The 72089-nt window shown below is 35.6% G+C and overlaps 2 protein-coding genes, 2 long non-coding RNA genes and 3 pseudogenes across 4 annotated transcripts in view; 2 read left to right on the top strand and 5 right to left on the bottom strand.

The window, feature by feature from the left end:
- Positions 1 to 31044: 31044 nt before the first annotated feature.
- Positions 31045 to 33434, bottom strand: LOC119766371 (annotated as a pseudogene).
- A 59-nt stretch (positions 33435 to 33493) lies between these two features.
- LOC119766370 lies at positions 33494 to 33962 on the bottom strand (annotated as a pseudogene).
- Positions 33963 to 34610: 648 nt separating this feature from the next.
- LOC6039394 lies at positions 34611 to 36308 on the bottom strand (annotated as a pseudogene).
- A 10042-nt stretch (positions 36309 to 46350) lies between these two features.
- On the top strand, positions 46351 to 47830 carry LOC6045647 (titin). Its single transcript, XM_038250873.1, has 2 exons — positions 46351 to 46404; positions 46473 to 47830. Exons 1-2 carry the CDS (start codon positions 46399 to 46401, stop codon positions 47811 to 47813), a joined length of 1347 nt encoding a protein of 448 aa, XP_038106801.1. The 5' UTR covers positions 46351 to 46398; the 3' UTR covers positions 47814 to 47830.
- A 9691-nt stretch (positions 47831 to 57521) lies between these two features.
- On the top strand, positions 57522 to 58029 carry LOC119767282. The gene is made up of 2 exons (XR_005277433.1): positions 57522 to 57556; positions 57614 to 58029. It is a non-coding gene; the product is annotated as an uncharacterized LOC119767282 (long non-coding RNA).
- A 266-nt stretch (positions 58030 to 58295) lies between these two features.
- LOC119767281 lies at positions 58296 to 58998 on the bottom strand. Its single transcript, XR_005277432.1, has 2 exons — positions 58606 to 58998; positions 58296 to 58551 (listed from the first exon to the last, which is right to left on the bottom strand). It is a non-coding gene; the product is annotated as an uncharacterized LOC119767281 (long non-coding RNA).
- An 11500-nt stretch (positions 58999 to 70498) lies between these two features.
- Positions 70499 to 72089, bottom strand: part of LOC119766369 (zinc finger protein 512B-like) — a 3497-nt gene continuing 1906 nt past the window's right edge. Inside the window, exon 2 of the mRNA XM_038250872.1 lies at positions 70499 to 70930. Coding sequence (XP_038106800.1) covers positions 70499 to 70930 — 432 coding nt within the window. The remainder of the gene's footprint in view (positions 70931 to 72089) is intronic.

Below are 72089 nucleotides of genomic sequence, written 5' to 3'. Positions count from 1 at the left end.
CAGGAAAATTTATGTTTTATAAGTCTCAACCGAATAAACCTTCATTTTCTACTGTCGAAATCTAAGTAACTAATGGTCCGATTTTCAATGTTAAAAACTAACTTAATCCACCTATGTGGTTGGCGCCTTCCTCACTTTTTACCAACATTTGGTGATACGATGGGTTTGGACACCAATTCCATCTATTTCTCAATAAAAAAAATACACAAATGTCACTTAAGCGGTCATAACTTGAGACTAAGCTATGCCAGATTTTCAAACCTAACCAACGATGGGTCGGATGATGGATCCGGACATCGTTTACTTACATTTAAGTGAGATCCGGCTTCAAAAAAGTACATAAATATCACTTAAGTGGTCATATCTCGAGACAGGGTTACCAAATCTTCAATGTTTTGGACTCATTGGAAAGGTCTTTTGATTACCTAACCAACGATGGGCCGGACATAGTTTTCATATAGATAAGTGAGATCCGGCATCAAAATTCCAGCACCTGATTCGCAACTCTGACACTTTTTTATACGTAACTTTTGAACTACTTATCGGATCTTCAAACAATTCAATAGTGCAGTATGGGGCACCAAAACAAATCGAATGCAACTTGTTTGACTCAAATCGGATCAGCCAGTGCCGAGAAAACTTGGCAAGAATTTTGAGCACCAAAGTGAATACGCACACACATACACACATAGGAGCAGTTCTCTAGGATTTCGGTCATTCGATTTTTTTGTATTTTTTAATCCGACTGAAACTTTTTTGGTGCCTTCGGTATGCTCAAAGAAGCCATTTTGCATCATTAGTTTGTCCATATAATTTTCCATACAAATTTGGCAGCTGTCCATACAAAAATGATGTATGAAAATTCAAAAATCTGTATCTTTTGAAGGAATTTTTTGATCGATTTGGTGTCTTCAGCAAAGTTGTAGGTATGGATACGGACTACACTGGAAAAAAATGATACTCGTTAAAAAAAATTTGGTGATGTTTTTATTTAACTTTTTAACACTAAAACTTGATTTACAAAAAAACACTATTTTTAATTTTTTTTATTTTTTGATATGTTTTAGAGGACATAAAATGCCAACTTTTCAGAAATTTCCAGGTTGTGCAAAAAATCATTGACCGAGTTATGAATTTTTAATCAATACTGATTTTTCAAAAATCGAAATTTGGTCGCAAATTATTCAACTTCATTTTTAGATGTAAAATTGAATTTGCAATCGTGTACTTTAGTGAAATTTTGATAAAGTGCACCGTTTTCAAGTTATAGCCATTTTTATGTATCTTTTTCAAAATAGTCGCAGTTTTCATTTTTAAATTAGTGCACATGTTTGCCCACTTTTGAAAAAAATATTTTTGAAAAGCTGAGAAAATTCTCTATATTTTGCTTCATCGGACTTTGTTGATACGACCTTCAGTTGCTGAGATATTGCCATGCAAAGGTTTAAAAACAGGAAATTTGATGTTTTCTAAGTCTCACCCAAACAGCCCACCATTTTTCAATGTCGATATCTCAGCAACTAATGGTCCGATTTTCAATGTTAAAATATGAAACATTTGTGAAATTTTCCAATCTTTTCGAAAACAATATTTTCAAAATTTTCAAATCAAGACTAACATTTCAAAAAGGCCAAACATTGAATATTACGCCCTTTTAAAATGTTAGTCTTGATATGAAAATTTCGAAAATATTTTTTTTGAAAAGATCAAAAAATTTCACAAATTTTTCATATTTTAACATTGAATATCGGACCATTAGTTGCTGAGATATCGACATTAAAAAATGGTGGGCTGTTTGGGTGAGACTTAGAAAACATCAATTTTCCTGTTTTTAAACCTTTGCATTGCAATATCTCAGCAACTAAAGGTCGTATCAACAAAGTCCGATGAAGCAAAATATAGAGAATTATCTCAGCTTTTCAAATATATTTTTTTCAAAAGTGGACAAACATGTGCACTAATTTAAAAAAATGAAAAACTGCGACTATTTCGAAAAAAGTTACATAAAAATGGCTATAACTTGAAAACGGTGCACTTTATCAAAATTTCACTGAAGTACTTTTTGATTGCAAATTCAATTTTACATCTAAAAGTGAAGTTGAATAATTTTTGCGACAAAATTTCGATTTTTTGAAAAAATCAGTATTGATTAAAAAATTCATAACTCGGTCAATGATTTTTTGCACAACCTGGAAATTTCTGAAAAGTTGGCATTTTATGTCCTCTAAAACATATCAAAAAATAAAAAAAATTAAAAATAGTGTTTTTTTGCAAATCAAGTTTTAGTGTTAAAAAGTTAAATTAAAAATCACTAAAAAAAATTTTACCGTGTATCATTTTTTTTTCAGTGTAGTCCATATCCATACCTACAACTTTGCCGAAGACACCAAATCGATCAAAAAATTCCTTCAAAAGATACAGATTTTTGAATTTTCATACATCATTTTTGTATGGACAGCTGCCAAATTTGTATGGAAATTTATATGGACAAACTAATGATGCAAAATGGCTTCTTTGGGCATACCGAAGGCACCAAAAAAGTTTCAGTCGGATTAAAAAATACAAATATTAAAATTGAAGAAAAAAGACCGATTTCGTAGAAAATTGCTCATAGACATTTGTTCAGTTTTCGATTCTGAGTCGATAGGTATACATGAATATAGGTATACGAGCTGTTTTTCAAAAGTTCATTTTTCGAGCAGGATTATAGCCTTACCTCAGTGAGGAAGGCAAAAAAGAAACATTCGTGAAATATTCTAATCTCATCGAAAACAATTTTTTAAATTTTTATAAATCAACATTTCAAAAGGGCCAAACATTGTATATTAAGTCTGGGGTCAGATTAGGTCATACAAAATGACAGCATTTTTGTATGACCCAATCTCACCCCTGATAACGGTATATGAAAAAAACCTTTCTGAGTTATTGCAGATTCAAAAAGTTTATCAAACTTCCAAATAAATGACATGTCCCTTAAAAAAATTACAGTCGAGTGACAAAAAATGGCGGATGTTTTGAAACATTTTTTTTTTCCTGTCAACCATAATTAAGCTGAGTATTTAGTTCTACAAATTTGTTTACCATTCACCATTAGCCTTTCATGTTAGAATTTAAAAGAAGAAATCATCAGTCTCTTCCTGCTTGCAGAATGACAAGTCCTTAATGTACCAACCGAGCGAGTGCGTATGTGGGCGGTGTACGTTCGTTGATAACGTAACAGAAACCTGCCTGGAAACCCAAGATTCGTCCATTGTGTTGCAACTCACAAAAGCACAGCCAAGCAACAGACACACTGCCATGGGGTAAAAGAACTCAAAACCATGATTCAATTGGATGCGTTCAATGGGTTTGTCTGCCATGGAAACTGCTGCTGCTGCTTCAAAGAGGGAAAAAGAGAAGGACCATTTTCATCATTTTGTTGGACGATATGAAAAGCACTTCGTTCGTTACACGATGGTTTCCGCTTTTTAAAAAGTGATATTATGTTTTGTTCGTTTTATAAACCGGACAATCATACTTTTTTTCTACTCTTCTTAGTTTGTTCACATTTTATGTACGCTGCTCAGGGAGTATCTTCGCCCAAAAACTGTTACTCAGATTATGTCTCCGTGGATTTCCCAGAGTTTCCTAACCTCTCAAACCCACCGAGATTGATCCTACATCTCGGCTCGCAAACAAACTGATCTGAGACAAGCATGATGCAGCCGAGAGGTAGCGCAGCGAACACAAGCCACAATAGTAGCAGAGGGAAAACACAAACACACACACAGACAGACGCGTGGCATGTACCACGACCAACTACACACACAGATTTTATCATTTTGTAACGATGTCAATAAAATAAAAGCTTTTGTTCGTCCTCTGGCACCCGTACCGTCCACCGTCCGTGGGACTTGGCCAAGTGGTTGGTGACCGCACACTACAATCAACTGTCCCACTGGGGCTGTTGCCAGCTGCACCACACCGACTGCACCCGTCGAATATTGGAACGATCGACCGGGGTGGTGGACGCATCAGTTGTCTTAACATGGGGTGATGTTGAACCAAATTTTTAACAACTTTGTAGAACATTGAAAATTTTCGTTCTAATTGAAAAATTACTAAACTGGGTTATTGCAGATTCTGTACTTTTCATAAAATTTCCCATAAAGTGACATGTATCTTGATTTTTGACAGTTGAGAAACGCAAATGGCAGTAGTTTTTAACTTTTCTTTCCAATGAAAAATACATTTTTTTAAAATAATTTTAAGTAAATTATCAAATTTGGGGTTCAAATTCACACAAAATTTCATTTCACACCAAATTTCTATCTCTAGTTTTCGAGATACAAATCACTAAAAAACGTGTCTTAGTAAAAATCCAGAAAAATAAAAGGGATCGTTTCAACCCACATTCACGGGATATCAGAAAATGACCTCGGATTCGTGATCAGGGACCAAAATAACCCCTAAAGCAGAGATATTTAAGCGCTTTAAAAATGATATCTGTTGAGCCATAGTGAGCGATAATGCAATATCTGCCTTAGAAGATATGATTTTGAAAAAAGTGTTTTTTTGGAAAATATCGAAAATCTGGAAAAAAAATTATTAAATATCATGTTTTTTAGCATTCATATTTTTATTGAAAAGATCAGACAATTTCACAAAAGTTTCTAGTTTTAGCATTGAATATCGAAAAAAATCTTTCAAAAAATGAATCAGGCAGCTTATGCTAAGTCGAACCTTCTAGTTTTTAGATATTGCCAGTTGAAAAAAAATGGGAACACATTTCATTTTATTTTCCAACTTTGGTTCTTTACTATGCTCTGTATCAACAGCACCTATTTGCTGAAATTCAATATGAAAAAATGAAAGTTGTATAAAGTATTTCTAATAATATTACAGTCCAGACTCGATTATCCCAAGCCTCTTTTATCCGAAGTTTCGATCCGCAGTTCGATTATCCGAAGGTTTGTATGAAACTCAATTGTTAATACCTTTATACTATCAAAAATTTGGTATTTGGCTCAGGTTTTCCCCCCAACGAATAAGCATATAGCAGATCTGAAAAAAAGTTGTGGGTGGTTTATTTGGAATTCTATTTTTAAAGTTAATCGTGACCAGTTGTATCTTCCTATTGAGAAGGGAGGTCTTTCTCTTGTGGATCCCGAAACAAAAATGCAAGCGCTATTTATTAAAAATATAATTTTCGCGGATTTAAACAAACCGGACACAGCAGATCGTTTTATGTTAGCACAGTCTCATAGTAAAACACTCACAAGAAATGCACGAGAATGGCTGAACCTCGCGGCGGATATATTAAATTTAGTCCATTTGAATAGTTGCAAAATCATTTATGAATATTTGCTTCAAAAAAAGAAAATTGTACCTAAAGTAGAGTATGAAAATCCGGAGCTTTTGTGGGAGCACATTTGGGAAAATAAGAACTTTATTAGTTCTCATGCCAAAGAAACGCTTTTTTTGGTGTACAACAACATAATCCCAAACAGATCCAAAATGTTCAGGCTGAAGATAAAAGGTGTAAGCGACAACCTTTGTGAAGTTTGCAAAACTGGGGATTCAACAGAACATAGAATTAAATATTGTAGTCAGTCAAAGCTAGTATGGAAGTGGGTAGTAGAAGTAGTATCGAAACGTTTGAAGTTAAATTTAGAAGATCCAGTAGACAACTTAGAACTGAGTATTGTAACATCGCAAAGACACAAGGCTTGTTTATGGTTAGTGGCAGAGGCAATGCGTTTTAATTTGAGCAATTTGAAGAGATGAACAGTACCGAAATTTCAGGAACATATTAGACAGTTAAGATGGAATTATAAAATGTTGTTTGAGAAGATTTTTGGTAATTATTTGAACATTTGCTAGCTGAAATTTTCCTGTATCTTGTAATGCTTGAAATACGTAAATAAAAACCATTAAAAAAAAAAAAAACTTTGGATAATCGAATCAATTACACTTTTTTCGATTTTTTTTAACATCAAATTTGTGTTCTGCGACCACATTTTTATCAAATTTGAATAGTTGATTGATTGAAGAGTTAATTCTTGAACGACGAAATAGCCTACTTTTCTGTACCAAAAATAACAAAATTGAATAGCAACACTTTTCAAAATAAATGCAGAAAAGTTCTACTTTTCAGCACTGAAATGGGTGTTGAACTTTTCAGCACTTGTTTCGAAAAGTAACACTTTTCAACATTTTTTTTGATTTTTTGATTTGATTTTTTTGAAACGATTTATTGACATTGATGAAAATTTGACTTAAAATTTCACTCAATGAGTGTTTTTCGGAATTGCAAAAAATGTTGTATGGAACTCGTAGCTAAACATGATTTTTTCAGCACTCTTGCTCTTTTTGCAACTTGTTGCACAAACTACTATTTCAGTATTTCATTTCCGCCATTTTGGAAGCCATCTTGGATTTAATAATTCTAAATCACTTTAGCGTTGTTAGAAGCTCCACAATCAACAATAATACAAAAAGATTTTTTTCCATGGCCTCGGATAGTCGAGTCTGGGCTGTATATAAAAACCAAAAATAATTGTTTGACATGATTTTGCTTTCAAATGATTTTTGAATATTTTAAAAGTGCATGCTTTTTGAACATTCGTATCTCGTATTTTGTTCTTTGTTTGAGTTTCAAAAACAACTGCATATTTATGTCCTCTTAAACATATCCACAAATTCCGAAAATCAGAAAATATTTTTTTTGGAATTTAACTTAATTTGATGAAAGTTTCCCAAAAAGTTTCTGCCAAATATAAAAAAAAAATCGGCCGATTACGTAAAAAATTGCACACATTCAAAGTTTAAGAAAATGTGCTGACTCCGATTCCGACTCCACAGCCTTCATAAAGTCATAAAAACTGTTTTATGGTTTTCCATATTAAAAAACTCTCGTTAATGATTTTCTTAATTCACCATTTCAAGATGCGCAAATCGTCATACATAATGAGATCTTGTGACATCCGTTAATGAACATTGCGTTCCAGAAAAATGCAAAAAAATCTTGCTTTTTCCTTGATGCATGTACGCAATCAAAATATTTTATAATTATGTTTGAATTGACTCCATCCTACGGTAGATAAAAAAAAAACTTCAAATTCATAACGACAACAACAACGACGACGACGACTCCGGCGATGATGATGATGATGATGGCGATGCCCAAAAGATGCCGGCAGATAGTGATGGTTCAATTTCAAAAAGTGCATCTCTCGCACTCGTTTCGAAAAGCACGAACTAAAATATTAGTAAATATGCTCTCTTTTTGCTGTTTTCAGACTTCAGACTTCAATTTGGCCGGGATGCACCAAAAACTGACCGGAGTCGTCGAGAGAGAGCGAGCTGGTCGATTTATGAAGTTGTTGTGCCAGTTATTACCGGTGAAATTCCCGGCAATTGATTGCCATCACACAAAAGAGCCGTATCAAATTCTAAAATGAGAATGTTGGTTTTGTGGACAGGCTGACGTCGGGGATGGCAGTCCCGTGCTTGACGAGAGTGGTGCTTAGAGATTTGTCGATAAATTACTTTTACGTTATTAGATTAGAGGTTTTTATTGCGACATTGAGTAACTTTCGGGATGTTTCAGAACATTTCTGAATCTTTGAATCTTTGAATCTTTGAATCTTTGAATCTTTGAATCTTTGAATCTTTGAATCTTTGAATCTTTGAATCTTTGAATCTTTGAATCTTTGAATCTTTGAATCTTTGAATCTTTGAATCTTTGAATCTTTGAATCTTTGAATCTTTGAATCTTTGAATCTTTGAATCTTTGAATCTTTGAATCTTTGAATCTTTGAATCTTTGAATCTTTGAATCTTTGAATCTTTGAATCTTTGAATCTTTGAATCTTTGAATCTTTGAATCTTTGAATCTTTGAATCTTTGAATCTTTGAATCTTTGAATCTTTGAATCTTTGAATCTTTGAATCTTTGAATCTTTGAATCTTTGAATCTTTGAATCTTTGAATCTTTGAATCTTTGAATCTTTGAATCTTTGAATCTTTGAATCTTTGAATCTTTGAATCTTTGAATCTTTGAATCTTTGAATCTTTGAATCTTTGAATCTTTGAATCTTTGAATCTTTGAATCTTTGAATCTTTGAATCTTTGAATCTTTGAATCTTTGAATCTTTGAATCTTTGAATCTTTGAATCTTTGAATCTTTGAATCTTTGAATCTTTGAATCTTTGAATCTTTGAATCTTTGAATCTTTGAATCTTTGAATCTTTGAATCTTTGAATCTTTGAATCTTTGAATCTTTGAATCTTTGAATCTTTGAATCTTTGAATCTTTGAATCTTTGAATCTTTGAATCTTTGAATCTTTGAATCTTTGAATCTTTGAATCTTTGAATCTTTGAATCTTTGAATCTTTGAATCTTTGAATCTTTGAATCTTTGAATCTTTGAATCTTTGAATCTTTGAATCTTTGAATCTTTGAATCTTTGAATCTTTGAATCTTTGAATCTTTGAATCTTTGAATCTTTGAATCTTTGAATCTTTGAATCTTTGAATCTTTGAATCTTTGAATCTTTGAATCTTTGAATCTTTGAATCTTTGAATCTTTGAATCTTTGAATCTTTGAATCTTTGAATCTTTGAATCTTTGAATCTTTGAATCTTTGAATCTTTGAATCTTTGAATCTTTGAATCTTTGAATCTTTGAATCTTTGAATCTTTGAATCTTTGAATCTTTGAATCTTTGAATCTTTGAATCTTTGAATCTTTGAATCTTTGAATCTTTGAATCTTTGAATCTTTGAATCTTTGAATCTTTGAATCTTTGAATCTTTGAATCTTTGAATCTTTGAATCTTTGAATCTTTGAATCTTTGAATCTTTGAATCTTTGAATCTTTGAATCTTTGAATCTTTGAATCTTTGAATCTTTGAATCTTTGAATCTTTGAATCTTTGAATCTTTGAATCTTTGAATCTTTGAATCTTTGAATCTTTGAATCTTTGAATCTTTGAATCTTTGAATCTTTGAATCTTTGAATCTTTGAATCTTTGAATCTTTGAATCTTTGAATCTTTGAATCTTTGAATCTTTGAATCTCAACCTAATCAACCAACAAGGAGTCATCCTTGCCTGCCATAAAATGTTGTTTAATCCACGATTAGCCCGTCGAGCACGTCTTGGGCACCCGTCAATTCACCCCGAATGAAAACCATATCAAATCCCGCTCGATAGTCATTATTTTCAAGCATCCTAAATCTGGGCTGAAAACACAAAGTTCAAGCAGCAGCTCGGTCCGTGGAACAAAAGAATTTGAATGAAACCCAAAACCCGAGTGCCGAATTTTCCGACCGAGCTTTTCTTGTACCCTTTCGCCGGCGTGACCGGGAAGACACGTAACCAAAACAGGGGGTGGAAGCCACGTGGAAGTCGAGGGGGAGTGGAACATTTTCATGCGAAAATCACGTATTTCATTTGGCGCAAGCACATCGTGAGTGGGTATTAGCATATCTTCATCGAGATAAAATTCCCTTGAGCTGAAATAAAGCTCTAATATTCGAAGGCCTCCCCTCCCAACTTTCTTGAAGTGAAGGAAGGAGGGGCAGCCGATCGCTTTCTGCAGCTCGTTATTTTAATTCATACTTTGGAAATTGGAATATAAGATGCTCCTCTTCGGCGCCATTCTTCAGCGGGTTCGTTAATTTATTGCACTTCTTCGGAGGCGTGTGGGGTTTTTATGGGTTGAAGATGGGGCGGACGTTTGTAACGACGAGGGTCTTCAAACTCGCTGCTTACAACCTCAGGTAAACGGCACGAGATTACACCGGAGGATATTGGTACAAAGGTGATCAACACCGAATAACAAAATTTGTTAATTTAAAATTCTTCTTAGCTCTTCTTAGATTTTTTTTTCAAATTAAAATGCAAAATTTTTGGCAAAATTTGGTGTTGCTTTCATGATTTAACCATTTAAATTAATGTTGGACATTTTTAAAATAAGATTTTCCTTCTTTTAAAAATTTAAGTCTGCATTGAAAAGTCTTGATTTTTTTTGTGTTAGACTTTTCTTAAAAGAAAATTACATCGTATTGTCCTCAGAATCACCCACTGTGCCTCTCAGCTATGTAACTTGAATCGAGCTGCTGAGAGTTGCAGCCCTCGAGCCACGTGCGCGTATAATTTGAAATTTTGGGAAAAGCTCCTCTTACTGCTGCCGCTAATTCTGTTGGCCTAGATATGCTTACGCGAAGCGCAACACTGCATCGTCTGCCGAAGCTGCATCTTGGGTGTTAAGTTTAGTATTTATTATTCAAACCAATTATCAGCAAATTATAATCGCAAGAAAGTGGCTTAGAATAATGTTGCTAAAATTGATCAAGATACAATCTTATAGAAAAAAAATCAAGAAACAAGAAACAAGAAACAAGAAACAAGAAACAAGAAACAAGAAACAAGAAACAAGAAACAAGAAACAAGAAACAAGAAACAAGAAACAAGAAACAAGAAACAAGAAACAAGAAACAAGAAACAAGAAACAAGAAACAAGAAACAAGAAACAAGAAACAAGAAACAAGAAACAAGAAACAAGAAACAAGAAACAAGAAACAAGAAACAAGAAACAAGAAACAAGAAACAAGAAACAAGAAACAAGAAACAAGAAACAAGAAACAAGAAACAAGAAACAAGAAACAAGAAACAAGAAACAAGAAACAAGAAACAAGAAACAAGAAACAAGAAACAAGAAACAAGAAACAAGAAACAAGAAACAAGAAACAATAAACAAGAAACAAGAAACAAGAAACAAGAAACAAGAAACAAGAAACAAGAAACAAGAAACAAGAAACAAGAAACAAGAAACAAGAAACAAGAAACAAGAAACAAGAAACAAGAAACAAGAAACAAGAAACAAGAAACAAGAAACAAGAAACAAGAAACAAGAAACAAGAAACAAGAAACAAGAAACAAGAAACAAGAAACAAGAAACAAGAAACAAGAAACAAGAAACAAGAAACAAGAAACAAGAAACAAGAAACAAGAAACAAGAAACAAGAAACAAGAAACAAGAAACAAGAAACAAGAAACAAGAAACAAGAAACAAGAAACAAGAAACAAGAAACAAGAAACAAGAAACAAGAAACAAGAAACAAGAAACAAGAAACAAGAAACAAGAAACAAGAAACAAGAAACAAGAAACAAGAAACAAGAAACAAGAAACAAGAAACAAGAAACAAGAAACAAGAAACAAGAAACAAGAAACAAGAAACAAGAAACAAGAAACAAGAAACAAGAAACAAGAAACAAGAAACAAGAAACAAGAAACAAGAAACAAGAAACAAGAAACAAGAAACAAGAAACAAGAAACAAGAAACAAGAAACAAGAAACAAGAAACAAGAAACAAGAAACAAGAAACAAGAAACAAGAAACAAGAAACAAGAAACAAGAAACAAGAAACAAGAAACAAGAAACAAGAAACAAGAAACAAGAAACAAGAAACAAGAAACAAGAAACAAGAAACAAGAAACAAGAAACAAGAAACAAGAAACAAGAAACAAGAAACAAGAAACAAGAAACAAGAAACAAGAAACAAGAAACAAGAAACAAGAAACAAGAAACAAGAAACAAGAAACAAGCCTTTCTAGCGCATCGTACACTAGGAATCTCCTTCCAAGTCGCATTTTAATTCCATTGGGAGCCTGCCAGCCCTTCTCCACAACAAGTCCACCGTTCCGTAGCATTCCTTGTAGCTTAATTCGGTGCACCACGATTCTAATCTGCGACGACCTCCGCAAAGTCCCTGAGGGCCGCCCAGGACCTAAGTTTGGTTTCTCAGCTTCGCCATAGGGACACAAGCACAAGCAGCCTTGCTCCAGAAAGCCGCGTCCTCTTTGGCAAGAAAGCACCCCCCCCGGGGGAGGGAGGAATTCCAATTAAAGGATAATGAATTAAGTCTACACAGACTGATAGGAAACGTCTGATAGCAGCGGTACAGCGGCGCAAAAGCAAATTGTCGGTTCGAGTCCGCGCTCACAATGATATATCTTTATGGTTTGCTTGCTTTGGCGCACCAGCAAACATAAACATCGTAATGCAGGTTAAACACTGGGAACGACGAAGCCATGTCCTAGACAAGTACCCACCCTTCCTTGTAACCTCGGTGAAGTTGTAAGAAATGGGCCGTTTTAAATGTCTCCATAAAAAATATCGCGCAAACAGCAGCGGCCCGCAAAATTGTGGTAATTACGCGCGCCAGGAGGGAATTGATTGGCCATTGTGGCTTCGTAGCTTCAGGTAATCCAAGCTGCAATATAAATTTTCCCAAGGGATGATCATCGTTGGCTTTACATGGATATTAGCGAAAGTCGTTTGAGGTAGGTAATTGATTGCTGTCGATCCAGGTTTTTGGAAAATTGCTGATAGAAGCACTCCGATGAATTGTTTCCTATAAATACGATTGGAAAGCGAAAATTATCTCACACAATTTTTAGACATGTAGAAAATCAGACAATTTTATATTACAGAATATTTGTTAAATCCACTCAAAAGATGATTATTGATCACTTCTGAATGTTTCATTAAGAAATTTCATGATTTAACTGCGTAAGAGACGATTAAGCTCAAAATTTTGCCATGCGCAAAGCGGGCTGTCAAACTTCGTTGGCGTTTTTCTCTAAACCCCGAGTTGATTTACGGGTGCCACGATATCTCGAGATGGGATGGACCAAATTGGCTGAAATTTGAGGTGAAGACTCTCAAGATGTATCCCGTGTGCACGAAGCGCAATTTTTTTAAATTTGCCTTTGAAAAAAATACAAAAATCAAAAACTATCGGTTTTTTATATGAAAAACACAAAAATATTTTTATCATTTTTTAAATGAACTTTAAAAAATTAAAAAAAGAGTAATTAATTAAAGAGTATTCACCAAAATTTTGAGCCAATTTGGTCAAGATAGTGTTGAGATATCGTGGCACCCGTTTTTTGAAACTACTATCTTGAAATTGCTATATCTTGGCAATGATGCAACCAAATATCTTCAAATTTGTTTTGTTAGTAGGTAAAAATGTTTATTTTAATGCCCTGAAAAAAGAATTAAAAAAGTTGAAGTGTGTGATCATACTAGCCTCTGATTTTTTTTGCCGATATACATGTTTGTAACCCCTTAAGCAATAATATAAAAAAATAAGTTTAATCATAATCAAAGAAGATCCCTCCAATATTTTCTTGAAACATTGTTCTAAAGGGAAATAATGATCCATGATACGAATGTTGTCCTCCACGATTTCGCAAATCGACTTTCCGTTGATTTTTATTATTCGGAAGAAACATTGTCCATGCAATGTCCTATGCCAAAAGGTTTTTCCATACAAGTCTCCATACAATTTTGGGGATTTGTCATACAAAATGGGAATGTATGAAATTATGTATCTTGATGTAGTATGTTCGGTTATGAATAGGGGTTCAACATTCAAGTTTTGACTTCGAGTTTCAAAAATTAAATCTATTTTTAAATAACGCAACAAGAAAAAATCAAGACTGGGGGGGGGGCGTGACATAGTGGGAGGGGGATAGTTTTGGCCAAGTTTAGCGTGACATACTTTATGGATGACGCCTTTGCGATCAAAAAGTACTTTACATTTTGTTGATAAAATGTTACATTAGGGCGTCCCAAAAAAATGAAAAGTTGTCAAATCTTTGGTGCTCACCCCTAGAATGATAGATTAGGATGTCAGGAACAATGTTTTCATACAACAAAAAATTCCCAAAAATGGTTTACAACTCGCGCGCGGAGCTTGAATGAAAAAAGTGCTTTTTTCGAGTATTTTTCAGAAATGCGCGTACAAATCATACTAAAATCATTAAAATTTGGTCGCCGTGGGCTTCAAGTTATAGTTTAATGTCCCCTGAACAAATGCCTGTACAGACATGGTCCATAAAAGCTTGTGTTTGAGCATGGCAGGGCGTTTTAGGGAGAAAAAATTGCATTTTTTAGCTAAAAAATTTCAAAAATCACTCCCCAAAACGAGCCAAAAAATTTTGCAGCCAAAACTAACGCATTCAGCTTATAGGAAATTTTACGAGGATCATTTTGCATTTTTTAACATTCAATTTATGTCCACGCAAAGCCGAGATATTTGCATTTTAGTGAACAAAAAGTGACGAATTTTCAAAATTCTTAGTATATAAGCGTTTTTAACACAAAACATGGGCTACTATGATTACAAACGAGAAGGCATATATTTTGAAGATTTTTATTTTGCTCGCTCAACAACGATATTTGTTCATAAAATTTCATGAAAAAACATGAGATTTTCTCACAATGTGACGTAAACGACATACATATTTATTAGAACTACTCTGAACGAAAAAAGCTCTTATGGGCAACTATTTTTGAAAAAAACCCGATTTAATCCCAACTTCTTTCAATTCATAACATTGACTTTGTTTAGAAGAAGAAGAAAGTCTTATGATGAAAGCAAAGTATTATAAATGATATGATTTCCAAAAGAAACAAAAAACGCCATTTTCACCAAAAGAATATTTTTAATCGTACATATTCTTAATCAAACAAGCGTTTATGACAAACGCGAGCATAGCAAGCTTCACATGCGCCAGTGACAACGCACACCGCGGTAGGCGCAAAGAAAAACCGAGGTATAAGTGAACCGCGTGTGCCGCACGGTGCAGGGAAGATAGCCATTCAGCTTCTACGGATGTGACAGAGTCAGAGATAGCTATTTTTAAAACCGCACCACTACACACTCAATCACGAGTACCTTAGGTAGAAAGCCATTGGCGTCGCCAGCATTGAAAACATTGAAAACGATATAAACGATGAAAAGCTTAGAAAGCTCCTATTGGAATCCAATGAACCCTGTTAAATAAACTTACGAAATCACTAAAAAAATTAGGTCTACTTTTAGGCGATTTTAGGAGCACACGGAAAACAAATAGATTGTAGCCGGATGAATGTCCTATGTCACATAAGTTTTTAAATAAACATTGGACAGTTATGCAAAAACAAACAGGGCAAAAGAAACCGAAAAGCTACGATATCTTACATGTTGTAGGAAACATCGGTAGACAAGCTACTACAAACGAGTATAAGTCGAGCCAGCAAATATATGCGCCAGTATTCGAAGCTCAACTTGACAACTTGTCGACTTGGCGACGAAGCGTCGAAAATCGATGCAGTGTGATTTTTTGACGATTTTTCCGATTAAAACTCATGCTGAATCGACATATTTACGAAGATGGAAATGACGTCTTGGCTTAAAGTAAAACCTATACCTTTCTTTAGTAAGAAAGGCAAAAAGTTTTTTTTATAAATGAATTTGTTTAATTCGAATGTGCATGCAAAAAAATCACGTTCACAGAAAAATGAAATTAATTTTGATTTATGATTATTTGTCGTTTACGTCACATGTATGTATGTATGTATGATCCCCATACCCGCAGGCAACTTGGTCCCGAAACACATGTGAGCGCTAGGTGAACAATTCGATCATCTTTTACTCCATAATCTGTACACCCACGTGCATAAGTTTTTTTGCACGAATTTTAATGCTACAAATACCGGCGCGTAGATCAAAATGGTTTCCCGCTTCCCTCCCCAAGCGCCGGAAATTTGTAGCGGGTGTAGGGACACTTCGCATAGACGCCCTTGCTCCCATCACGTCACTGAGGGTATGGAGCGACGAGAAATTAATAAGCATGCCCCCTTAGCCGAACCTTCATTAGAGAAGCAGGCAATCCACAACTCACAGCGAACGACCAAGGGGACACCCTACCGCGTATATAGTTATATTGGCGTGGTTTGTCTTTATTGATCTGAATGAATGTTAGTGTAAGTGAAAGAGTATTGCGATAATTATATAGGAAAGATCTCACCAAATAAGAAAAACTTCAGGGTTGGTCCATTCCGAACGATTCGCCACGCGTCTTCCACCTTCCAGCATATAAACAGATCTCGCCTGATCGGATACTGCTGGGGTGTTGATGTGCTGCTGCAAGCCTTGATGAATTTCGATAGCAATCGGTCCTTGGTCCAAATCCAACAGCTCGCTGGTATTGATGAGAGCTCGCAGTTCCCGGCACCTTCTGGGGTAGTAACCGCCCCGACGAATCGCGGAAACCGTATTTTCAATGGCACTGTTGCTGGTATCCATAGTCATCCCGTAATTTGTCTTCGAATTCCACTACATCACACTTTTTTCAAATTCCAGATTTTTTTTCGCAAAATGACAGCGAGAAAAAATTAAAACGTTCAAACCCGCGCACAGATTGCTTCGATCTCCGATTATTTGTCGTTTACGTCACATTGTAAGAAAATCTCATGTTTTTTCATGAAATTTTATGAACAAATATCGTTTTTGAGCGAGCAAAATAAAAATCTTCAAAATATATGCCTTCTCGTTTGTAATCATAGTAGCCCATGTTTTGTGTTAAAAACGCTTATATACTAAGAATTTTGAAAATTCGTCACTTTTTGTTCACTAAAATGCAAATATCTCGGCTTTGCGTGGACATAAATTAAATGTAAATTTAAATGTAAAATTTTTCTGGCTCGTTTTGGGGAGTGATTTTTGAAATTTTTTAGCTAAAAAATACAATTTTTTTCTCCCTAAAACGCCCTGCCATGCTCAAACACAAGCTTTTATGGACCATGTCTGTACAGGCATTTGTTCAGGGGACATTAAACTATAACTTGAAGCCCACGGCGACCAAATTTTAATGATTTTAGTATGATTTGTACGCGCATTTCTGAAAAATACTCGAAAAAAGCACTTTTTTCATTCAAGCTCCGCGCGCGAGTTGTAAACCATTTTTGGGAATTTTTTGTTGTATGAAAACATTGTTCCTGACATCCTAATCTATCATTCTAGGGGTGAGCACCAAAGATTTGACAACTTTTCATTTTTTTTGGGACGGCCTAAGGTTACATTTTCAAGTTATAGCTACTTTTATGTAAAACATTTAGATTTCTTTTCTGTTTTCATGCATTTTTTTTTAAATAGGAAAATTTCCTCAAATTTTCTCTCTAGAATTTTGAAAATCGGACATTTAGTTTCTGAGATATAGCCTCATGAAAATTCGAATCGATGAAAATGATTTTTTTTTCTGAGTAAATTAGCCTGTAATTATCAACAGACGATATGTTTGAAACTATTGTTGCGATTTTCAATGTTAAAAAATGAAACTACAACTATAAAACTATTCAAAATATTTTCAAAATTTGTAAATTGCAAATTCTAATTTTGTAAAATTGTTTCTTTTGACATGTGGAATGCATGGAACGTTTCACCCAAATCAAAAAAAGAAAATTTTAATATCGCGACAAAATTGTTGGGTTCCATGATATAGTTCCATTTGAAAGAGAGAAAAAGTCAAATTTCGAGCCTTATTTCCTAAAACAAAGTAGGCAAAAAGTAACACAAAATGCTCTTAACATCATTACAGTTAAAAAAAAAGCAAAGTAATCCACTTTAACGACCCCCGGGTCTTTTGTGGTCTCTGTTGCAAGTTTCTGCTCATTTCTAGGCGTCCGAAGGTTATGTGTGGTGAGTCACTCAAAACCTCTTTTACGCAAATGGACCGACGTTTTACTTCCTCATCCGACAGAAGGCGTGGTCAGGCAAATCCGTCTCGAAAAATGCCACCGGGTCCGTCTGGGATTGAACCCAGGTCATACTGGGGTTTATAGGCTACCACGCTAACCACTAAACCACCGGACCCGGACATTACAGTTATGCTACCATAAAAAATGCTAAATACCAATGAATCTATGAAATTATAATTATTTTGCTAAACATTTTGATGACAATTAAAGGAAACAAAAAAGACCATATCCTTCATCAAACTTCATAATTATCAATTCAAGAGTACAATTCAATATTTGTTGTTATGAAAATTGAATTGAAAAAAAAAACAAAGATTTCACATATCGTCTTTAAGGGTTATTTTTCTTTCAAGATATATCATAAAGGAAAAGTTACCCAAAATCACGATGTTTTCAAGCAAAATAAAAGGCTTTCATTCGATTAAGGCCAAAACAAAATGTTAAATTGTTGAAAAACTCATTTTTTTCCTGAGAGTGATTATGAAGTATAACGCAAAAGATGGTATTTGTTGTCCCTAACATATTTCATAATAAAAATAAAATAAGTTTTTCGGACCAGCACATTTTTTATGACAAGTTATAAAATTAAACGGAAGCTTTTGTGAAAAATTTAGTAATAAAATTGAGTATTTTGGAATTATAAAACAAAATTGCATCCATATCGAAACATAAAAATTGTAAATTCAAGAAAGATTAACGGAAAAATTAATAAGTTTCATTTTATACGGCCTTTGAAGTTTTTTTTTAACTTTATGGCTTAAGAATTTATCTAGCTTAGTTTATCACTGTTTTTGATAGTATTTGCCTATTTTACTACCTCCTATGATTAAATTTTGCCTTTCTAATTTTTTCATGATTTCTCGATTAAATTTTCAAAAAGTCCTATCTGCATAGGAAACCCATGAGGGATAGGCTGTTTTGAAAATTTAATCTAGATTTTACAGTCACTTTTTTAAAATTTTTGCTTTTCACAATTTGTAAAAAAAAATGTAGAGGCATAGTCTGGGGCACTACAAAAATTACTGCATACTTCTTTTAACTTAAAATACCGCCATCAGGGGTTCAAACCAAATTTCAGAATTTTTGTATGACCCAATCTCACCCCCCAGACCCAATGTCACCCCTGATGACGGTATAGGAAATGTACACATAAAACAAGTCAAACTTTCACCCCCAATATTTTCTAAAATTTTTTGAGTTCTTCTTTCCAATTTCCAGATCAAAAATTGGTTGAAATATGGATGTTTGGCGATTTATTAGATCTAAGCCCACCTAGAGGCGGAGTGGGTTGAATTATCATTTTCCTGCGCGGATTTCAATGTTTAAAAGCATTTGTATTCAATTTTAAACATTTATAACATTATTAGAATTCCGTATAGGGGTTCGTTCAAAAATTACATCCATGAATAGGGGAGGGGTCCGGGGTTTGTGACAGCCCATGTTGAAGGTATAGGAAAAGTGCGTGGCAGGAGGGAGGGGGGGGGGGTTCTGAAATCCCGAAAATCTCTGGACGTAATATTTGAACAAACCCTAGATGAACTTATAATACACACTTTTTTAAAGATTTTTAAATTTTTGCGGACGCTACTGTTACAATCTACTTACATTTTCTGGATAATTGGTCGTTTACTGATATCAATTCATTGATTAAAATAAGGCATGTACCCTATTTCTTTCTGATTTGATAACAGTTGAAAATGAAAAAAAAAAGATTTTTTTGCGATCAGCTTCTTCATATTGACTTTGTTTGCAATTTGCCATCAAATATTTATATTTTCAAATCATTCTACCTTGTCATTACAACGGCGCACCACGTGTTACAGAACGCTCATCGAGGTTTCATCACCGTGCGTCGCCGCCATTGTGCAGCTTCCAATTTCGGGGGGATGTCAAAATGGCCCCCTGTTCGAGCTGCCGACCTGAAGGAAACACCATAAAACTCGACGACGGCACTCGTAAAACAATTTACAACTAATTCAGCTTGCCAAATCGACGGATCGATTCCGCGTGCGATGTGCGCGCGCTCGGGACGGCAAAACTTCAATTACGGTTACAGTTCAATTGTATAAATACAGTCTAGCGGTCCAGATGTGCCGTCACTCACGGCGTTCCGACCGCAGCCCAAAGACCGTTGCCGTGCCCTGCTAAAGTTTAACTCCCCGGCCCGTATCATGAAGGTATAGTGAAATTAACCAGCCGCAGCGCCGTTTAAACATTGCCCAACTATGCGTTCCAACTTTTCGGTTTTAGCACGTCGTCCTGGTGATGTCCATGCTAGTAGTCCTGGTCTCCGGCGGCCTGGCCCCAGTCAAGCGTAGAGATTTACGCTATCGTCCCAATAACAGCATCGCCTATCAGTACACGTCAGTTCACAGTGGCATCGAGGGAGACGTGGCCAAGGCAGTGTCATACCAGCATCGGCTCGAGCAGATCCACGCCGTGACACGTGTCGTTCCGACGACGAAACCAGCACCAACACCAACGGCAATAGCAACATCTCAGGCCAGGGTCATTCCGGCGGCACCGGTGGCAGTGGCGGTTGTGGCAGTCAAGGCAGCACGGGGTCCACAACAGGCCAGCTCAAAGCCTCGATTCCCAACTCGACAGGCCATCGGCAACACCAACGGCAACGGCGGTAGTCCATCAGCGGTCGACAGACGTCGTACGACGGTGGACATCACAAGTGGCAATCTCCAGCGGCACCATCAGAAGGCCACTGTTGCCCATTCCCATGCCCAAGTGCAGCAGTACCATGAGCATTAGAGAGCCATTTTCTGTTAGCTAGTTCGTATACTTGGGTTGAGTGTCTCAACAGCTTTAGTGTAATAAATTAAATAAAAAAATGTCCAACTAATAACTACTTCCGGCCACTCGGGGAGGAGAGTGTCAAAGTGATCTATATGGTATCGTCCCGAAGAATGTCGTAAGTTTTGTTCGCTAGCCAACCTACAGCAGTAGCAATGGCAATCAAGAGTGTTAATTCCGTTAATGAGGTCGTTAACTGGTAGACAGGCCGCTTGAGCTGAAACATTGGCTTACAAAAAATGTGGCATTTTTATTCGCATGAACCATACATCAGAACAGCCATTTTCTGGTTCCAGTTGGGCTGCCAAAGTTGACAGAGGTGTCAACCAAGCCTTATCTTTTACTGGTGACACTCTACAGCGTTGGTGTCTCTCTTCATTCAAGCCTTAGGTCTCCTAGTAGAGCGTCCAATTTCCCTGAGTTACAATTTTTTTGGGAAACGAGAAATTTTCAACGAATTTCCCGGGAAGTCCCTGGAATTCCCGGGAAATTTGAAACTAAATGTGAATTTTCTGATCCTGGTTCTGATTTATATCTGGCATCAAAAATGTATAGTACATCAACTTTTAATGGTCAAAATTAGTGTGAGGATATGTTTATGACTTCACTGCTTGTAAAAAATCAACAACTTCAAGAAAAAAATTAATTAACTTATCTTAAAATCTATCTTTTAAATCGTGTAATAAAAAAAAAGGGTATGAATTTGTTTTGTTATAAACTATTACTTTTGCTGTTGTAAAGTTTTATTTTTATTCTGTGACCAGCATGAGAGAATATGACTATAAGGCTTAGTGATTTTTTACGCAAAAAAGGCAGTTTTCATGGGGACCACCATTCCAAAATATAAAAATTTCTCGGATCTTAAAAATTGCTAAAATTAAATATTATCTAATATTTAATATCTGTATATCTTATTGTTTTGTCCGCGAGATCGTGAAGATTCAACAAATCCTAATTTTCATGAATAAGATTAACACATTCGGAATTTAGGTTTTCATAAAAATATTTTCTACTTAAAAATCTAATTTCTCGTGACTTTTCAGTTGAAACGATATTGTATTAAGTTTTCAAATATTTTGATCCAGTTTAAGAATTGTTTGAATTAATTGGGCACCTTAAACGAAGTAGCTTTTGAATGTTTTTTTTATCTATACTGCCCATGTTCGCATAAATGTCCCATATGCAAAAACAGCATGCTGAGAAAAACGCAATTCAAGTTTGTCCCACACATAAGGCTACGTGTTAAGTTTTCACGAAAAAACTGGATTTCCTCCTGATTTCTAGAACAAAGTACTGGATGTTACAGGCTATTTTGAAAGAGCACACGATTTTGAACCAAACTGTATCGATAACTCAAAAGTGAATGATAATGCATATGGAACATTTATACGATCATGGGCAGTATAGTATTGTTTTTGTTTCATGGTTTGCTGAACTAATGACTTCAGTAAAAAGAGTTTTTATAACGTAAAAAGTTGTTTTTAATAATACGATTTATTAACATCATTACACAATCATGCTTCAATTTTTCAGTTTTAAGAGGCAGTATTTGTAAATATTGCTCGGTTTGTTCTAGAGGTCGTATCGAGGTGCTCCGATTTGGATGAAACTTTCAGCGTTTGTTTGTCTATACATGAGATGAACTCATGCCAAATATGAGCTCTCTACGACAAAGGGAAGTGAGGTAAAACGGGCTTCGAAGTTTGAGGTCGAAACAACATAAAAAATCTTAAAATTGCTCGCATTTCCGTAAAACTTAATCAATTCCAACTTTCTTAGATGCATTCGAAAGGTCTTTTGAAGTCCTTCAAAATGTGCCATAGTCATCCAGGATTGGTTTGACTTTTTCTCATAGCTTTTGCAAATTACTGTTAAAAATGTTTTTTTTAAACCCTAATATCTTTTTGCAACAGCCTCCAACACCCATACTCCCATAGGTCAAAGTATAGGTAATTTCATGCACTATAAGCCTACGGTATTAACTTTTTGGCCAATCGCAATTTTTCTCATAGTTTTTCGATTTTTCTAGAACAAACATTTTAATACGTTAGTTTTTGCCCTGTAGGCCGCCATAGCGCCACTTTTTGGTCTCATTTTTGTCATATTCGGAATCCTCGGACAATTTCACGTAGGTTAGAAGTATTGGAGTTGTAAATTTGATTGGAAAAATTGCCATTTAGAATGAATTAAAATATTTTTTAACAATTTGTTGGATTAGGGGTAAAACAGGATTTCGCCTACTTGATACAGCATTTGGCGTATTGATCATAGGGTAAATAAGATCTAATTCTTTTTTCAAAAATGTTTTATTTATTTTTTTTTAATCTAAATTACAACTCCAATACTTCTAACTTACGTGAAATTGTCCGAGAATTCCGAATATGACAAAAATGAGACCAAAAAGAGCCGCTATGGCGGCCTACAGGGCCAAAACTAACGTTGTAAAATGTTTGTTCTAGAAAAATCGAAAAACTATGAGAAAAACTGCGATTGGCCAAAAAGTTAATACCGTAGGCTTATAGTGCATGCAATTACCTATCTTTTGACCTATGGGAGTATGGGTGTTGGAGGCTGTTGCAAAAAGATATTAGGGTTTAAAAAAAAACATTTTTAACAGTAATTTGCAAAAGCTATGAGAAAAAGTCAAACCAATCCTGGATGACTATGGCACATTTTGAAGGACTTCAAAAGACCTTTCGAATGCATCTAAGAAAGTTGGAATTGATTAAGTTTTACGGAAATGCGAGCAATTTTAAGATTTTTTATGTTTTTTCGACCTCAAACTTCGAAGCCCGTTTTACCTCACTTCCCTTTGTCGTAGAGGGCTCATATTTGGCATGAGTTCATCTCATGTGTCGACAAACAAACGCTGAAAGTTTCATCCAAATCGGAGCACCTCGATACGACCTGTTACACATTGGTGAAAAACTCGCTCTTAAGCCTCTTTAATTTCGGGAATTCCCGGGAAATTTGTTATTTTTTTTAAGGAATTCTCGAGAATGTTATTACCTGACTTGAAATTGGAAGCGCTAACTCCTAGGTTTGAGCAGCAATATTTGAAATAAATGTTATGATTTTTTGTTTTAGTTAAAAATGTGAGAAGGGGTTTCCATACTTATTTCCATATAGTTTTTTTCTCCATATCTCGTGACAGAATTCCGGAAAAAATGAATTTAAGACGTATTTTTTCTGGGAAATTAATGTTAAAATCTTTAGAAATGTTTGTCTTTATACATCCATCTTCTATATATATAAAAAATTTCGACGGTTTTGTTCGAACGCGCATCAGTTGATAACGGAAAGTCGGATCGGGGTGCTCTTTGTTGCGTTGGGTTCGTAAAAGTCCAAGGAAGGTTCTTACGCCAAAAAGTCACAACTTTGGCCACTCTGGAACCGATTCCGGAAAATCTGCAGATTGTATGGGAAAAGTTACGTTAAATCAAATTTTGATCACAGGAGGCTGAATAAGAAAAAAAGTTAAAAACGTCCACAAACGAAATAAGGCAGAACAAAGTTTGTCGGGTAAGGCTTGTTTTTTTTAATATTTTTTCGAAAAGATCGGAAAATTTCACGATTGTTTCATTTTTAAACATTGAAAATCGGAAGTTGCTGAGATATCGGAATTAGAAAATAAAGTTGTTTGAGTGAGTCTTAGACAACTTCAATTTTTCTGTCTCTTTTCCTTTAAGCCGCTGTATCTTAGCAACCAGAGGTCCAATCTTCAATGTCTCCTAATCAATTTTATAGCAAATTTTTTGAAGTTATCGTCAGTCATGGTCTTTTTTTTTAATCGAAAAACTGTAATTATTTCGCTAAAATCAAACTTTCAGTGGCTATATCTTAAAAACGGGGCACTTTATCAAAAAATCAGTTAAGTACTTTTCGATTGCAAATTCAAATTTCCATAAAAAAAATAGATAAAAAAAATTATGTATGAAACTTCAATTTTTTTCCAAAAATCACTTTGAAACCCAGGTTTTAAAATTTTTTAATCGTACTTCTCTATAGCTCAAAAGTTGCGGGTTTTGGTTCCCTAAAACACATAAAAAATCTCGAAAACCAAAAAAATACGAATTTTGAAAAATTGAGTTTTTGTGAAAAAGAAAGTGAATTAAAAAATGGGAAGAAATTCATGTACCTATTTCATTAAGATGTGATAGGTTTTTTTGTAAATTGTTTTCCTGTCCGTGTCAATCCCAACAAAATTGATTTATTGTATCCATGAAGATAGAATTTTTAGTCACAGCTGAAAGGACCCCCAAAACTCTGTTCAGACTCTAAAGGAACTATCTGTTTATCGATAAATTAGAGAAATAAACTGAATTGAATATTTCATTGATAATATTCCTCATCGATACTTACAACTTTATTGAAAACACCAATTTGATCAAAATATTCCTTCAAAAGTTACAGTTTGTCGAAAATTTACGTAGCATTTTTGTATGTATGTAAATTGTATGGAAACTTGAATAGGTGAACCAATGACACAAAATGGTTTCTTTGGTCATAGGAAAGGCCCAAAAAAGTTATAGTCAAATAAAAAAATACAAAAAATAAAAATGGTTGATATCGGCCAATTTCGTTGAAAATTGCTGAAAAGATTGCATAACCAGTTTTCTTGGAAAGCCATTATTTTTTGCAGCTTCTACACTATTTGCAAACTCCTTTGTTTAAAGCGTAACTTTATTCGGGTCCTCAGTGAGGTACGCAAAAAAAACAAACTATATTCATTTGTTGATAAGTACCTCGGTAAGAATTCAATTACTGCAACATTTTACAACTTGAAATGCTTTGACAAAATCCGGTCCCCCTTCCCATCATTGTGCACCCCGAAAACACTTGCATGTCGTATAAATTTAACGTCCTGCGTAATTATTTAATGTGGTTTTCCCTATATCCTAATTTATGTTGCTACTAAATTTAATTGGTGTCTCCAGAGTCGTAATAATAATGAATGTTGTTGCTCTATGGCATTCCATTTTCCACAACCTTGTGTGTGTTTGTGGATTTGTGTGTGTGTTTGGGTGAGATACTTCTTGTCCTCGGCGTTGTTGTTGATGGCAGCAGTGGCCTTGCTAAGGACCGAAGACGTACACACGCTTATTATATCACTCCTTGGGACCCCTCAAAAACCCCAGCACACAATCACACACAGACACGTACAGCTTAAGACGTTCTTTGGTAGCACAAACACAGGCGGTCCGGGTTTATGCTCATATTGCTTAATTTGTGTGACTTTGGATGTAAAGTAGGGTAGGGTGATGATTTTTTTGCACTTATATGAATTGTTACCCCGGGCAGACGGTAATAACAAAATTAATAATATTTCAATAACAAATCCTGTTAAAATAACAAAAAGTGTTATTATTTTAACCTGAAGTTCAACTTCAAGAAGAAAAAATAATAACAGTTTCTGATAAAATAACAAAATTTGGTATTGAAGTGATATTATACTGAAAATGTTTAATAACACGCCAATAAGAGGAAATGTTATACATTTCAAAACTCTCCTAATAACAAAATTTGTTATTCGTTCGGTATACTGACTTAGAAATAAAATTACCACAAATCGCACAAATGGAAAAGTTTCTAAGTGTCCATAACACAATCTGTTATTATTTTTCTTTTGTTAAATATGTTTAGATCTTTGGGATAATTTTGTCTAATTTCGTCGGGGTCAATATTTTGGCCATGAAATGGGGTCCTTAAGCTAAAATTATTCTAAAAGTTGAAATTTTGGAAGTTGATTTTAAATTATTTGATATACCCCTAAGGGACTTTGTTAAAATTGGCTAGAACTATGGGATAATTTTGACCAATTTCGTCGGGGTCATTATTTTGGCCATGAAATGGGGTCCTTAAGCTAAAATTATTCTAAAAAGTTGAAATTTTGAAAGTTGATTTTTTTAATTATTTGATATACCCCCTAAAGGACTTTGTTTAAAATGGGATAATTTTGACCAATTTCGTCAGGGTCATTATTTTGGCCATGAAATGGGGTCCTTAAGCTAAAATTATTCTAAAAAGTTGAAATTTTAAAAGTTGATTTTTTTTAATTATTTGATATACCCCCTAAAGGACTTTGTTTAAAATGGGATAATTTTGACCAATTTCGTCAGGGTCATTATTTTGGCCATGAAATGGGGTCCTTAAGCTAAAATTATTCTAAAAAGTTGAAATTTTGAAAGTTGATTTTTTTAATTATTTGATATACCCCCTAAAGGACTTTGTTTAAAATGGGATAATTTTGACCAATTTCGTCAGGGTCATTATTTTGGCCATGAAATGGGGTCCTTAAGCTAAAATTATTCTAAAAAGTTGAAATTTTAAAAGTTGATTTTTTTAATTATTTGATATACCCCCTAAAGGACTTTGTTTAAAATGGGATAATTTTGACCAATTTCGTCAGGGTCATTATTTTGGCCATGAAATGGGGTCCTTAAGCTAAAATTATTCTAAAAAGTTGAAATTTTGAAAGTTGATTTTTTTTAATTATTTGATATACCCCCTAATGGACTTTGCTAAAATTGGCTATGACTATGGTATAATTTTGACCAATTTCGTCGGGGTCATTATTTTGGCCATGAAATGGGGTCCTTAAACTCTTTTTTAAATTTTGTTATATTCCCTAACGGAATTGATTTATTTATTGAGAATTTTTGAAGTGTGAATAACAAAAACTGTTATTTTTTTCACAGAGCCAGGAAGTCGGAGCTGACGTTGAAGTTCTAGCTGGAGTGAGACCTCGGAGACTGCATCGGATTCATCTAATTTTCAGCAACTTTTACTTGGAGTCGGAATCTGTGAAGTCGGGTATTTTTGGAGAGCTGAAGTCGTATTTGACGTCATATCCTGCATCCAGAGTCGGAGTTGTCTTCAAAGTATGGATTCAAAGTCGCTTGGAGGTACCCGACTCTGCAGCCCTGACTAGTACAGAGGAGTTATGGCAACTGCAGGTTTATTTGCAAATTACAAATAAACCAAAACAATAACTTTTTTGTTATGGAGACATACCAGTTCAATAACATTTTTGTTATTATGCTGCTCCACCTCTCCGCACAAAATAACAAATCTTGTTATTCCTTCATGATTCCTTCTGTGTTATTGGTTTGTTATTGCAATAACAACATAATAACAGTTTAAGTTATTCTTCGAACAAATCATTGTTATTGATTTTTGTTATTTTAACAACTAATCCGATCATCCCAATAACATATTTCGATCTTCTCACAATATCAAAAACTGACCTTCCCAAGTTATTTCCGTCTGCTCGGGACATGCTAAGTGCAGAGAATTTGATTAATTTCTTGCTTTATATTTGCTATTTTTAAAGCCTTGTAACTTTGTCAATTTTGGAAGTAAACTGATCTTTTTCCCCTTTTTTCATACAATTGATTTTTTTTGGTGTTTTTAAAATATAAGTTTTGAACAAAAACAATTCTTTATATGTTTTATTCTTTCTACAAAAAATCACTTAAATGTAATAAATTATAGAGTCAAAGTTTGACCCCAGTTCTCTTGTAACTACACTTCTGATACAAACTAACCGATTCTGACAGAGTTTGCCCTATTACAGCCTTATCCTCGGTGTGTAACTCAGGTTGAAGTCAAAGGATCCCCTGCAGACCATCGTGGTAAGACCGTCAATACACTTACTGCTGCTTCCGCCTTGATGGCATTCCTGATGGCATGCAACTTTTGCGGTAAACGACTACAAATAAACCATCCCGGGGATCCTCCTCGTAAACTTTGCTGGCCACATGGTTCGGAACCACTCCGAAGCTCCTGCTCCTTTACCGGTATTAATTTCCGAGACACGGCCAAGACCAATTGTCCGAGTTATATCGTCGTCATCAGTGCTCTTGGTGGGGGGCCCTCCCACGTGGATGGTCCCCAAGTGGGGCGGGAGTGCACACGTGAACGCAAACTTCCCCCGCCACAGGAATGCTGGTAATTGAGCAAAACACGGTAGAAGAACTGTAAATTATTACATTAATAGCAATTAAAATTTTAAAACTTTGTCGTTTAGAGTTACGCTCGGTCGGTTTCTATTAGGAGGGAGCGTCACAACTTTTTCTTCATATGTGGAATGTATGTCAAGATGGAAGGCAGAGTAACTGGAACATTGTGGCTAGGTTGCATTCGAAAAAAGTTTTAACGTATAGGGCGTCATCCATAAAGTACGTACGCTCTTAGGGGGGAGGGGGGGTTATCGTAGGTGTGACAAGATGTGACGAAGGGAGGAGGGGGGGTTTGCGAGACTGTGACGTCACGCTAACTTTTATTTATGATTGCATAATTTCGAAATGTGCACAATTAAATTAAATCCTCTTTTCGAAAATTGTTTGCTTACTATTATTTAAAAGTATCACATTATAATTTATGATATAGTCACATTTTTTTTTATTCAGCTGGAACTTCAATATTTGGCAAATTCTTGCTGCTGGGTGTTCATAAGAAAACTGCTATAAATGGTTAGAACTTATTAGATACAAAGCTGCGAAAAACAGTTTCAAGATTTTTTAATATTTGAATGTTATATCTTCTTATTTTTAAAAGATAAAAAACTGTTTTTCTATATCGCAATGTTTATTCCAAAAAATGAATAATAAGACAACTTATTTTTTTTTCATATTAAAATTGGCAAAAAATCCACAATTATGAGAGTTTAAATAAATAAAAACCATAAAAAATCCCATCGAAAACAAAGGGGGGGGGTCTGGCAAAATGTGACGTACTTTTTGAGGGGGGGTTCAACCTTGTGTGACAAAGTGTGACATAGGGGGGAGGGGGGGTTAATTTTGGCCGATTTTAGCGTGACATACTTTATGGATGACGCCTAGTTTGTTTTCAAACATGAAAAATCTAAATACAGTCCAGGCTCGATTATACAAAGGCCTCGAAAAAATTTCACTTCGGATAATCGAAGCACGAAAAAAAAGTTTTTTCGTTGTCTAATTTTTCATTGTAGAGCTTAGGTATGACCCCTGAACTACGCTAAAATGATTTAGAATTTTTAAATCCAAGAAGGGCGGCCAAAAAAGCGGTGATGTAATATTGAAAAAATGCATTTTATTTTTCAACAACTCAAATTTGACTAAGAGGTGATAGAGTAAGTCAAATACTATCAGAAACAATCATAAAGTAAACAAGATAAATGCAAATAAAAATACTTAAAAATAAAACAAGAAAAACAAACAACAAGAAAATAAAAGTTATTCGTAAAGTTATGAATATGCGTTTATGAAATTGGGAACCAAAGTGTTTATCAAAAAAGTTGCTTGTTCACTATTTTGGGAACTTATTTTTCTCCGTCCGGCAACCAAATCCAATAAAATTTAGATTTTATCATGTCGTCGCTTGTGTGCTATCTTGCCAGTTTTAATTTAAAAAAAAAATCTTACATAAAAATCCGATTTCTTGTTTCAGTTATTTTGTTCCCTTTAGATAAGTACAAACTTACTTTTTAGTTTTTGTCCGTAAGTTCTGTCAGTCGAGACCGAGTAAGGCAAAAAAACAAAATTTCAAGCATAATCCCGCATAAACGAGAACCTTAAAAAAACTTTTTGTTAAATGGTTTACTCACCATTTCAGAGATCGTAACCACTATTTGAAAAATGGTAGGAAAACCTTAAAAATACCATATCGGAAATGGTACCCTACCATTTATCATAAAGTTCGACCATCTGAATTGAGGGTGGTTAGCAACGGTAACCTTAAAAATCTCCGAACAACGTTTCGTCAGATTACCATTTGTGTAATGGTAAAAATAAAGTTAATTTTCGCTTAAAAGCGACCTTTTTTCCCCGGTTTTTACTGTTTGAGAAATGGTATTCAAATAGTATTTTAAGGTTTTTCTTACAATTTTTAACCTTGCTGCTACTATTTCAGAAATGGTGTGTAAATGGTATTTTAGGGTTTTTCTTGCTGTTTTTACCGAGCGCTACTATTTTGGAAAAAGTTTTCACATGGTTATTTAAGGTTAATTCTATAATTTCCTGCAGTTCCACTATTTGCAAAATAGTTCTAAAATGGTTTTTTAAGGTTTCCCGCATAAACGAGAACCTTAAAAAAACTTTGTGTTAAATGGTTTTCTCACCATTTCAGAAATCGTAACCACTATTTGAAAAATGGTAGGAAAACCTTAAAAATACCATATCGGAAATGGTACTCTACCATTTTTCATAAAGTTCGACCATCTGAATTGAGGGTGGTTAGCAACGGTAACCTTAAAAATCCCCGAACAACGTTTCGTCAAATTACCATTTGTGTAATGGTAAAAATAAAGTAAATTTTCGGGAAAAAGCGACCTTTTTCTCTCGGTTATTAATGTTTGAGAAATGGTTTTGAAAAAGTATTTTAAGGTTTTTCTTACAATTTTTAACCTTGCGACTACTATTTCAGAAATGGTGTGTAAATGGTATTTTAGGGTTTTTCTTGCTATTTTTACCTAGCGCTACTATTTTGGAAATAGTTTTCATATGGTTATTTAAGGTTTATCCTACATTTTTTCCCAGTTTCACTATTTCAGAAATAGTTTTCAAATGTTAAATTAAAGTTTATCATACAAATTTACACTTTTTGAGAAATAGTTTTGAAATAGTTTTTGAAAGTTTTTCTTACATTTTTACCTACCTATTTTTACAGAATTGTTCACTTTTGACGGATGGTTCACAGCAATAATATTTGAACTTTAGCGGCTTAAATTCTAGTTGAATGTTGATTCTGTTTAGTTGATCATACTGCCAAAATCGTCCAAACCTGAAAAAGTAAGAAGAAAAAAATCACAAAGTATCAAGTTGAATATAATATTCAAAATATCATATGTACTTATCTGATTATGCAGATTGATTGATGCCAATCGTTTGTTCGCTTGGTCGCATCCTCGGCGGAACAATATTGTCGGCCGGCGGCAAAATCTCTTTTGATCACCGATCGAGTTCTCCAGCACCAGCTGTTCCGTTTTTATCAAGTTCTCCACGGCGCTGAAATGATCAACAAGAAAAATATAAACAAAGTATCTGGTAAATTAAATGATTTGTTTGAAAATTATACCTGCGCACAAAACGTAAACAACGACCAGCCGCACAAACGTTTCACTTCAGACTGTTTTTGCCTGCGCTAAGCGCTTGCCTGCGCGAGAGCAGGTAACGAAGCGTAGCGAGAGAAGAGAAAAGAGAGAACGCGCAAGGCAAATATTATTTTGCGTTGAATATAAATTATTGATAAATTGATTTAGAAATTTAATGCAAAAAGAGATTCTGCATTCAAAAGAAAGCAACCCCTAACTTTTTTGAAGATTGTGTTTCCTTTGATGGTTGGTGTAGATTATGCGAAACAATGAATAACTTTCGCAGAGGATCTGAAACTTAATTTCGCCGGGACAAAACGCACTATTTGTTTAAAATATCCCACTACACCTCCACATCACCGATTCCGTTGATGCTAGAGCACGGAACCGTAATTCCGCTGGTCAATCTAACTGACCTGATACTGTGAAGATCGACGTGCGATGGTAGAGAGCGGTCCAAAAGAATTTAATAACTTCCGCTCGTCACACTCGAGACATTCGTCGCTGACCTAGCGGAGAGTCGAAATCGACATTGGCACAGGTGCCACGACACCAGTGATTTCGCCCAACCAGTCTAGAAACACTGTTTTGTTCTGGCCATAATGTGTTAACACTGTGGAGCAAAACTGCTAGCTCCACGGCGGCCAAAAAATCCAACGCTGCCATAGTGATACGATCACTCACCGAAACACCGCGAATCAAAACCCGTCGAATTTCGCTCTAGTTTCTAGTTTCTTCTGAGCAGGTCGTTTGCGCATTTGCGACGGCGAAGGAGTCGCTGGGTTTTGCGCTCCCGCTTGAGCAGGTTCGGGTCGAGGTACCGGTTGAGCTGCTTCCGCCGGACGTGCCGCGCCTCGATCTTCATGCCGTCGCGTGTCGTCTCGAGGACCTTGATGTGCACCTGAAAGAAAACAACTCGGTTAGAGACGCTTTTTTTGGCTGTAGAATCGCTCAACGCACCGCATGTTTGTGCACGGCATCGGTAAAGTTCTGGATGCTTTCGGTCAGGTCCACGTTCAGGTTCTCTGGCCGCTCTGACCCCATGAACCAGAGCGAGCAGAGTGTTGTCTGCGCCCTCGCCGCCGTCGTCCTTTTGGTTTTACTCCTGCTGCTCGAAGCACTTCGGGTTGACGTGGGCCAGGTTGATGTGCAGGATTCGCTCCAGGTTCTGGATTAGGTAGCGGATCTTGGACTCGACCAGTCCGCACCACTCGAGGTGGTCGTCGGTGTTGTTCGAGGTCACGAGCAGTACGATAAAGTAGCGATACTTGAAGAAGAAGCTCGGCGCCTCAAACAGCTTGTCCTAGCCGGCCTTGCCGAGCATGATTTCGTCCGTGATCTGCATGCCGCGGTTGAACTCGTTCAGCATGACCTTCCGCGTCGAGCTAGACACGTGGAAGGTCGAGTTTTGTTGCGGGTTTGCCGGCGTGATGATCGGCATCAGGTGGAACAGGCCCTGCACGTTCACCCGCGGATCCCACACTTGAAAGCTCAGATTCACGGTGTCCGGCCGCTTCAAGAACACCGGCTGGGGCCACTTTCAGCGGGAAAACACCAGAAAGAACTTGTGCACTTGCGTGGCCGCGACGATATTCGGGAGCTGACACGTCCTGGCCACCAGCATAGCCCACGACACACCTCCAAAGTAACCCAAAGAGTTGGAGTAGATTCCATGCTCTGAAAACAAAAAAAAAACAGTGAAAAGAAGAAAACCCTAATATTAACAAAAACCCTAAAAGATACCAACCAAAGCTCAACTTACTCTTCGCCCACAGCTTGATCGAACGCAACGCCAGCCGAAAGTTGTCAATGTTGGGCACCGGCCGCAGGATCTCGTCGGTGGCGCGGCACCGGCACCGGTCTCTTCTAGGTGGATTAGTTGGTGAACGGTTGATGTATCGACCCAACAGGACGATCGCAGGGATCAGCTCCTGCTGGGACCACTAAAATGTTGGAAATCTTAGTTCCTCTAGACTGCATGAACATATCGAGGTCGGTGTAGCCCTCGGGCGGAAAGTTGTCCGTATCCAGCGTGGCTCAAAGTCCTAGCCGGACATCTTCTGGGATTGCTCAACGGAAGCCGGCACGTTCTGCATCAGTTGGGCATCGGTGATCTGCAGCAAGCCCTTGCTGATGACCTCGCTGTAAAGGGACGGATCGCGGGTACTGAACTCTTCCAGCATTCCAGCGAAGTGATTCTCAGGAACCTTCTGTAACTTTAAATGAGCTTTGTTCAACATGTTTGAAAACTCGCTCTTCTTCTGCGGCTCGACCTGATTCCCTTTCTTCTCGTTGTTCTCCATGATCAGGGGGCCTTTTAGATGTTGAACTCCTCCTGGGCCTTGGCGTCGATCTCTTTCGCTTTCTCGTTGGCCTCCTGCTAGATAATGGCCATGGCAATTATGCGCTTGATCTCCTTCGGAATGTCTACGTCGCGGAGGGCCATTTTGGCAGCGTTTTGGTACGGCCTGGAATCACCATCACTGGAGAACCGGTGTAGTCTGGCGGAAGCTTATCACCATCAGCAGTTCACAACGGCAGCAACAGGCTCTTTACATTTTTTCTTTTTAACTTTTTGATATTCAAAATATTTTGATTTTTTTCTTGTTATTTTCCTATTATGCCAGTTTGATAGTTTTTATTTTTTTTGCTTTTTTCTATTGTGCTTATTTGCTATCTTCCTGTTTCGTTTTTTTTTCTTTTTTGGCATTATGCTATTTTTTTCTATCTAAATTTTTTTATTCTTCAATTTTGGCTTATTGAAACAGAGTCATTTTGCTGTTTTGCTATTTTACTGGTTGGTTAGTTTGCTTTTAGCTTTCTCGCTAGTCTACTTGTTTGTTCTTTTTTTTTGTATTTTACAATTTTACTGGTTTGCTATTTGGCATTTTTTTTTTCAGCGAACAGGGGAAACTCGATCATCGATTCGTCCCGGACGGATCAAAGCCAGAACGAGCTTTTTAATACTGGTGTTGCCAATCGAATCCTTCGCTGAATTTCCCACCCACCACGGAACAACTCGCGAACTAGCTTCGGACCATAGCCGAGATTTTTTAAATCAAATCCGACCCAAAAACGCACTGGATCGTTGCGTTGTCGACGTTTGATTGGACACGGCCTAAGCAAGCCAAGTGATACGGTTCCCGGAGATCCGGACTTGCCTCATGATACGGTCCCTTGGTTTTGTGCTTCTTCTTGCCAACCCGAGTTGAAATCGGATGCCCGTTCTTTTTTTTTATAGCAACATTCTCCGGCGGACTGAATTTTGTGGGCGGGTAAAAATGCGAGGCGAGATGCCACAACGTTTCGATTGAACCGGAACCAGCAGCGACGCGTTTTTGCCGTCGATTCACTCACGTTCCATCGCTGCTTTACTGCTGCTAGCACTCGACCGGATTTTGGGCGTCCTTTACATGCCGCCGCCGCCACCGTGACCACCACGGTGCTTCTGGTTCTTGCCTCGTCCTCCTCTTCACCGTCGTCGTCCTCGTCCATCACCTCGCCGGTGTAGTACAGGATGGCCTTCGGGATATACGGGCGCGCAGGAAGTGTCCGACTTCAGGAGTATCTACTTCTCGTCTACAACGTTCTTGTCGTCCTCCTGCACCTGGGCGGGTTTAAGAACGAGTCGTTTGGCAACGTTAAACCATTAAACCCTTTCATGTTGAACGGTTCATTGGTCGACGGTGCAACGCTTACTGTTTCGTAAAGTGAAAAGTGAACTCAAGTACGTAGCTCATCGGGTCGGTCTTGCAGACGATGTCCACTTTGGTCAAGTGGGTCAGAACCAGTTTGTCGTGCGGCTGGATCATGTCGGCCATGGTCCGAGTATTCTTGAATACCGTCAACCAGAACGCCGGAATCCTCGTCCTCGGACTCTACCTTCCACGCGGCCTCACCCACCTTCAACTCTGACTACCCAGTGATGACCGCTTTCCTGCGGTCCCCCAGCGGCTGGCACAGCTCCTGATATTTGCCCTCCTGCAGGTGCTTCAACGCGTTCAACTGGTGCTGGTCATTCTCCGGCAGGATCTTAATCACAGTTGTCGCCTCCTTCATCATCATCCAGCGCGATGCACATCTTATATCCGCCGGTTTGTCCAAAAAGTCCGGATCATGGTCTTCCGACGCCGACTCCACATCTTCTCCGGCACTCTCAGTTCCAGCCGTTCTTCTTGGAAAAACTCTGCCCACAAACGGACGGAACTAGTTGCAGCGCGAACCCGGAATCTGTAGCAACGTACGCGAAGGGACACACCACACGTCGTCGCGTAGCACAAGTTCTTTCCTTACAGCCCAGGTTCAGTTGCTCCCGCTGCTTCATCAAAAATTCAGAAAAAAAACAAAACATCAACAAAAACATAAACAAGGCCTACCGTTCTGTAGTGTTAGTCTATATTAAACTAAAAAAAAACTAAATGTGAGGGAAAATCTAATATTTTTGAATATAATGAAATGCAAATATATGGAGATGATTTTAGTAACATAATGACTAACTTTGCGCTCGTTAATTTGAATATTGGAGTGAAAAAAACTAAATTTTTAAATATTTTTTCAAAGTTTCAGTTGACTACCTGGCACGGTCACTGTTTGCATAACAGTGGCGACATCTATGTTTTTCAATCTAGTTCTACGCAAATGACACCAGGGGGATCTTTTAGGAAACTGGCCGTCAGGTGTTCCATTCCTCAAAATAGAGTTATCTACGTGCGCATGTATTGCGTGTACGTACACGGAGGATTTCTAGGTTAAAATTTGTACCCGCCAGCAAAAACAAATGGTAAGCTAGTGTGCGTGAGATCGGGCTTAGATAACTCTATGATCAACTCACATTTTGGGTGTATCGCCCAGTTTTGACATTTCTCTCCTTCTTCGCAAACGCCCTCCCAGTCACGGCGTTCTAGCAGGATTCTGGAAGAGTTCTCACAGAGGTGGATATTCTAACAGCATTCTAGCAGAAATTTTCTACTAATTTGCAGGATTCTGGCAACCAGCTGCAGCTAGAATATTTCGTGACTGGGCTCAAGCTGATTCATCTGTGAGAAACCGGCGCAACCAGAACAAACAACAACAACAAATCTGTCGTCGCAAGTCCATGTTTAAAAAAAAGTTATGTTAAACAAAACTTTTAGTGAATTTCTGCTCGGAAACTAGGCTTCGTATTGGGTTTGTATTTTGTATATGAAGAATTGGAGAGCAGAGCGGCGGATCGTTTGCCTGGTGTGGCTTTCGATGCTGGTTCGATTTTAGTTGGTTGGATGGGAATAAAGGTGGTCAACCACGATTGAAGGGAAGTTGTTGCAGGGAGGACAGGAAATAATTCAGGTTTTTGATTGTGTGCCGCTTGTGGAAAATCTCTTCGGATAGTTAGGATAGGGCTCGTGCAAACAACGTGGCTACGTGACTACCAAAATTCAAATTCGAGATTCTTCAAATGATTGAAAAAATATTCCAAGAAAGTGCACCCCGTATTGTTAACATCACTTTATTTTTATTTTTTGCATGATGGGCGCCAAAATGGGGATTACGCTCCGAGGCACAATTTTTATTCAAAATAATAATAAAACCTGGTTGAATTTGGTGAAACATATTAGAAAATCATTACAATATTTCGAACAGATATATAATATCGCGTATTGAAGTTAACCATTTGAACTTTAAAATAACCTTTTGATTTAGGATAACTATTTCAGTAAACATCCTCAAAAAGTTTTTCAAAGTCATTCAGAAAAAAATCACCATTACAAACTTTTTAAAAACCCTAATTATAACGGTAACTATTTGACAAATGATCATCCAAGTTCGCCAGTTGAACCATTTGAATTTTAAATTTACCTTATGATTTAGGGTAACCATTTCAGAAAACATCCAGAAATAGTTGTTCAAAGTTATCAAGAAAATTGTTGACCATTATGAACATTAAAATAACTCTATAACGTATGGTAACCATTTAACAAATAGTTATCGAGGTCCGCCAAATAACATTATTACAAATGGTGACCATATTTCATAAGGTTTTTTTAAGTTCCACACTGCAAACGATATAGTTTTCGTTTATCCGGGTTATCCATACATTTTCGACCTGTTTTTACTATTTGATAAATGGTTATTAAATGGTAAGTTAAAGTTTATCTTAAATTTGTATACCTACCAAATTTGTACAGAATTGTTCACTATTTGACGGATAATTCACAACAATAATATTAGAACTTTTTTGGCTTTAATTCTAGTTGATTGCCGATTCTGTTCGGTTGATCATACTGCCAAAGTCGCCCAAACCTGAAAAAAAAGAAAAAAAAAACACAAAGTATCGAGTAGCATGTAACATTAAAATATGTGTACTTATCTGATGATTCAAATGATTTCCTTAATTAATGCCAATCGTGCGTTCGCTTCGATTTTGTTTTGTCGGTCGGCTGCCACCAAGATCTCTTTTGATTGCCGATAGAATCCTCCAGCACCAGCTGTTCCGTTGTTTCAAGTTCTCCACGGCGCTGAAATGATTAACAAGAAAAAATTAAACAAAGTATCTGGTAAATCAAATAATTTGTTTGAAAATTATACCTGCGCACAAAGCGTAAACAACAACCAGCCGCACAAACGTTTCACTTCAGACTGTTTCTGCCTGCGCCTGCCTGCCTGCATGAGAGCAGGTTGATTGGCGCTGTGAGCAGGTAACGAGCGTAGCAGAAAAGAGAGAGCGCACAAACAAATATTATTTTGCGTTTAATCCAAAATATATAAATTGATTCAGAAATATTTATGCGAAATGTGTGTGTGAAATTAACAAACAATTATTTAAGACATGAGAGTCTGCAATCTGACGATTTCGATTGTTTTGACCGTGTCCCCCAAAAAAGTCCAAACGATTCCAATTAGGGGCTATTACCAGACGAGCATCAAAGTTTATAGATCGCAACGAGATTAGCGCGTTTCCTTTGATGGTTGTTGTAGATTCTGCGAAATATTACTTTCGCGGAGGTCCTGAAACTTCACTTCGTCGGGGTAAAAGCCCTATTTTTTACCAACTCAAACGAGTTTATCGACTTTATACTGATCGTCAACGGCGAAGCGATCTTTCTTTCCTATTAGCCGTACATCCACACGTCGCACAACGACGGAATAGGGCCGGACAGCAGAGCTTTAAATGTCACAAGGCGGTGGCGCCATCACCGTGTGTAACAAGAACATTTCCAGCCGGATCAGCTCTCCGACCGAGATGCACCGTCGAGTTTCCGCTCATCATACTCAACATTCGGCGCTTGCCAAGCTGAAAGTCGAAATCGCGTCGGCACAGGTGCCAAGACACCAATTAGTATTGTCCGTTTCTTTCAAAGGTACTCGCCGCGCGGCATTTCGAAATATGCCGTAGACATTGTTGCCAGCGATTTTCTGCACTTTTGGTGCAATTAAAAACAAACCTGCCAACAATTCCAGACGATTCGAAGAAGAAGATCAACAATTGATTTGACAGCGCGCATTTGCCGAAAGTGCGGCGCGTCGTTTCGAGGCTGGTTTGCCGCGTGTCTTTCTCGGGAATACGCGCAATACGTACAATCAGTCTAAATAAAACTGTTATGTTCCGGCCATAATGTGTCGGTACATCAATAATATAAACATTGTGAAGCAAACATTTCGAAGAGTATTGAAAAACTGGCTTTGCCCACTCCGTTCTTTTTCGTCCCCTAAGTACTCAAAAATTGGCCGCCATCCTCAATTCGTGCAAGCTCCATGACGGCCTAAAAGTCCATTACCCTAAGTGATACGATCACTCGCAAAAAACACCGCGAATCGAAAACCGTCAAGTTTCGCGCTAGTTCATACACCGCGAGACCAGTGTGGATCATCAGAAGCACGTACCACCGGCACTCTTCACCAGTCCGAACGAAATTGCCAAGCCGCTGCCGTTCATCAACAGGTTCACGGAAAAGCTTACAATTTTGGCAAGTGGGACGCAGCCGCTACCGCAAACGAAGGGTCATTTTTTAAGAGAATCCCTACCAAAATAATCATCCATGTTGTCTTGGAAGCACTGTAATTTGCGCTTGAAAAAAAATACCTTCCAAATATCGAATCAGCAGGAACAGTTTAACACCGTCAAACGTCTCGGCGTTTCCAATCACCGATCGATGCTGGTTGATGTAGTTTGATAGAGCCAACATCGAGTCCACTTCCGGATTGAAGCGCACCTCGTACACGATCTGGATCGCACGCAATCCTAATGTATTAAGTCATGAGCTGAGCTGGCGTACCATTTGTTCGCATCCGGTTGACCGGTCTGAAACTAATCGCGGTCGTAATTTGCGACATCTGTTCCGTCAGCTGAATCTTATTTTCGTTGCTCCTCAAGTGTTCATCAGCTGCTGCATAAATCGGCCACACCCTGCATTCGGAATTGACAAGGCCGGTGCCAAATCATCTGCCAACGTCGGAACCGATCGGCCTGACTCAAGCGGCTGATTCAACAGTCCCTGAACAAAACTGCGACCGACCACGGCCAGGTTCGACGAAACGATACTTGCCCGACTCGAACAAGATCAACCCACTCGTTCCGATCGTCGGAACGTTGCGAGCCAGTTGACCGCGGCCAATAATTTTGCGCTGCGATTTGTGCGTCGTCTCCGGGATGCGCGTCTGGAAGCCAATGTCTGCCGAATCTTTCGCACTTGTTTCGCCGGAACCTCAGTCTTCCGACGAGCTGGACTGGCTTAGCAGCGTATGCCCCAGATTCAACCGGGAACAAATGCACAAAATCAGCAGCAAATCGCGGACAAAACGGACGAAAAAACGCGACTCACGACGGAATTAGCCAAAACAATGTTTTGACGTTTCTGTTTCAGTTCAGCGCAGCAGGCCGTTTGTCGTTGCGCGAGATATTTATTAGTGAGAAGGAAAGAGAGAGCGACAGCAACAACTCAGCTGTTTATGTTGACAGATTTTCAGGAGGGGGTTTGGCCATTTTTGTCGATCGATGATAAAATCGATGTCGACTCTCTGATATTATGGAAAGTTGGATGCAAGTCGATCAGTACAGGAAAGGGAACGTTCTTATATTACGTGATGCAAAATCACGCTAACTGTAACTTAAAATGGCACTTTGCTGAGTTCGTTTTCGCACTTTTTCATACGAATTTTTCAGTTCGACTACGATTACCAAAAAAGTGTAACTGTATGGGGAGGGAGTAATTGAACTCAGTGAAGTGCGATTTCAAGTTACAGTGTAGAACGTGTCAGATTATAAATATATAAAATAAATTTACGTTGATTCGGTTAACAGTGCAAACAAAAATAAAACGTCTTAAAAATAAATCGAAGAGATTTCACATCATCGCTGTCGCGAAGTTTTTAACCAAAATAAACAGAAACAGTGAAATGGGTTGAAAATCATCAGAATCACTTAGCGGAACTTGAACATATGCATATTATGTAAGTGTGAGAGTTTTCTTTTCTGAACATCGATAAAATTTACGAGTGTTTTTCTCTTTGGTGGCAGGTTGTAAAACTGCGATTTTCCCATCAAATCTGGTTTCTGGCTGCATTCTGGATCCTGTGCCGGTGGCCACTTCTAACTTCATCCACAATCCTCACAAGGCACGAAGCCGTCGTTTTGTAATACGTCGTAACAAAGATGCTCCACAACCCACTAAGAATTTTGGCTCGAGCCTCGACTCGATTCAGGCTCGATCTCGAGCCAAAATTCTCAGAGGAATCGACTGCACCTCATGAAGAACTCGTCCCTCAAGCTTCCGGTCTATTCACGTGCCACCTGAATCAGCATGATCACCACAACACACCTACAGGATATTCAATCTGCTAAGAGCGTTAGAATCTGTTAATTCGGAACCAATCCCGTTGAAAACCGTCCCGGTTCAGCGGAACCCGTAGAGTGATCATCGAGTGAAAACTTTTTAGGGGAGCCTTCTCAGGGTGTCCACTTCGTGCTGATATACGTTGTGTAATTTGTTGTTTTATTGGGTACGATAACTTGTTAGTTAAACTATGTATCAAGTCAAGGAGGGAATTAGCCGGAAATTTACATTTGATCCATAATAAACGAACAAATCTCAAAACTAAAACTAACTGAATTCTAAGCTTGAATGTGTCGCCTTAGGGCACTTTTAAATTGAGAGAAAGTAGGTTTGTGCTTAATGTCCACGGGGAGGTTGTTCCAGCAGGAAGCACCAGCTGTCAGCACACTCTTGCTGCTCAATGTTGTGTGTCTTGGGACGATCAGGTTCCGCGTTCGTTGCTGCTGGCCGTGCACTAGATGTTCTCGAAGATAATCAGGCAGGTCGCCGTCGCATCCCCGCCTAATGAAGCAGCAGGTACGTAGGTGGTAGTTGGCCAGTAGGTCGTGTCCAAGGATGCTGTTCCGAACTGCGTTGTGTTGGGAGGTTTGGCTAAGAGAGAGCACTTGGGATTGGTGTTGATCAATTAAACGACATTTCAGGGCAATCCATTTTAAATCTTTGGTTGTACAAAGCATCATTGTACTCAGAAAAATATTCTTTATCGTTAAGAACAAACACAAATTTAAGCTTAATTTAAGAACCAATTCTTTATGCTTATGATGAATATTTACATATCAATTGGAATGATGACAAAAGGCTCAATAAAATTGTCTAAATTTAAAACAAAAACATAACATTGATAAAAATTACATATTAGTAAAAAAAAAGTGTCGGAAAATTGATATTTTACCAAAAAAAGAAAATTTGCTCCAATTCAACAAAATAAAATCAAAGTATCATCTCATGATGCAGGGTTTTCGAAAATGCGTTTATAAGTGCCAATTTTGCAAATTAAAATTTAATAAATAAATTATGTTTTGTGCCCATCTGCTCGGATGTATGTTTTAAACTATTTTAATTCTAAATTAATTCTAAAGAATTCGTTGAAAACAATCATTGTAGAAAAAAAGTATAATATTAAAATTTACTCTTTGTTTTGTGTAAAAAAAAACTTTGCAAATCGTAACTATTTTTCAAATAATTATTTTATGTTTCCATATGCTACTTGCGTATCGAGATGACTATTTGAACTTTAAAATAATCTTTTGATATACGATAACCATTTCAGCAAATATACTTAAATAGTTTTTCAAAGTCGTCAAGAAAAAAAATCACCGTTACTAACTATAAAATAACTCTATTACGTATGGTAACCATTTAACAAAAAGTTATCGAGGTCCGCCAAATAACATTATTACAAATGGTGACCTTATCTCATAAGGTTTTTTTAAGTTCCTCACCAGAATCGATATAGTTTTCGTTTATCCGGGATTTCAACAAAAACTGTATCTCAAAAAGTTTTAAACATTGTTACAGTAATGCAACAATTGAAAGTTTACAAAATATCTAAAAATATTTAAAAAAAACCTTGGAAGTTTTTTTTTCACTTTGTGGCCTCAATTTTAAAAAGTTTGTTATAAGCCTTAAAGTGTCTCTTTAAGGTCTTCTTTTCTAAAAAATAAACGATATAAATGTATTTTAAATAGTTTACAAAAGAATGTACGACTTTTTTCAATGGAAATTTTTATTTTCAGCGATAATTTTATTTGTCGACAGATTTTTTACGTACACATAAAATACGTACAAGATTGTATGGAATCATACTGACCGGGGTAGAGAAAGGTTCAAGGACCTTTTAGAAGAAGTTTTCATTAATTTTTGAAAAGAATAAAAAATTATAATCAAGTTATAATTAAGAAAACGTTGATGAATAGCATTATTTTCATATCCTCAAAGTGTCATAGTTTCTCAATGAACATGATATCAAATCGGAAAACGGAATGCATTTTCGGATTCTTCGGCCAATTTTCCACTAGGAGAATGTAAACGAAGTTTGTAAATAATAAATATCATGTGTTTTTGAATCATAGTTTAACATAATCTTTATATTTATAGGCATTTTCAGTAGAACAAATTGCATTCAAAATGTGAAAACTTTTGATTCTTGCTTCAAATTCAGTTCAAAATGCAATATGAATCGATGATTTTATAAACAAAACTATATAACAAATTTCAGGCAAAATTCTGACTTTTAAACAATTTTACCTAAAATGTATATGTATTTTGTTAAAATGCTTATAAACATAGTTAACTTAACATAAACATTGATTTTTTTTTAACTATATCAGCAATGGTACATTCGAAGTAAAAATAACATTTGAACACCTTTAACCTGATTTTAACAACAAAAACTATGACTATCAAAGTCACCCCGGTATTTAAAATAAGAATTTTGAATGCAACTATTTTTTTAAACACTATTGAAAAAACTTTTTTCAAAAATAGTGCATGGACCTTGTGTGGCCTACCCTAGTAACGAAGTTGACTTTATAGCTGTCGGCCACCATTGCTAGTACCAACCACTAGTGTCTTCCTTTTAACTACAAGGACTTCACCGCCCTGGGCTCCTAAGTGTTTGAGTACGGCACGGAGCGACGGCGCCGGATACCCATATTTACACTTAGAATTTTAGAGCGCCCGCCGCGGGATTCGAACCAGCAACCTCTGGATTGTGAGTCCAATGTGCGGTCCGATTGATCCACACGAGCGGGACATACCCTAGTACATGTTTTAGAAATAATAGTTTTGTGTAAACTATTATTACGTACTTTAAAAGTTGTATGAAAATGAAAAAAAATCCAATTCAATCCTTTTCTTGTATCAGGAAAATATATTGGCAGCAGGAGCAATATTGATATCGAGAAGATCGACAGCCAGAGAGTCCATTGTATTTTTGTTAAACTTACACTTCAGGGGGGTTTAGCGATTGTCCACGATCGGGTCAGAGTCGAGGAACATAAACTTCCAAAAATGGTTCTATCCCATTACCCAGAATCCCATTCTCCAGAATTCCATTCTCCAGAATGCCATTCCCCAGAAACTCATTCCCCAGAATGACCCATTCCCGTTTTATTTTTATTATAAATGTACTTTATTTCAAAAAGTGATAATTTTTTAAGTGTGAAGTGTTCGGATCTCGCCTTTATTGTGATAACTGCTGACAAAAGTTGAATGTTTCCTTCTTTAAAGAAAGGAAAACTCTCTTGACTTGTTTAACTGCTGACGAAAGTTTAATTTTCCCTTTAAAGTTGAATTTTGCCTTCTTTAAACAAGGGAAAACTCTCTGGTCTGGCCGTACTGTTGCCAAAGATTAAATTTCCCTTTGAATAATAAAAAGGGAAAATTGTAAATATCAGGCATATTTTGATATTCTTTTAAAAAAATATTTATTTTTATTCCAGTAGCAGAATTATAGTAATCTTTTGAAACTTGTGGAACAGAGACATTATGCTCAATTAAAAAAACCTTTAATCTATTCGACCTTTTGTCTTGAGTGATTGATTTAAATAAAGTAATATTATTAATCTAAAGGAAAATACCTTTTTTTTATTTTCTATTAATTGTTAATTGAAATTAATTGTTGATCAATTAAGTTGCAATTACCGTCAGTGGGGGTGACTATGGGTCAAAAAACGAAACACCTCTCGAAATTTCTTAATAACAAAAACAATTAAAATAACATCGAAAATCTTTTAACGTAGATTTGTTCTTAGATAGTTTACTAACATTTTCCCAAAATATGGTCGATTTTGATGAACACTACCTTAAATGCCAATTGATTGAAAATTGACCCAATCTCACCCCTTAGAGGGGGTGACATTGGGTCAAATGAAACTAAAATGATGCTGAAATACAAAGATAAGGTAAAAACAAGTCATCCAACAGCGTTTCTTGTTCGAGGGAATCGTATTGACACGCTACAATGTTTGAAGTGGAGATTTTCAAACATTTGGGTAGTTTTCGAGCAATTCTAACAAAAATATTAGAAAAATGATTTTTCGAGAGGTCATTTTTGGCCAAAAACGTACCCCAACTTTAGACATCTGCCAAAATAACAGGATATGTTCTAGGAACGATTTTTTTTCAGCGAAGTCATCTTAAGATGTCCCCTACACAACCCTTTTAACAGAATTCAGTTTCATTGAAAAGAATCTGAGAAATGGTAAAATCCGTAAAAAATCACTTTGACCCAATCTCACCCCCCAGACCCAATGTCACCCCCACTGACGGTATTACAAAAACCAGTTTATTTTTCATTTAAACCAAGAACATGGCTTTGTTTCACCATGATCAGGAAACATACATCAACCCGTATTGGAATTTGACCAACTCTCCGTTACATAACCGTCGCAATACCGGTCATCGCAAAGGGTCAATCTGGACCGTCATAAACAAAGGCATCGCTTCTCGAAAATCTTCGAAAAACTTTTCAGTTCATCAGCGATCGACGATGATTCACCATTTATGGTGGCCTGCGCGCGCGCGTTACCCAAACCTCGATGGACCACAGTGTGATGGTTATTTATTAGATTTTATTTTCCCGATACGTTCCACCGGGCACAATTAGACGGAATCAAAACAAACTCTCAGAAAGAAAAGGTTGCTCGATGCACTTAGTTAGAGAGTGCTCATTTTTCAACATCTCGTAAACCCCTGAAAGCCTCCACCTACGTCGCTGAAATCCAAAATTCATGAGACGAAAAGTCTGTTGGTAACAGTAGCTTGGCGATCTAATCCGCTGAGCGGGTGATAAAAATTGCAAGCATTCGGATGGGTCAACCTCCACCGTAACGCGCTCATTGTGGACGGAAAAAGTAAGACCCGACCCCGCGCGATCGTGGCCTTGGACCGTGGCAACACCTTCTCCTCTTCTTCTCGTGATCTACTGAACCGTTGTTTTTGGGCTTGACGACGAAGTCGGCGATATCATCGAAAATGCCAGCGGAAATCGCGCGCTCTTGGCAAAGAGATCATAACACAGGATGAAGAAATTGCTTCACTATAAATGGTCCGCGGTCGGCGCAGAAGAGCATCATTCGCTTGCGATCGTTCACCGGATTTGGTAGTTGGCCCCTAGTTCAAGTGCAGACGGGACCGAGATGAAGGTTCGTCAAGTGGTTTTGATATTGGTTTTGAGCGGTTTAATTAAGGTGATCTTTGTTCTTTACACTAGCAATTTGTTGTGTTGTCAATGGCGGTGGCCATTGCGCTGGGAGCGGCCATCGAGCGGCCCACGAAGGAAGTGGACGTCAACGAGGACGGTTCGGACGCCAAGGTGCACGAGAAGCGAGGACTGATCGATTACTACGACCATGGGTACAAGCATCAGCAGATGCAGCACGGCAGTCATGAACATCAGGAGAAGCCAGAAATGCAGGGTGGATTCAAGCCTTCGTTCGGATATGAAGTCGCGGAGGAGAACTACCAGCACTTTAAGGATCATTACTTCCAGCAGCAACACGAGCGTCAACAGAACAGCCAGCACGACTGGAAGAACGACAAGCACGTTGTCATCACCCGAACGAAGAAGGTTCCAGTGCCGTACCGCGTAGAAGTCGAGAAGCACACGATCATCGAGAAGAAGATTCCAGTGCACATTGACCGCCCGGTTCCGTACCGTGTCGAAGTCGAACGTAAAGTGCCCGTGTACATCGAGAAGAAGGTTCCAGTTCATGTAGATCGCCCTGTGCCATACCCAGTTAAGGTCCCATACGCAGTCGAAGTCGAGAAGAAGGTCCCAGTGTACGTTGAGAAGAAGGTCCACGTTGATCGTCCAGTCCCGTATCGCGTCGAAGTGGAAAAGAAGGTTCCAGTCGTCGTCGAGAAGAAAGTCCCAGTCCATGTCAATCGGTACGTCCCGTACCCAGTGGAAGTCAAGGTTCCCGTAGTCCACAAGGTCGAAGTCGAAGTGCCCAAGCCATTCACCGTCAAGGTCCCGAAGCCATATCCGGTGTACATCGAGAAGGAAGTCATCAAGCACGTCGATCGCCCCGTCACAGTAGAAGTGGAGAAGAAGGTCGAAGTTCCTGTTTTCCACAAGGTCGAAGTCCCCAGACCGTATGCCGTCTACATCAACAAGCAGATCCTGGCCGACCAGCACGACAAAGAGCATGCCCATCACCACGAACATCATCATGAGAATCATCATGAACAACATCACCATGACGAGGAGGAGAACAAGCCAGTGGCCCTCAAGGTGACCAAGTTCGTCGAGGAAGAGCATCACGAGCATGAGCAGCACCCCCAGTCGAACGAGCACCACTCGTACCAGGGTGAAGAGTACCTGCCCCGTCAGCACCAGCACCACCATCAAGCCCAGGAGCATGATCATTCTGTCGCTGAACACCAGGTTCAGCACAACAATGAACATGCCGATGATAGCGAGGAACATCACCAGCAGCACTACCAATACCAGCAGCAGCAGCATCACGAGCATCACCACCAGCAGCAGCACGAACAGCACGAGGAGCACCATCACATTCCGACGCACCACAAGCGTGAGTCCAAGCAGTAAACGGTGACCTTCTGCTGTTGTTGTTGAAACCTCTGCCTGTTGATAGCCCGTTGTTGTTATTGTTATATTCTCTAGTCTAACTGTGCACAGGTCGCGAGCCGAACTGTGTTTGCATGCCCGCGGAATGATCCACTGTTGTTAAATAAATAGCCTAATCAATTAATGAAAACTTTAGTTTCAATTTTTCTGAGCTGAAAAAAATCCAAACTTCCCTGAAACAAGCAACCAAAACGCAAATCTAGTGCGCCAACTGCGAGGGAAACAAATTAGCAAATTTTCGCAACTTTCATAAATTTAAGCCAGTTTCGCGAAATCTTTTATGGCATCTTGTATGACACTAAAAATTGCACGGTATATTTTTAAATCATAAAAAGAGTACATTCAACGTGCCATTCAAATGCAATTCCACAAACGCCATCTCATTCTCTCCTGCTAGCCGCGTTGTCTCTATCTCTATTGTCATTGTGTGTAAATCTGCGCAAGCAACGCACACAAAAAACTAACATTTCCACCGCACAGAAAGCCGGCCCCTCAAACCGCAACCGGGACGACTGCAAGAATGCCAATTTTGGCGTAATAAATTCATGTGAAAATGGGCCAAACAGGATGAAAAATAGAGCAATAATAATTGCTGTAAATAAAAACTGTTACTAGAGGGCGCGCGCGGCTGCGGTGATGGTGTTCTGTGTTACAACGTGTTGCAAGGGGTGTTTTAATTAGTTAAAAAAGGTTACCAAATGCTTTTTTTTATATATTTTTCTTCACCTGATATTGTAACAAATTTGAAAACATCCAAGGATTTGAAAAAAATAAATAAAAGATTCTTCATAATGAACAATATTGAAACTTTTGTTTTGTTTTTTGAAATGAACTTATTTTTCGAAAATACTTCGAACAATATATAATTTGCGCGATTCTCCGCGAAAACTGGAAATGTATTTAAATTATATTTTTCAATTTGGACTAAACTTTGTGGGGGACTTCCCTATGATCAAAAAGCAATTTGGCATCATTGGTTTGCCCATACAATGTTGGTAGCTATCTATACAAAAATGGTGAGTGAATATTTGAAAATCTTTTACTAAGAAAGGAATTTACTGATTGAATTGGTGTCTTCGGAAAAAGGTAGGGATAGGTTAGGATCAAAAATTCATTTCTTTATTTAAGATTTAAATTTTCAAAAAAAATCACGAATCTCTAAGTTAAATTTTATTGTTTCCATACACCCAAAACTAGGCATCGGCATACGAGAGGATAAAGAGCACGATTCGGTAGTAAAATGGTACTGTGTGCGGACGGAGAGGATAAATCCCGAAATTGCCTTGAGTACTTTACTCATGGGTTCATTTTCCAAAAAAGTTTATCTTAAAAAAAAGTACCGGTACCGAGATTCGAACCCAAGACCTTCGGCTTATTGAACCGTGCCTTTGCCGTATAGGCCACCATGGTTCGGTGACTAAGTGGTGGTCATTTGTCCATATAAGCCACTCAATAGGATGTACTCGTCAATGAACGAATGAACACGCGAGAGGTCTCACTCACGAAAAATAGTACTTTCCTCACGTTTCTTTTCGGGAGGACTTTCCCCTCGTTCTTTAACTTTGGGTGTACATTTAAGCTGCTGTATCTCAGAAACGAAAAGAGCAATCTTCAATGTTTCGAAGACGAAATTAAAGGAAATTCTAATTTTTTTTTTAATCCATTACTTTTGATCAAAATCGAACTAGTGGCTTCAATGCAGTGCATTTTTCAAAAATTGGGTAAAGAATTTTTTTAGTGCAAATTTGATTTTACATTAAAAATTGATGTGAACAACTTTTTTTGCACAAATTTAATTTTTTTTTTCAAAAATTACTGTTTTTGAAAAAAAAACATTATAATCTCTGAAAGATACAGTCACCCCTCATATTCGGAACAGTTTACAGATCGGTCAATGTTCAAAAAATCATAGCAAATCGATAATTGAACATAATGATTCGCTTTTACCTACATAAAAAAGCTTTTTTTGGGATCTTTCGATTGATGTACAGACCGGCTGTTCATTTTTTCGTTTTATATCAAGTTTTTAAAGAAAAACATTGACCCTTGAAATCCACAAATTCGGAACACTTTTTTCTTACGGATGTAAACAAACTCTGATTATCTCCAGGAGTACATATTTTCTACAAAATAATGACCTCGCATACTGGAACCAATGAAACTCAAGCTTAGTAATGTTTTACTTTTTTTGTGAAAATACCTGTTAAATTCAGGTGTTCCACAATTGTGGGAGGCACAATAACATCCCACAATTATGGAACAGGCAATTTGGAGACAGTGTTTTGCTGCTCAGGATAAAATAGTCTTAAAATGAAGTTTTTTGTTCAAAAAGAACTACTTTTACTAGTGAAATAGCAAGATAATGTTCAAATGAAGGTCCTAAAAATAGTAGGGTCGACAGAAAAGCTACATTTGGCATGCTATTGACAAATAATCACAAAAGTGTTCCGAATTTGTGGGTGTTCCGAATATGTGGGATGACTGTACCCTGAAACATAGTAAAAAATAAAAAATCGAATAATATGGATTTTGAAAAATAAACTTTTAGCGATATAAAAGTTAATTGAAAAAAATGTACTTTTTTTAATAGCCTTCATCGGGAAAGCCCCTTACAAAGCTTTAGCAAAAATTAAAGTGTCACGAAATCGGCCAATTTTGTGGAGAATGAAGTCCACAACACAACGATAAAAGGCATGTCAGAGAAACATTTCTGATTACTTTTATTGATTTTCATGCAGAAAGCAGGTCTCGAGCATGGGTAAATAACAAGGGAAATGCGTAATAATACCTTTCTCTGGTATCAATACTAAATTTTGGTATTCCTGAACCCTTTAAAAAATTTCTTAAGGATTATGCTAGAGCAAAATGTGGTATCATACCAATTTAAGGTATTGTTTTGATATTGCAAAATTGCACAATTTGTCATTGATCGGACACCACATTTTGGTATTAAAGTGTTTTATCAAGTATACTATGGGAAAATGTTGACCAATTTTGACAAAATAATTAATTTTGCGCTAAAATGATGTTTCAAAGCGAATGCTTTCATTAAAAACCGAAAATTTCAAACTTGATTTTAAGCATTTTTGATATACATCCCACATATTAGGAACACCCACAAATTCGGAACACTTTTGTGATAATTTGTGAATAGCATGACAAATGCAGCTTTTTTTGTCGACCCCACTATTTTTAGGACCTTCATTTGGACATTCTTTTTCTATTTCACTAGTAAAAATAATACATTTTGAACAAAAAACTTCATTTCAAGACTATTTTATCTAGAACAGCAAAACACTGCCTCCAAATTGCCTGTTCCATAATTGTGGGATGTTATTGTGCCTCCCACAATTGTGGAACACCTGAATTTAACTGATATTTCCACAAAATAAGTTATCAGACCATGTGTAAAACATCACAAAGCATGAGTTTAATTGGTTTCAGTGTGTGGAGTCATTATTTTGTTACAAATATGTACTCCTGGAGAGATCCAAAGTTGGTTTACATCCGTAAGAAAAATGTGTTCCGAATTTTCAAGGGTCAATATTTTTCTTTAAAAAATGATAAAAAACGTAAAAAATTGCCGTCGGTCTATACATCAATCGAAAGATCTCAAGAAAAGCTCTCACATGAAGTTAGAAGCAAAGCATTATGTTCAACTATCGATTTTCTATGATTTTTTGAACGTCGGCTGTTCTGAAATCCGTTCCGAATATGTGGGATGACTGTACCCCTTAAAGAAATCACTACAAATTGTGGAAAATCCTACCAAAATCTTGTGTGTGGAAGTTGCGGCGCGGGAATACCTAAAAATAAAACCATGGTAATACCAAGTTTTGGTATTCAAGCAATGTTAAAAAATCCAGAAGACCTCAACTTGGTATTGAAATGGTTTTATTTTGTGGTATTATTTTACCCTTGGAATAACATGGTTTGGTATTGTTGAGCCCTTCCACATACAAGGTTTTGTTATGATTTCATGGTATTTTACCATCTATTACTGGGCAACCAAGGGCACATTTTGGTCCCTGTTATTTGCCAAAGTAATACCAAAATTTGGTATTCCCGTGTTATTTACCCCTGCTCGGGAATGTGATACTTTTTGTTTCGAAATTTAAAAAATCAGGCTTGTAATTCAAAACTAGATTTTTTTTGCGTTTTTCTTTCTTTGATTTGATGATCTAAATAAATTTGTTGGTTTTCCACCAAAAAAGGTCAATGCTAAACAAAAAGTTGAAAGCTCAAAAAATACTGTTTTCCCAAAATAAATTCTAATTTCTCGAAAAGCATTTGAAGGCAATCAACTTGAGTACGCACCCCTCGTTCAGTGGAAAATATACCACACCCAACTAGAAAAAAAACCTCCCTTCCAGGCGAAAATCTCAAAAAAAATCCTTCCACTGTAATAACTACCCGCGGACGCGGACATAGAACCCACAAACCCTGACTGTGACGGCAGGAAAAAAGAAAACCCCTGGACTGGCCTCTCTGGTGTGAAAACAACTGGCGTGGAATAATTTTTATGAATTTGGAGAAAACGTTCGCTGTAGGTACTTCGCGTCCTCGGAACAGAGGTATAAACCAAGTACCGATGCATGTAGCTGCCCAGCTGCTGGTCAATTCATAGGGCCACCGTCAATGGTCCGAACTTGCGTTTGACCACCGATTCCGTGCGGTAGTATTTGATAGCAAAGCCGTGTTTCGGACTCTACCCGGAAGCTGCGACGGCGGCAGCAGCGTGTTGGCAAATTTGAAAGTGAGGAATTTTCCTGCTCACAGTTTCGGTCAATCGTGTACATTTGAATAATAAAAGAGTGTAATACATCTGCGAGCAGGCAATAAATTGTGTTGCGCCCCGAAATAGAAGCAGAAAACATGGACAGGAGTTTGGTTTTAGTTCAGAATTTAGATTAGTGATGGTGAGAATGTAGCAGTGCTTTTTTGACAAATACGTAGAATCACTTATGAGAAGCACATCGCTTAATTGTTTTCGTTGACTCTTAACAACATCGGGATTTTTTTACGATACTACATACCTACGATGTTGGAATGTTGCTCAACAGATTATATGAACAACCAAATCTAGCCTAACATTTCAAAAGGGCACAAAACTTTTGCAAACAAGAGTGTATCCCTGTCACTCAAATGACTGTTTACATAAGGTGTGAAAGGGATACACTCCTGTTTACAAAAGTTATGTGCCCTTATGGAACGGATGGCACGATATGTCAACAATATTGGATTGTAATCTGCAATTCCAGCTCATAACAGGAATTATTTAGGTACTTTTATACTCGACCTTATCCCATATCAACAAAACTAGGTTCATATAAGCCATTTTTGTGTATTTGGAGCCAGATGTACACGAGAAAAATATTTGAGAAGGGCGTATGTATAAAAGTTCAAATAATTTAAATGTTGTTGTATTGAATTGCGTTATATCAATAAGTGGTTACAGACAAATATGTATGATATTAAATGGGCTTTCCAAAAATCACACTGAAAAACCCCTATCGGGCCTGATGAGTCATTTTGACCCAAAAACCTATTTTTTCTAAACTAGCCTACAATTTTCGTATGGTATTAAAACTCTTTATACCATTGTTAAATGAAAAATATTTATTTCAAAATTGAGGCCTGAAAGGGTTAATGTAAGCCCACTTTTTTGTCGTTTTTGTGAACTCTCCTAAAAATTACAAAAATAACTTGTGAGAATCAAACATATTTTTGAAAAGTGTTCTAAACGATATTTTTTTTAAATATTGGATCGACTCTCCAGACAATTTTACATAAAAGTTCCCATATTGATCATTGTCGCAAGTTCTCGCTTTTCTTTATAGAGGTTTTATTATTATAATTTTTTGTTGAAAATACGGGATTTTACAATGCTAGTATAAAAGTTGTTATTTTATAGTTTTGAAAATTAAGTTTACGAAAATTTAGTATATTTCACTGTTTACTACGGTTCAATCAGGTGTCTCAAAAAAAAATTAATACCATTACTTTTTCAATGCATTTTTCATCTGGTAAGATGATGACTCTTAACTATTTTGTCAATACACAACTGTTCTTTATAGTATTTTTAAGATAGCGCTTTCAAAAATGTCTTGTCGCAAATTGAAATCAAATTTTGAATTTATTGGTAAATTTGGCACATGTTGGCTGCAAATTTCGCACCAAAGTTTGCATACTATTTACTACAAATTGAACATTCCTTACTTAGCATTTCGAATGTAATTTCAATACCTCTTTTTATATAATTTTATATGAATGTTTCTTAGCCCTCTAAAACCCAACCCCGGCTCTAAACGGGCTTTTTTCTGAAAATTTGCCAGACATCAATTTTTTTACCATGGATTGTTAAGTGCCCATGTTCGCATAAATGTCCCATATGCAAAAACAGCAAACTGAGAAAAACACATTTGAAGTTTGTCCCACACATAAGGCTACGTGTTAGGATTACCTCCCGATTTCTAGAACAAAGTACTGGATGTTATAGGCTCTTTAGAAAGAACACAAGATTTTGAACCAAACTACATCAATAACTCAAAAGTGATGAAAATGCATATGGGACATTTATGCGATCATGGGCAGTGTATGTATAGCAAAATGTTTGTAATTGTCTGCTTTACAACTATGTAGAACATTGTTACACTCTAAAATATAACCCTGCAAAGTTAGAAAAAACACGAAATTTTAAAATGAAAAATTTTGTTCTAAATGAAAAAAATACCCTGGTTAATGCAGATTCGAAAAGTACATTAAATTTCCCATAAAATTATATGTTCAAACAATTTTTACAGTTGAGTAACGAAAAATGGCAGAGTTTTTAATACTATCATAAATTGAAGGGGTCGTACCGCCCCTCCGTCACGAAATATCAAAAAACGGATCTCACAAATCGAACAGGGGTCGGGGCAACTGCTGTGTGAGTTGGGGGAAGATAACCCATTTGACATTTTTGATTTTGATTTATTTGTTTTTTTTTTCGGAAAAATAATCAAGATTTTCCACTTAAATTCTATTGAAAAATGTGGTCATTTATTAAAATCATTACTAAAATCTTTATTGAATTTTATCTAAATTACATATTATTTCAGATCATGGATGGAAAATGTTGCATGATTTAAAAAATGTAGAGTTTTTCTAAAAAATAAGAAAAATAGGCGAATTAAACACTTTGGAAACTTTATTGAAAAATCATTTAAAGTTTTATTATTTCATGTTTTCAATATTTTCCCTAAATATCAGATAGCAATAATAAATTTGTTTTACAAATATAAATTGGGATTTTAATAAAACATGAAAAATTAATTGTAATTTTCATCAAATTCAATGTTTTAAAAAATTAAGAAAAAGAGATATACATTTTTTGACATTTTGCCAGCATTTTGACACTACAACATTTGTAACCACGTTTAAAGCATTTTGTAATATTTTTATTTCAAAATGTTGATGTTATACTTAAAAAATGTAGCTTTTTGCCTTTCTTACAAAAGAAAAATCATATACTGAACATCAAATTCAAAGTCCCAGCCCATTCTGGATCGAAAGCATTTGGTATGAATTGTATTCGAGTAAATTTTGGTATTGATCAGACGGTTGGTTCAAAAGTTATAGCTGTATGATTTTTTTTATATACAGAGTAAATTTCTCAAAAAAAGGTAAGGTATCTTTCTAACTGAGTGTTCACGACTCGATCAAACTTCTCAACAAATTTTACATCGATTGGATTCCGCACTTTTATTTGAGAGCGTTTGAATTTTTGCCTTTTTTACAAAAAAAAAGGTTTAAGGTTTGCTTTTGGAAAAACGCTTTTCTCAGAAATCTTAAAAAATTCGTGCACGGCGAGGATTCGTCCAGAAAAAAATCCTATGTCTAAATTGAAGGTTAAGATGCGCTCTTTCGATTGAATTTTGGCCCGAATCCCGGAACTAAAAGTCTGATTTTTGAGAGCTCTTTTTCTGAAATACATGAGCGATGTTTGTATCCGCTCTTAAAAATTTGTGCACGCAACCGAGATCGGGGGAAAATTGTGAGGAAACCCTCCCGAGTTGAGAGGGAATTGTCACCATGCACGGACAGGCGAGATCGCCCTCGCAAACGGCTTGAGGGAAAAACGCAAGAAATATTTCAGACCCAAAGAAATCAAATCAACGCACACATTCATGCCCTTGCACATGTATTGGTAATATTTTAGTGAACCTTTTGTCAGAGTGTTAGTGTCTTCAAACCCCAAATCGTGCACTTGTATTAGTGAGCATTTCCATCCAGAAAATGGCTTCCTTTTTTTTCCGATAAATTGAAACAACAAAAACATGATTTTTCATGTACTTTATTTGCGAAAAAACTGCACTCAACACTTTTCAATTCGTTTTTTCACAACCATCACTCATGCACTACAAATCTTCCGGCTGCCTCCAGTTTGTGCGAAAGGCTCCATCGGAAATCTCTTCAATCCCTGCCGGTTGGGGCTCTCGTCACACTCCGGCCGACGTATTATCCGGAACCAGAATCCCGTAGCCATACCGCTGGCCGGTCCGCAGATCTTGCCTCCCAATTATGGCAAATATCCACCAACAAACGATCTGAAATTTGAGACAAAAATAAGGAATTAAGCTCGATTTAAACATCACACAATGATTTAATATAACAACCAGTTTCCGGTTTACACTTACCTCCCAACAAAACATTTTCCGCAAATTTCATCGAGAATACTCAATTCAGGATTCCAAAAACAGCACTTGTCGTATTTTCTTTGAAAAATAATTTCAGCTGCACGACAAACGACACGATTCGGTCCGGTCGAAAAGAAAACTGAGAACTGTCATGAGAAGCGCAGAACAAAGAGTAGAGGGCAAAAAATCAAAGTCAATAGAATGATAAAGGTATGGCGTTTTTTGTATTCCTTTTTCTATGCAAATATCCTTGCAAATATCTCAACTTTATTATAAATTATTTGCGTTGGCTAGTTAAAAATATAAGTGATTTTTTAACACAAAATTGCACGAAATACTTAATAATCACCAACTAGAAAATATCATATAATAAGTTCTACTTCTCGTTTCCCATTCATCAAACATCAGCCTTACCTTGTATAATCGTCATCATTGTATGTGCATTAGGGTGGGTCATTTTTTTCGAAAGTGCTGGGATCCGGCTGAAATAAAGACCATCTTGTAGAGGGTACCCATAGGGACTCTCACACCAAGTTTGAGCCCATTTGGCTGAAAACTGGCTTGTCGCTCGGGGGTTAAAGTTTACATGGAAATTACTATGGGAAATGCGTGATTTTGCTTCAAACGCTCCTGCAAGCTAAGCGACAAACTTTAGCCCACACTTACACTAGGTAGCCGTGTCGGGGGTGGTCCAAGGAACATTTTTCTCTAAGGGTTCATGGTCATCCGTTCAACCCTGAGCTTGCGCAACGCGGAATTATCCGGCGGCGCCGGAATTCTTCAAAATCTCAGTTTTAATTGTCAACGCATGCTTCGTAACTATGAATGTAGCATATTGTGAAACGAAAACACGACGCCAAACGTCAACGCAAGCTGGAAACATCACAACAAACCTGTGCTAAAAAGTGTTCTTCATCGTGAAATTCGAAAGTACCGTGAATTAACAAAATAAAAGAAACTTCCGTTCCCGCTGGAGCTTGGCCATTGGCAACCACGGCGTTGACCGAGAACAGGCCGCATCATTGGGTGCACGGACTTCCGTTCTGAGAAAACAGTTTCTTAATTGACTTCGAATCTTTTTAGTGCAACTTATTTCGTACTGAACTTTGATGCTTGTGAAGATGATTACGATCATAGAACCAATTCTGATGGCTGAGGGCTCACCCGCCTCATCTTCCAGTCACACAACTTCCGCCGGCTGCAGGAGATTGTGACGGCTTGCCCCACCGGAACGTCACGTTTGACACCGAAGCGGTTTCTGGAGACTTCCACCGTTGGACGATTGCCGATTGCGAGCTGGCAAGAGATTAGACCTGGAAGTTGAAACTGTCCCGCCCGTGAACACCCTCTATGGAATTGTCGCTCGGCGTCATGTATTGGACATGAAGTGCCTTTCGGGCATGGCCTGGAAGAAGGTGCCCAAAATTGCGACCCTGAATAAGATTTTGTGATTGATATTGGGAGTCGTGACAAATGATCTAAATAAAAATAAAAAATGCTAAAAAATCGTACTGAGTATTACAACATTTGCAATTATGATTAAGAGAAAACACTATTTTCGTATTTACTATGGACAGAATAATTCGTACCTAAACAAGGATAAGGCACTTACTGTGCTCCATTTTTTACACAAGGCTGACTCGTCACCCCGGAGGCGGACAGTTTCTGCCGGCAGCACGGACAGTTAGCCTCTTTTGTGACCTACTACCAAATACTTTAACCACGGATTTTATTCAATATATACATGTTGATAGAAACTCTTAACTAAATTTGATGGACACATTTTTATTAGAGAGGTGGCTTTTCTTCAGCGTCGACAAACTCCCATCATGATCTGTGGATTCCTCTGCAACATAATTTCGAACTTATGTCGATTTTGCTTGATTTCTTGCCGCTCTTGAATACCTTTTCCATCATTTTCGGCGTACCGCAATCGAGATGTTTTCCTTTTCTACGGGAGGCCAAAGTGATCGGGGTTTCGCGTACAGGAACTCCACCGGACTAACATCTCACACCACGTCCTGAAACCGAGTATATTTTTGGGTCCGGTTCAACTGCAGGATTTATTTTCATACCTTTGTGGACTTAAGTTCTTTCCCATGCTATGGGAAACTGCTCTACAAGAATTTGCTGGCCAGCCGATTCGACGACGAACTGTTCTTTCCTGCTTTCATTTTAATGTGTTGACGTTTGGCGTCGTGTTTTTCGTTTCACAATATGCTACATTCATAGTTACGAAGCATGCGTTGACAATTAAAACTGAGATTTTGAAGAATTCCGGCGCCGCCGGATAATTCCGCGTTGCGCAAGCTCAGGGTTGAACGGATGACCATGAACCCTTAGAGAAAAATGTTCCTTGGACCACCCCCGACACGGCTACCTAGTGTAAGTGTGGGCTAAAGTTTGTCGCTTAGCTTGCAGGAGCGTTTGAAGCAAAATCACGCATTTCCCATAGTAATTTCCATGTAAACTTTAACCCCGAGCGACAAGCCAGTTTTCAGCCAAATGGGCTCAAACTTGGTGTGAGAGTCCCTATGGGTACCCTCTACAAGATGGTCTTTATTTCAGCCGGATCCCAGCACTTTCGAAAAAAATGACCCACCCTAATGTGCATTCTGAAGTTACTGTTCTTTTAATCACAATGATACTAGTATTGCAATTTTCATAAAAAAAAATTGTAAAATTGTAAAATTGTAAAATTGTAAAATTGTAAAATTGTAAAATTAGCATTAGCATTAGCATTAGCATTTCAGGACGCCCTATCCACGGATGGCTCCACAACGCTTATTCCACTGTTTGGTCTGGTTGTGTTAGACCCTCATCCGGAATAATAATCCAACACGGGAGATACCATGTCTTCATCTTTTGATGAGTGTGTAATACAGCCCAGGGCATAAGGGGGTCCTTGCCGGGTCTAAGCTATCCTTTGGGGAACGAAGGAATGTTAGTAAACACCTATCTAAAGTGCGCAAGGATCCCTGCGTCACCTTAGTGGTATAGATGTTTGTAGGGTGGTTTTGGACTCAATGTTAGTAAAAAATTGTAAAATTGTAAAATTGTAAAATTGTAAAATTGTAAAATTGTAAAATTGTAAAATTGTAAAATTGTAAAATTGTAAAATTGTAAAATTGTAAAATTGTAAAATTGTAAAATTGTAAAATTGTAAAATTGTAAAATTGTAAAATTGTAAAATTGTAAAATTGTAAAATTGTAAAATTGCAAAATTGTAAAATTGTAAAATTGTTAAATTGTTAAATTGTTAAATTGTTAAATTGTTAAATTGTTAAATTGTAAAATTGTAAAATTGTAAAATTGTAAAATTGTAAAATTGTAAAATTGTAAAATTGTAAAATTGTAAAATTGTAAAATTGTAAAATTGTAAAATTGTAAAATTGTAAAATTGTAAAATTGTAAAATTGTAAAATTGTAAAATTGTAAAATTGTAAAATTGTAAAATTGTAAAATTGTAAAATTGTAAAATTGTAAAATTGTAAAATTGTAAAATTGTAAAATTGTAAAATTGTAAAATTGTAAAATTGTAAAATTGTAAAATTGTAAAATTGTAAAATTGTAAAATTGTAAAATTGTAAAATTGTAAAATTGTAAAATTGTAAAATTGTAAAATTGTAAAATTGTAAAATTGTAAAATTGTAAAATTGTAAAATTGTAAAATTGTAAAATTGTAAAATTGTAAAATTGTAAAATTGTAAAATTGTAAAATTGTAAAATTGTAAAATTGTAAAATTGTAAAATTGTAAAATTGTAAAATTGTAAAATTGTAAAATTGTAAAATTGTAAAATTGTAAAATTGTAAAATTGTAAAATTGTAAAATTGTAAAATTGTAAAATTGCAAAATTGTTAAATTGTTAAATTGTAAAATTGTAAAATTGTAAAATTGTAAAATTGTAAAATTGTAAAATTGTAAAATTGTAAAATTGTAAAATTGTAAAATTGTAAAATTGTAAAATTGTAAAATTGTAAAATTGTAAAATTGTAAAATTTTAAAATTGTAAAATTGCAAAATTGTAAAATTGTAAAATTGTAAAATTGTAAAATTGTAAAATTGTAAAATTGTAAAATTGTAAAATTGTAAAATTGTAAAATTGTAAAATTGTAAAATTGTAAAATTGTAAAATTGCAAAATTGTAAAATTGTAAAATTGTAAAATTGTAAAATTGTAAAATTGTAAAATTGTAAAATTGTAAAATTGTAAAATTGTAAAATTGTAAAATTGTAAAATTGTAAAATTGTAAAATTGTAAAATTGTAAAATTGTAAAATTGTAAAATTGTAAAATTGTAAAATTGTAAAATTGTAAAATTGTAAAATTGTAAAATTGTAAAATTGTAAAATTGTAAAATAGTAAAATTGTAAAATTGTAAAATTGTAAAATTGTAAAATTGTAAAATTGTAAAATTGTAAAATTGTAAAATTGTAAAATTGTAAAATTGTAAAATTGTAAAATTGTAAAATTGTAAAATTGTAAAATTGTAAAATTGTAAAATTGTAAAATTGTAAAATTGTAAAATTGTAAAATTGTAAAATTGTAAAATTGTAAAATTGTAAAATTGTAAAATTGTAAAATTGTAAAATTGTAAAATTGTAAAATTGTAAAATTGTAAAATTGTAAAATTGTAAAATTGTAAAATTGTAAAATTGTAAAATTGTAAAATTGTAAAATTGTAAAATTGTAAAATTGTAAAATTGTAAAATTGTAAAATTGTAAAATTGTAAAATTGTAAAATTGTAAAATTGTAAAATTGTAAAATTGTAAAATTGTAAAATTGTAAAATTGTAAAATTGTAAAATTGTAAAATTGTAAAATTGTAAAATTGTAAAATTGTAAAATTGTAAAATTGTAAAATTGTAAAATTGTAAAATTGTAAAATTGTAAAATTGTAAAATTGTAAAATTGTAAAATTGTAAAATTGTAAAATTGTAAAATTGTAAAATTGTAAAATTGTAAAATTGTAAAATTGTAAAATTGTAAAATTGTAAAATTGTAAAATTGTAAAATTGTAAAATTGCAAAATTGTAAAATTGCAAAATTGTTAAATTGTTAAATTGTTAAATTGTTAAATTGTTAAATTGTTAAATTGTAAAATTGTAAAATTGTAAAATTGTAAAATTGTAAAATTGTAAAATTGTAAAATTGTAAAATTGTAAAATTGTAAAATTGTAAAATTGTAAAATTGTAAAATTGTAAAATTGTAAAATTGTAAAATTGTAAAATTGTAAAATTGTAAAATTGTAAAATTGTAAAATTGTAAAATTGTAAAATTGTAAAATTGTAAAATTGTAAAATTGTAAAATTGTAAAATTGTAAAATTGTAAAATTGTAAAATTGTAAAATTGTAAAATTGTAAAATTCTAAAATTCTAAAATTGTTAAATTGTTAAGTGGTAAAATTGTAAAATTTTAAAATTGTAAAATTGTAAAATTGTAAAATTGTAAAATTGTAAAATTGTAAAATTGTAAAATTGTTAAATTGTTAAATTGTTAAATTGTTAAATTGTTAAATTGTTAAATTGTTAAATTGTTAAATTGTTAAATTGTTAAATTGTTAAATTGTTAAATTGTTAAATTGTTAAATTGTTAAATTGTTAAATTGTTAAATTGTTAAATTGTTAAATTGTTAAATTGTTAAATTGTTAAATTGTTAAATTGTTAAATTGTTAAATTGTTAAATTGTTAAATTGTTAAATTGTTAAATTGTTAAATTGTTAAATTGTAAAATTGTAAAATTGTAAAATTGTAAAATTGTAAAATTGTAAAATTGTAAAATTGTAAAATTGTAAAATTGTAAAATTGTAAAATTGTAAAATTGTAAAATTGTAAAATTGTAAAATTGTAAAATTGTAAAATTGTAAAATTGTAAAATTGTAAAATTGTAAAATTGTAAAATTGTAAAATTGTAACATTGATAAATTGTAAAATTGTAAAATTGTAATTGTTAAATTGTTAAATTGTTAAATTGTTAAATTGTTAAATTGTTAAATTGTTAAATTGTTAAATTGTTAAATTGTTAAATTGTTAAATTGTTAAATTGTTAAATTGTTAAATTGTTAAATTGTTAAATTGTTAAATTGTTAAATTGTTAAATTGTTAAATTGTTAAATTGTTAAATTGTTAAATTGTTAAATTGTTAAATTGTTAAATTGTTAAATTGTTAAATTGTTAAATTGTTAAATTGTTAAATTGTTAAATTGTTAAATTGTTAAATTGTTAAATTGTTAAATTGTTAAATTGTTAAATTGTTAAATTGTTAAATTGTTAAATTGTTAAATTGTTAAATTGTTAAATTGTTAAATTGTTAAATTGTTAAATTGTTAAATTGTTAAATTGTTAAATTGTTAAATTGTTAAATTGTTAAATTGTTAAATTGTTAAATTGTAAAATTGTAAAATTGTAAAATTGTAAAATTGTAAAATTGTAAAATTGTAAAATTGTAAAATTGTAAAATTGTAAAATTGTAAAATTGTAAAATTGTAAAATTGTAAAATTGTAAAATTGTAAAATTGTAAAATTGTAAAATTGTAAAATTGTAAAATTGTAAAATTGTAAAATTGTAAAATTGTAAAATTGTTAAAATTTAAAAATTTGACAATTTGACAATTTGACAATTTGACAATTTGACAATTTGACAATTTGACAATTTGACAATTTGACAATTTGACAATTTGACAATTTGACAATTTGACAATTTGACAATTTGACAATTTGACAATTTGACAATTTGACAATTTGACAATTTGACAATTTGACAATTTGACAATTTGACAATTTGACAATTTGACAATTTGACAATTTGACAATTTGACAATTTGACAATTTGACAATTTGACAATTTGACAATTTGACAATTTGACAATTTGACAATTTGACAATTTGACAATTTGACAATTTGACAATTTGACAATTTGACAATTTGACAATTTGACAATTTGACAATTTGACAATTTGACGATTTGACGATTTGACAATTTGACAATTTGACAATTTGACAATTTGACATTTTGACATTTTGACATTTTGACATTTTGACATTTTGACATTTTGACATTTTGACATTTTGACATTTTGACATTTTGACATTTTGACATTTTGACATTTTGACCTTTTTGTTATTTTGACATTTTGACATTTTGACATTTTGACATTTTGACATTTTGACAATTTGACATTTTGACAATTTGACTATTTGACAATTTGACAATTTGACATTTCGACATTTTGACATTTTGACCTTTTTGACATTTTGACATTTTGACATTTTGACATTTTGACATTTTGACATTTTGACAATTTGACAATTTGACAATTTGACAATTTGACAATTTGACAATTTGACAATTTGACAATTTGACAATTTGACAATTTGACAATTTGACAATTTGACAATTTGACAATTTGACAATTTGACAATTTGACAATTTGACAATTTGACAATTTGACAATTTGACAATTTGACAATTTGACAATTTGACAATTTGACAATTTGACAATTTGACAATTTGACAATTTGACAATTTGACAATTTGACAATTTGACAATTTGACAATTTGACAATTTGACAATTTGACAATTTGACAATTTGACAATTTGACAATTTGACAATTTGACAATTTGACAATTTGACAATTTGACAATTTGACAATTTGACAATTTGACAATTTGACAATTTGACAATTTGACAATTTGACAATTTGACAATTTGACAATTTGACAATTTGACAATTTGACAATTTGACAATTTGACAATTTGACAATTTGACAATTTGACAATTTGACAATTTGACAATTTGACAATTTGACAATTTGACAATTTGACAATTTGACAATTTGACAATTTGACAATTTGACAATTTGACAATTTGACAATTTGACAATTTGACAATTTGACAATTTGACAATTTGACAATTTGACAATTTGACAATTTGACAATTTGACAATTTGACGATTTGACAATTTGACAATTTGACAATTTGACAATTTGACAATTTGACAATTTGACAATTTGACAATTTGACGATTTGACGATTTGACGATTTGACAATTTGACAATTTGACAATTTGACAATTTGACAATTTGACAATTTGACAATTTGACATTTTGACATTTTGACATTTTGACCTTTTTGACATTTTGACATTTTGACAATTTGACATTTTGACCTTTTTGACATTTTGACATTTTGACAATTTGACATTTTGACAATTTGACAATTTGACAATTTGACATCTTGACATTTTTACAACAATTAAAGAAAACAGTAAGTTTTTCAATTGTTCAATCTGTTTGAGTCATGTCACTCCTGCACCACACTGCTAAGTGAATTTGTGCTGATCGGCGATACAAATTAAGCACGCATACTTGTGCACAGCACTGACGTGTGAGATACAACTGCCCTTCGAGTGTTTACGTTCTTGGTCAATGAAATTGAAACATTTCGACATTTTCCTGTGATGGTGTGCGTGAATTTTTGAGACCGTTCAAGTCGGGAGGGATTTCCACGCGATTTCAGCGTTGTATCACACAACTCAAATTGGGAGGGCCGCCCTCACGGATTTCTCGTTTGCGTGTGTCTTCCATCACTGGAAAACCGCTCGTAAAACCCACAATTTTTATAAGTCAGATCTGTAGCCGTGGGGTCGGAGACGAACATTTTATTTTTCGATTCACAATTTTCGACCAGTAAATGTGGTCAAAGCCATTTTTGAAGTATTTTTTGGACTTTTTTACAGATAACACTATCAAATTTAAAAAATTCAGTTTCAAACAAAAAGCCATTCGAAAACATGCGCCATAAACTGTTTGGGCCCAAAATTTGAAGCTTTTCCAAAATGTATTTCCAGAGATATAGCGATTTTAGTGTTTTTCGTCTTATTTTTACCCTATTTTTTCCTATTAAATTTTTGGATTAATGCAAAATCATATACTGAACATCAAATTCGAAGTCCCGGCTCGTTCTCGCTCGAAAGCTCGTCAAGTCGAAGCTTCAACGCCAGCGCTTTTACGCTTGCGCGTTTTACGCTGCGCGTGAAAGTGTTCTTTCTGGCTTCTCATAATTGATCGACAAAGTGCAATAGCGATACATATTTTTTTAAGTTAATCATAGACTTCCAATAAAGACTGAGTACCCTTTTTTTTCTAATAATGTCAATCCAATATGTTTTTCTTAATTAAATTTAAATATCGTGCGACACATAATGTACCTCTGAAATTTAATAAAAATGGCATTCGAGGTTTAGCCTAAAAAGACTCAAAGCTTTAGGTCAAATTCTCACTGGGTGGTATCATTATGTTTCTTAAAAATGAATTGCACCAATATATTTGTCGGAGTGTCATCATTTTGTAAGAAAGGCTCTATTTCACCTCTGGTGATTTTAAATCGGGTTTTTCATTTAATAACCTCAACCAGAGCCGAGGGATAAAAGCATTGAAAAAAGTGCAAAAGGCTAATAAATGATTACAAATGCATTGAAATCCGAAATAAGTTAACGAAGGTGTTTTTAAAATAGTGAGTCTTATGCTTACTACAACAACAAATTTAGAACAAGTAAAGTTTTACGCTTAACTTTTTCCATTTTTTCGAAAGCCAGCTATTTTCTGAATAGACCCAAGGACGGTCAAAAGTACTCGCGGAAGTAATAAAACCTAGCGCAATGAATCAACTTTTATTGGACAGCCACCTACACAACCCTTTCAGAACAGACACAATCGTAGGCTCGTGACCCACTTTTGTACTTTTGGTACGACAAGAAAAAAGTATAAAAATTATTTTTTTATTATTTATTTTCAAAAACAGTTTTTTTAATTTAAATTAAGAAATTTGTTAATTTGTTAATTTTCTTAATTAACATGTTATTTCATTCAAAAAATAATTGTGCAAAATGCTAATTCTTTCACGTTGGTTGAAAGTTTCTAAAAATTAAATGAAAATTTAATGAAAACGTTAACACACTTCTATATGTTTAGCCTCTATCACCATTCTGCAATCTTTACAATCGACGTTGTTTTTATTTTCGGCAGCTCTGCCGCTGACTGGTGGAATGCATTCCGCACAGCAAAGAACCATTCTAGGCAGCGGTCCTATTTTTTTTTTGCAATTTTCACCACTTTCCCAGCGTCCCCGATGACGTTCCGAGTAGTAAAGCATTTTTGCATATTTTCAAAAGAAGTGCACGGGAAGCTCACATTCACGGACAGGATTTGTGGCCACGAGGAATGCCTTTCTTTTTCGGGAGGGGGATGGTTTTTTGATGACAAAATTGGACTTCACAAAATACTGGATTTTTTTACATTTCCAAGCTACCTCGAAAACAAAATTTTCTGCAATTTTTTGTCAAATTGAATCGGAAAGTCAAGTCAAGTTTTTTCTAATCAAGAGTAGGTGAGGTTACCCTAGATTCCACCACTTTAGTAGCCCGTTTGGTCCATCCTGGCGTGGGCCAAGATTTTTCAGCGCACATTCCGACAGCGAATCGGATGGTTTCGTTCTTTGTCGAGATTTTCAGTATTTTCCCCCCTTTTTCCTTTTTTTGCTTGCTGGCCTTCACTTCTATTTTTCACTTTCAAAACTCCAGGGCGACCATTTTGCGCGCGCACTGGTTTTATTAGATTCTCGGTTTCGCCTTTATAAATTATGAATTCATTGTTTGCTGGGGAATAGTATTTAGAGGATATTTCATCCTTATAGTCGAGGATGAATCAAAGCTTTCCAACCCCAACAAGCAACAAAAAATGCTAGGGGGTGGAAAACAAAGAAAAACACTTGCGAAAACGTGGTGGAAAACTTGCAGTGGGTGGGTGTGAGGAGGGTGGTTATTTATTTTCCCCAAAGACCCTACCTCTCAAAGTCAGCAATCGAGACGTTTTAAAATTGCTGATTTACCGATAACGGAAAAAGGCCACTGCACTTCTGGGTGGATTTGAAGAGGTGGTGGGGGGCTTGTGTTTGTAAACAAAGCGATTAAAGGTGTGGAAATTTGTGGGACATGGCGTTAATCGAATCCAGCAAGGTGTGATAGAATGGTGGAGAATGTTGACACGTTGTAATGTTAGGGACTTGCTTGGGGAAAAACAGTGAATAGAATTAAATTAAAAATAGGATTTACACCTTAAAACGCATGGACCAATCTACAAATATTTTTCATAAAATATTTTATTAAAATGTCAACAATATACATACGGGTAATTCTCTACCAACTCACACGAAATCGGAAAAAGTTGCCCCGACCCCTCTTCGATTTGCGTGAAACTTTGTCGTAAGGGGCAACTTTTGTCCCTGATCACGAATCCGAGGTCCGTTTTTTGACACCTCGTGACGGATGGGCGGTACGCCCCTTGAATTTTGGAACATGCGAAAAAAGAGGTGTTTTTCAATAATTTGCAGCCTGAAACGGTGATGAGATAGAAATTTGGTGTCAAAGAGACTTTTATGTAAAACAAGCTCTTCCCGGCAAACTTCGTCCTGCCCTTTTTTGGTTTCCTGACGTTTCTTGCTTGTTGGCTAATTCAGCCTCCTGTGATAAAAATTTTATTTTTCGCATATTTTCCCATACAATCTGCAGATTTTCCGGAATCGGTTCTAGAGTGGCCAAACTTGTCTTTTTTGGCGTAAGAACCTTCCTTGGGCTTATGCGAACCCAACGCAACAAAGAGGAGCAATTCTCTACGAAATCGGTCTTTTTTCTTCAATTTTTTATTTTTGTATTTTTTTATCCGACTGAAATTTTTTTGGTGCCTACGGTATGCCTAAAGAAGCCATTTTGCATCATTAGTTTGTCCATATAATTTTCCATACAAATTTGGCAGCTGTCCATACAAAATTGATGTATGAAAAATTCAAAAATCTGAATCTTTTGAAGGAATTTTTTGATCGATTTGGTGTCTTCGGCAAAGTTGTAGGTATGGATACGGACTACACTGGAAAAAAAAATGATACACGGTAAAAAAAATTGGTGATTTTTTTATTTAACTTTTTATCAGTAAAACTTGATTTGCAAAAACACACTATTTTTATTTTTTTATTTTTTGATATGTTTTAGAGGACATAAAATGCCAACTTTTCAGAAATTTCCAGGTTGTGCAAAAAATCATTGCCGAGTTATAAATTTTTTAATCAACACTAATATTTTCAAAAAATCGAAATTTGGTCGCAAAATTTTTTCAACTTCATTTTTCGATGTAAAATCAAATTTGCAATCAAAAAGTACGTCGGTGAAATTTTGATAAAGTGCACCGTTTTCAAGTTATAGCCATTTTAAGGTGACTTTTTTCAAAATAGTCGCAGTTTTTCATTTTTTTTTTTAATTAGTGCACATGTTTGCCCACTTTTGAAAAAAAAATTTTGAAAAGCTGAGAAAATTCTCTATATTTTGCTTCTTCGGGCTTTGTTGATACGACCTTTAGTTGCTGAGATATTGCAATGCAAAGGTTTAAAAACAGGAAAATTGATGTTTTCTAAGTCTCACCCAAACAACCCACCATTTTTCAATGTCGATATCTCAGCAACTAATGGTCCGATTTTCAATGTTAAAATATGAAACATTTGTGAAATTTTCCGATATTAACGAAAACAATATTTTCAAAATTTTCAAATCAAGACTAACATTTTAAAAGGGCATAATATTGAATGTTGAAAAAAGTGGGCAAATATGTGCACTAATTTAAAAAAATGAAAAACTGCTACTATTTTCAAAAAAGTCACTTAAATATGGATTTAACTTGAAAACGGTGCACTTTATCAAAATTTCACTGAAGTACTTTTTGATTGCAACTTTGATTTTACATCGAAAAATGAACTTGAAAAATTTTTGCGACCAAAATTTCGATTTTTTGGAAAAAATCAGTATTGATGAATAAATTTATAACTCGGTCAATGATTTTTTGCACAACCTGGAAATTTCTGAAATGTTGGCATTTTATGTCCTTTAAAACATATCAAAAAATAAAAAAAAATAAAAATAGTGTTTTTTTGTAAATCAAGTTTTAGTAATAAAAAGTTAAATAAAAAAATCACCACATTTTTTTACCTGTATTATTTTTTTCCAGTGTAGTCCGTATACCATACCTACAACTTTGCCGAATACACCAAATCGATCAAAAAATTCCTTCAAAAGATACAGATTTTTCAATTTTCATACATCATTTTTGTATGGACAGCTGCCAAATTTGTATGGAAAATTATATGGACAAACAAATGATGCAAAATGGCTTCTTTGGACATACCAAAGGCACCAAAAAAGTTTCAGTCGGATAAAAAAATACAAAAAAAATCGAATGACCGAAATCCTAGAAAACTGCTCAGAGCACCTCGATCCGACGTTCCGTGTTGAATTGATTCGCGTTAGAACAAAACCGTCGCTACAACCTTGTAGAATATTGTTACACTCTAAAAAATAACCCTGTAAAGTTAAAAAAACACGAAATTTTAAAATTAAAAATTTTGTTCTAAATAGTACATTAAATTTCCCATAAAATGACTTGTTCCAAAATTTTTTACAGTCGAGTAACTGAAAATGGGAGAATTTTTAAAACTTTTTTAGTGTTTTTTCGATGAAAAATACGTTTTTTCGGAATTCTGAGTATGCCATCAAATCGGGCGTCTAATTTTACATAAAAGTCCCTTTGACACCAAATTTCTATCTCATCACCGTTTCAGGCTGCAAATTATTGAAAAACACCTCTTTTTTCGCATGTTCAAAAATGGAAGGGGTCGTACCGCCCCTCCGTCACGAGGTATCAAAAAACGGACCTCGGATTCGTGATCAGGGACAAAAGTTACCCCTTAGGACAAAGTTTCACGCAAATCGAAGAGGGGTCGGGGCAACTTTTCCCGATTTCGTGTGAGTTGGTAGAGAATTACCCATACATCATTCACTCATAAATCATCTCGCAAAATCACAGTCACAAAACTAGAGCTACAAATATATTAAATTAACAAAAAATCTCTTCTTACACCCTAATGCTTCTGCTTCTTCTTAATGTGGAGCGTCAGTTCCACCGGTTTCTCCACGTAGACGGGCTTCTTCACAAACACCGGGTACGGCTTCTTCACGATGACCGGGTACGGCTTGGGAACTCGGACGACCTGCTTGTGCACGACGGGAATTTTGACCGGAACCTTGATCGGCACGGGCACTGGCCGATCGACGGGCACCGGAATCTTCTTCGTGATGTACACGGGGACCTTCTTCTCGATGTAGACGGGCACCTTCTTCTCCACCTTGACCGGGTACGGCACCGGGACCTTCTTGGTGATGGTCACCGGCTTGGACTCTTGGGCGTAGTCTTCCAGCTCGTCGAACAGGTCACGCTTTTCGACGGTTTTTTCCTGCGAGTCAATGGCAGCACCGGCCACGACGGCAATAAGTACGGACAGGATGATGAAATCCTGAAAAGTTGGACATAATTTGGAAAAAATATAATAAATCGTCTGCTGTGTGCTATCTTATTACAACGACCATTTTGATCGAAAATGAGTTAATGATGACGTTTTGCTATACTTAACAAACACTACACCCAAACGGCGGTCGCATGATTGTGATGCATGGCGGCATGAAAGTATATCAGAATCTGCATGAAAACTGTCCTCATGCATTTTTTGCGATATAGGGGTATGACATTTTTGCCCGTTACCGACAATTATCGACATTACTGACGGCTTTTTGGTTGTATTTCACAAAAAAAAACCCTTAACAGAACGAGGATTGAACCACCAACTTTTTGGTTATTGATCCGACACGCTACCACCGCGCCATGGACGCTTGATGAAATGTGAGTGAAAGAGCACCAACATACTCTTCTCTTTGGAGTGTTGCTTGGAGACGGGCCAGCATTATATGTGTTGGTGAGAACTGCAGATCGCTGAAATATTTATACGCGGGCAAAAATGATCTACGGGCTTGCTGCAAAAAATGTTATAAATGTGACATTTTCTGCAGCAATCCACTGTTGCAGATTTTGAGATATATTTTTCCTTTGGGTGTACAAGATGCTTTAATCCGATTTTGGAAATTCGCTTCCGTTTCCTGGATATCGCAAAACACACTTGTGACATAGACCATTTTATCATCAAAATGATCGTGCACACTTGTGACACGTCATACATGTTGTAGGAAAATGTGAATTTTTTTTTTCTTGTTTTTCACAAATTTATGTTGATACACACTTTCTAAATGCAATGCAATCTTTTGTTTTTGAAAATATATTGATTAAGTCGGTTAAACTATGGATTTAAGCCTATTTTAGTTTGTATGGGAATTCTGTGCACACTTGTGACACGTAGTACAATTTTACTTTCAAAACACACTTGTGACACGTGCTTTTCAGATTTTTGTTTGCATAATTTACTATAACCATGGTTTAACCAAATTAGATGAAACTTGGAGCGTTTGTTTAGCAATAGTATACGAACCGATTGCTTCAAAAAGTTTGACTCCATCATTCATAGTTTTGAAATTATTTATAATCAAACTTTAAAAATCGATTTTCTCGATATGTACTAAATGGTCGTTGTCACAAGATAGCACACAACAGACGAAATGTTGAAT

This window comes from Culex quinquefasciatus, chromosome 2 (genome assembly GCF_015732765.1).
Source record: "Culex quinquefasciatus strain JHB chromosome 2, VPISU_Cqui_1.0_pri_paternal, whole genome shotgun sequence".
NCBI classification, from domain to species: Eukaryota; Metazoa; Arthropoda; class Insecta; order Diptera; family Culicidae; genus Culex; species Culex quinquefasciatus.
This window is presented reverse-complemented; position numbering and strand designations above follow the sequence as displayed.